The 72,089-nt window shown below is 39.8% G+C and overlaps 1 protein-coding gene across 1 annotated transcript; it reads left to right on the top strand.

Annotated features, from left to right (window-relative positions):
* Positions 1-34,996: 34,996 nt before the first annotated feature.
* On the top strand, positions 34,997-71,587 carry MMP2 (matrix metallopeptidase 2). The gene is made up of 13 exons (XM_054199592.1): positions 34,997-35,325; positions 39,675-39,901; positions 41,936-42,084; positions 44,230-44,358; positions 45,973-46,146; positions 52,306-52,479; positions 54,494-54,667; positions 55,835-55,990; positions 57,795-57,942; positions 63,608-63,744; positions 65,549-65,708; positions 69,175-69,284; positions 70,626-71,587. Exons 1-13 carry the CDS (start codon positions 35,182-35,184, stop codon positions 70,727-70,729), a joined length of 1,986 nt encoding a protein of 661 aa, XP_054055567.1. The 5' UTR covers positions 34,997-35,181; the 3' UTR covers positions 70,730-71,587.
* The last annotated feature ends 502 nt before the right edge of the window (positions 71,588-72,089 follow it).

Genomic DNA, 72,089 nt, shown 5'->3' with positions numbered 1-72,089 from the left:
GTTCATTAGAAAGGTCATCATAACATAACCCAGGTTTTATGTTCCCACTGTAGGTGCTGGGGTTGTGAGTGGAGGCAAGTGCTCTCACATCAGTGATGAACCTCAGGCCTGGAGGTGAGCTAAGAGCGACTGGAGCGGCTGCCTGCCAGCACTAATATGTACACAAAGGGTGTTGCTTCAGCTTCATCACGTGCAACTTTTACCAAAGATACTAAAACAACAGCACTGCACAGTCCTTCAGAGATTGGGCTAGCGTTGCAGAAATCTTTACAACAGTAAAAGATGCTTAGGGCCAACAAAAACATCGTTGCACACATTTAAAACTCCAGAACACATTGGTTTCTTGGCCAAAGGCCAGAAACCAATTGTTAAGTATGGAGGAAACTGTAGTTCAAGAAAAGACCCAAGCCAAGTTGTGCTCAGGTCTGTCCAACTCTATGAAGTCAAGATTTGGGCCTAAACACTTCCCTTGTCTTTACGAACACGGCATTTAATGAAGGTTTCTGGGGAGTGCCAGTTCCCCTCCCTTATTCTCTTTACTTCTGCAATGACATACCATGGTATTCCCAGTTCCAGCCTGTGACCCAAACCAGTGCAATGATAGCGAACCACTGCATGTGTTCAAACCCTAGACAGGGTGACTGCAAAATGATGTAATTTTGGTTTTCTACAATACAGAGGAAAAGTATGTGCTTCTGAAGAGCTAGGAAATTGTGTATAGACACTTATTTAAAATGCGTATTAGCCACTCTCTGAGATGCAGCTTTGCCCCTGAGAGCGAGAAGCAGCAATACTTTTGGGAAGTCTGATGCAGCTCACTTAACTGGGTTTTGCTTTGGGCTGCACCTAAAGGCACAGACTTACCTAAATAAACACTCGGGTGAGTCTCTCGCCCAGGAGATCTGCAGCACTGGGTATACGTTTCCATGTAACAGCGGATAGTTTTGGTGAAGCCTTATAAAGAAATTCTGAAATCAACTTGAATAAACCCCTAAGATTATTACCAACTCACATATATTCTCTTCCAGCCAAGAATAGGTTCTACCACACCCAAATTTCACCCTGATTTTCCTAACTTCAGGAGAATATTCCATCAGACACCATGTAACAACTGGTCAGGTAGACTTTGCTAGATATGCATCAAAGACATCCACATGTCACTAATCTGCTGGTCACTGAGCTACCTAAGTATATAACAAGCATTCCCGCAATTCATCTGCAAGTACAATACCTTGCGCTTTCTACTATTAAAACCTTATCCATTTCTAGTATTTCAGTTCTTGTGGTTATCCAAGAAGTGGATATTTTTCCTGTCTCACCCACAGTAGGAGACTCGCCACAGCTTTGTCTGAATAGTATACTACATTCAGGTCTTTCAGTTTCTGCATTTATGTTAGTACTTAAAAAAAACAATAAATTGGGCAGATGCTCAAGGAACCCTAGCCGTGTTTCTACAATACACATTGGTGGCCATTATCTTGCTCTAAAAGCTTTAGATCACACCCTACTCTCTACTTAGTTAAATTTACTACTTCAAAGGAAGCAGGCTTTTGAAACTAATCATTTCCTATAATCTCAACAAAAAGAGAACAGAGATAAAAAGTCTAAAATTTTGATCCAAATTTGAAACAGACCTTATTTGCAGTTCAAAATTGTCTAGCCAACTACTGTCTTCAATTTCTGTTCCTGGCTGTGGCTAACTATAAGTAAAAATATCAGGACTGTCTTCAGAAAATTACCAGATTACTCTGGAAGATCAAAGATATTGGTGCATTTCAAAAAAGAAACCCAAAGGGCTGTTACATCTCCAGTTATGAGACTCACTTATCACTAGAGAAAACAAAATATCCCTATAGATGAACACTTTGCAAAAGATGAATCCTTTAAACAAAACCAAAAACCTAAACCACACCACGACTGTCTTTGCAGATACATTTGTGACGTCTTTATGGTTATTTAAACTGAACATGTAAATTACCAAGTCCTTAACTTTCGGAAGGAAATCAAGGAAGAATAAAAATCGATTTAGTGATATAAATACTGGAAGTAATAAAGGCTTCATGTGACGTTTGACCTCCTGATAAACTGTGCTGCCAAATGATTCCTAGTTTCAGAGCAGTGATAGCACAGTTTGGTAAGAAAGAGATTGCTTCTATATTGTACCCATGGGTAAAATAATTTATTCACTGTAGACTAAAGTCAAACTTTGGGAAAGGAGTTAGCAGAGCAAAAGGGATCAGTCCTATACGTGTTTTTCTGAGTCTGCATCCATCCAAAGGATGCAGCAATTCCTCTGATGTGACCCAACTATGCAAACTGATAAATCCAGTTGATTTTATTCCTTGAAAATGTAATGTAATAAAATCCCTACAGTTATTAGCTTTTGTACAACACTCCTATCTTATACATAGTGGTGAAATACAGAAAGAGGCTTTAGAGTCTATTACAAGATTGGTTCCATCCTCTGTCTATTACAGGCTCTGCATCATGCTTCTTGGCAACATCAGAGAGAAAAAGGTTAGAATTGCCTTGACAAGGAGCAGGGATAAAATAATAAAATCAAAATAGTAAAAAAAAAAATAGAAAGAAAAAAAAAAAGCACTATCAGATGCAAGTCAGTAAGCAACAGGACAGAAGAAATTGGGAGTTCAGTAGTACCAGGCCAGAAGAAGTAGGGTATAGGACCAGTACTCCAAGGTTGCTTTTCTCCTTCAGATTTATGGAATCAGTAGTTTGTATTCCCCAGGAGGCCCGAAGTACTCCTTTCAAGTGTAAAAATAGAACTTCCGAAAGTGAATACTTCCGGAACAAACCAGTCCTACAATTCAATGGAGCACAGTGTGTGAACTCTTAAACCAGCTGGACCCCAAACTAGTTCTCCCATGCCCACAAATCCTTTTAGAATCCTGCTGTGGAACAGAACTACTCTACATGTACACGTGGCAACCTCCAGTCAGGATGAATTTCTGGACAGAAAATCCCCCACAAGCCAGCACAAGCAGCATTGAGGCCAAACTTCCTCCTTGTTCCCAGATTATTTTGATTTCTACCTTTTTTAGCATTTTCTGCACATGGATCTTATGCCTCTTCTTTCTCCAGTTGTGTTTAATAGCCAAATTCTAGTGGATTTCAACAAGGACTCTCAAAAGAAAATGCAATGTATTCCCAATAGAAGCAGCAGAAACAATACTAAAAATACCCCTTAAAGATTCCCAAATATTTTATTCTCTTTTGAAGGTCATAAAATAAAAGAAGGGGGCAGGAGGGTCTTTACCCTCTTAAAACTTCTTTCTAGAGGTTGACCAGATCTGTCAGTTTGAGACCATTTATTTATTTGAGGGTTTGTTAAATACTTTGAAACATCTTGTTAGTGAAAGCCCTAGAGGATATGCAAATAAGAAAATAGGTTAATATAAAAAACAGTGAAACCTGTGCAGTTAACCTTTGATCAAATGCTGAAAAAGCTAAGTTTCATGATGTAGATTGAGGAATTACAGCACTTGACGTGCACACATCAAATTTTATTCCCTAAGTTGAATGACTTCAATATTAAATTTTACAAATGTTGTGAAGACAAAGTTCTGCCATGCTTTGATGTCTCTCTTTGTTATAATAAATTCCCTGAATTAATTTAGATGACCTTGGTTTCTTTAATCTATAAAAATGGCAAAGTTCCACCCCACCCTTGTCTTTTAGCCCTGGCACATCACAGTTTTACATGATGTCATTTCAGTTGAGAATCCTCTGAATACCAAAAAATGTCATTTACTAACTCAAGGGTGTCCTGATCAGTCACTCCTTTATGATAGGATTCAATTAGGCAATATTCCACAGGAAAACCAACTTAGGAAATATTTTAAAGCAGAGTTTTCTCCCTTTTTCTTTATAATGTCTTTCCCATATGAACACACGCATTTTAAGAACCAGTGGGAAGCCACCTCCTTTTCCCTTCATTTCCATTCAGGATAAAGCAGACCTGTCAAACGGTAATGAAGTCTTCAGCATAGTTCAGGTAATTAAGGATAAAGCATGAGCCTGATAAAGAGAAAGGGAAGCTTGATATTGACATTCTCCCCATGCATGGGAGCAGCTAGCAGAGATGTTTGTAAGAGGAAACATACCAAGAGCTCCACCGGATCTGTTAAGGGTTATGAGTGCCGGCCATGTGGAGCCAACTCAACAGAATGGGGCATCTCTGGTGACAGGTTTGCCCAGGCACACGAGCATTGCAGTGCTCTTTGCCTGTACATCACTGGGTTTTAAATGTCACTCCCTCTGTGTCCCCTGCTCACCAATGGCTCCAGAGCCACATGTCAATACAGACCCTCATGGCAAGTTCGCAGTGCCACCGACTGGGGCATGCTGGGGAGTCAGGTATCTCACATGGCAACGATTTGAGGAATTAGACATTCACGCTACAAATCCTGATTCAGGTAAGAAGTGAAATCCCACTGACATGTTTGGGAAAAGCAAAAGCTGAAGTACTCTTTCACACCACTCCACAATGCCTGTCTGCCTTCATACTTGAGATCAAAAGTCTTCCTGAAACTCTCCTGGTTTTCCAGTCATGCTGTTTACAGTTATTGGTGAAACCTGAAGATATGAGTGGGAGAGTGAGAGCAGTCTGCTCCCAGAAGGGTTTCCCTCTCACGTTTGGGGCCGGGACTGTGCCCATACAGCGGTGACTCCATCCTGCTGGCATCCCAGCCACGCACACGGCAGTATCGCTGTCTCAGTGAGCCCGCATCTTACAGCCACGTGCTAAGTACTGAGATGATCAGACACCACTTAAAATGCAACATCCAAACCAGGACTTAGTTCAAGATCCATGAACAATTTTATCGGCTGTAGCCAGCTGGCAATTGGAAAACCAGGAGAGCTGCTCATACCCAGAGTTAATCCAGCCTCCAAAGCAATACTGCGTCACAGTTATCGGGAGTTATGGCTAATTGGGGCTACTAAAGCCCTTTCCAAACAGTCTTTGTTTTTCACGCTCATTCTTTCAGAATGTTTGTGAAATATCACCCTGGAGTTGACTGCAGATATCTGACCTTAGGAAGGGCACTTTGGAGCCATTTATGATGTGTTAAATAACACTGCACAGACCTGCCAAGCTGTAGTTTGTCTGTGCCACGCTAGCAGGGAACTCCATGTCAAACAGCAAAGCCCTAGCACTATTTCTTCCCCTCATTCAGCACTTACCTGCCTGCCTGCATTTGCTATCAAGAGGCTTACGGAACAGAAACCAACCATCATGACAAGAGCAACAGAGAAACTGCTACATTACATCATTTCAAACGCGCTTTACTTTGCTTTTATTTTTTCCCTTTTAAACAAAAAACAAATACACACAAAAGCTTTTTGCTTTTAAAGAGGAAATAAATACACAGAAAGGCTCTTTGAAGGTCTCAGGAAAATACCCAAACAGAAAACAACTTTGGATCATAAATATTTACTAAAACAACTCTATGGCTATATAATTTCTTTCAGCCTGGGATTTCAAAGTACTGGTTCCCCTGGTGAGCATCATACTCTGCAGTGCTGCTTCATGCTCAGCAGCATCCCTTTTTGAGCTGCCCAGTTTATACCATAAAGTACCTCAAGTTTAAAATGCCCTTATATCTGCTTTAATAGTTCTTTGAAACAGAAGCACAGAAGTTGCATCAGCTGCTGTAAGTAACAAGACGACACTCGGGTACAGAGACCTTTAAATTTTGACTTCCATTACAAGCACTGTGCCAATTATTTTCCTCTGCATTGTAGTAAAATATGGCCTGTCTTTAAAGTCAAGGATACATATAGATAATCCCGCAGATAAACTAAATGCCTCTATCCCATTCTTGTTTTACACCAGGAAAAGTCCCATCTGACTTGAATTGTCTGATGAGCTGAAATAACAAACTCCAGAAGCCCAAAGACAGGCCTAAATCACAGCGTTTGGATTTGATGTTAAACAGAGCCAAGGTTTAAGGTGTCTGTTACAGGAACCTGAACCGTCAGGCACTGACCTAAACTAAAGGGAGAGCTGCAGTTGTACTGGCCAATTACTGAAAATATACAGGTATTACAAGACATCTCAATTCCTCTACCCCCTTTACACGTGAACAGTCATGGAAAAGCGCCACTTAATTTCCTTCACACTTCTTTTTGGTTGCCATTGATAATACAAACTTTTAACACTTTCACAGCTTTGCAGAGGTGCATTAAATTGCTTTGCCATTTTGGCAAGTGTACAGCAATTTATTAACTAGATGTTTGTCGCACATCGCCTGAGAGCTGCTTCCCACTAGGACATTCCTTCCCAGTGAAACACCATCTTACGCCTCCCACCCCAAAAAGCAAAGCTCAACTGCAGGAAAGAAATGGTGTCACCTCAGAATCGCTCACAGTTTCACAGGCTGTGGCACAGTGATACCCACATTAACCACAGCCTGGAGCACATCTTCATGTTATGAACTCAGAAGGGTTTAAATGTCCTATGAACTATTTGGGTCAAATTAATTTATTGCTTTCCCTTCCTCTGATTGTGTATGTGAGCAGCTCTAACCTAGAGTTTAGTTTCACTTGCAAAGAAATACCCAGACTTTGTTAATGGATATGGCCACTTAACAAATTAACCTTTCATCCCTCACGCCCCCCCCCCCCCTTTTTTCCTTTTTGAATATATGATCTTCCTTTTAAAAAAATAAATGAATTAATAATCTACAAGACCCGTCAGAGCATGTCATGGCTACTTCAGCTTTTATAACACGCAGATCAGTAATAAAACTGCACTATAATGCACAACAGCAGAGTAATTTATGTGCAAATCTAAACGGATTTACATGGAAAAAGCAAAAAATGGTAAGTTACAATACAAGACAATAGAAACTGCCCAGACCAGTGTCTAAAAGCTGAAAAAACAACTATTACTGGCCCAGCAACAGCAATAAAAGAAGATGCAAAAAATCCCAAAGGTCATGTCAAGTGCTTTGCTGGACTGAGTGGGTTAACTTTCCCAAACTGTACTGGCATTCATCTGTATCCTCAAAAGGCCACAATTAACTTTCTAAAATAAATTTTAAAAAATAAACTAAATACAGCAAAGTATTGTAGAAGAGTTAAGAGGGTTTTTTCTTGGTTTTTTTCTCTGAAGAATGATTTGCAGCATTATTTCTCACGTGATTTCAGTGGCCTTTTGATCAATACTTTCAGAAAACTAATGTGGGGTTACAGTAGATTTAGAGTAGTTTCTGAGCTTGACCACTGTGCTCAAGGAATCACTCAATAACCTATTTTTGGTAGGCAAAAGGACCAATATATGCTAGGGAACCTATGTTATTTGTTAACTGAAATCAAATGTCCACACAATGAAGCTGTAAATTAAGCGTGGCAAGAAAAATAATCCCCAGCAGTTACTGAGTTTCAGATTAAGATAGCCATAATCCCTCTGTGCTGGATTGTACCAGATTTGTTCTGTTATAACATACAGGTGACCCACAAAACTCTGTATAGTTCCAGGTAGACTTCAGACCTAAATGATCTTGTAGCACAGGGGCGAAACAAGAAAAACCAAACAAAAAAGACCCACGAAACAATGAAAATCTACTGATAAACTCCACAGCTACAAGACTGGATCTTTTATTGCCTCAAAAGACCAAACTAAACAAATTTTCTTCAGACTCAGAAAACTGTTTGCAATTGTTAACTTTCAGAACTTGGAAAAATCCAATTCCCAAATTCTCTTCCTCTCCATCAAACAAGTTTCACAACTTCTAGATTCAGGCAAAACCAATTGAAAAGGCAGTGCAAATGAAGGAGCAGTGCATCACATTCTAGTCCTCTTAATGCACATTGCATCCACTATCAAACTACACGGCAAATATTCCTCAATCCATTCATGGTTAAACTAAGCAATGTTCTACACCTGCAGAGAAATCCACGCCCCAAGTTTAGCAGAGATTAATACTCACAAATGTAATAGTAATACAATAATTTTCAAGACTATTTCCAAGACAATGCCAGAAATACTCTCAAGACTTTTGGGTTTTCAAACCGACCTGACACAAATTACGCCTTTCAGCTCCACAACTGCAGATAACACAGTTACTGACAGTGGTTTAGGCAAGCTGGCTTCATGAACAAGCATGTCCTCCCTTATGTGTATACAGTAAAACTGAAAATACAGGCAGGAATTCTCTCTGTTTTGCTCACCTAGCAATGCCCATTTCATTTTGAGAATTTAGTCCCTTGCAGCCATTAAGAAATACACATTAAATTTGTGCTTCCCAAAATCCTGAAGTAATTTATTACAACGTTCTCTCAACAGAGACCTGAGTCTGGAAGTCAAAGCTCCTAAAAGCCCCACAGGCCAAAGGCAGAAGAGTCTATATTAAGGCTTGAAGCAGTGGGGGGAAAAAAAAATAATAAAAAAAATCAAACCTCATCATAGTATTTTTTATGCTGCCCACATAAGCAGCCTAGTGTTGATACTCTTCGTAATTAGAAGTAACCCAAATAAACTGCTTAGAGGAAATGAGGAATAACTGCTAATCAAAACACATGCGTTAAGAATCGTCTGCTTTGACTAAAGTCTGAACTTTTTTAGGATGCAATTACATCAGTCCCCACTACAAGATACAATTTTTAAACAGGAACAAAATAGTTGAGACATTATATTTCATAAGGAAACAGTCCATCCCACACATTTGTTTTCTTTTCTTTTCAAATATTGAGAAGTCCAGATACAGTGTCTGCAGCACCTCCAGGGTCTCCTGGCAGAACTGCAATGTATTATAATAATAATCTGCACAGGCTCAATCATAACTGTGCTATAGAAATGCCACAATCATGATTTATCTTTAACCAGACTTGCACACCTTAAAAGATTCAATTAAGGTGTGAAAAAATGAAAAATGAAAAAACTCTGCACATTTTCAAGTTGCCATGTCAGAAGTTTGTCTTTACCTTCTGAGGCTTGTTTAAGGTTGCCAAACGGTCAGATCAGTTCATCATCAAGACATCCCAAAAGCCCACAGGCCCAGAAACACGCAGTTACTTGCCTCTTCTCTTGCATTTCAGCTTTGGCTATGACCTGCTACGTAAGAGAAAGATACAAGATATCTACAAACCTGACCCACGAAAAACACGCTTATTTTTGAGAGCAAAAAAAAATTGTCACCAAATTCCTTTTGAGTCCAAAACACGGTTTATAATTCAGTAGCCTGAAACTAATAACTAACTATCCACTAGTTTTATAGTATTGATCCATAAAGCTTATTACATCCTATTTTAAGAAAGATGTCCAGTTACTTAGTTTCTGTGCTTGATACACATATTTGAGACTGAAATTTTAACTACCGTAAGGTAGCACAGGGCTGCTAGCTTCAGTGAAGGTCTGTTAGGCGAGTTCCTTTTCAGAACATTTTTCACTACACGATATTGACACTAACTTATTCCCAAATACAAACAAGCTTCTTTTCAATTTATCAGCTGAACAGAAAAACTAGATACCTATTTAAAGCAGAAAACAGACAATGTTTTTGTTTGAAATTAAAACTTATAATAGACATCTGTAAAAGTCTTTTGTTTTCTAATGGGAGAAAAGAACAAGGCGAGTAAAACCACTCTGAAAAACTGTACATTACTCACATTGTCTTTGAAACGCACAGGAAAACTGACACTAAAATATAGCCACAATTGAGTAAAACTTTGTAGCAGGGAACACTTTCAAAGACTGCAAGGCACTGCAGCATTCCTAAAGACTAACTCCTCCTCAGTGAGAGCAACCTTTCGCGACTGGGGGAAAAGAAACCATAGCTCCCTTTGAAATCCAGATTATCACTTAGATTTTCAGCTACTGCAAATCTAGGTAGCTCAAGTGATTTCAATTCCCTTTGACTTTAATGGAGCTCATTTTGAGTTACACCAGCTGAGGACATCCCTGTAGATGTATTTATTCCTGGAGACCTCATGCAGCAAACCATTAGGGCGTGCTGGTGTTGCCCAGGAGGGCTGCACAGCTGTAAGTCAGCAGCCTATCAGCCACCATAGCAATGGCCAGGAACTGAAGTCATTTGTGCAGTTCAGTTCTTGGTCACATTTGGTTTACAAATGTCTTGCTTGCTTAAAAATCAATGCTTTGTAAGAGAATTGTTCTATTTTTCCAGGGAACTAGGTAGCAAAAAAGGCATGGATTTTAAGTATATCTCCCTCCTCACCGATCACTAAGGATGCATGGCAGGCACCACAACAGAGTGCTCTTGGGGACATAAAGCCTCTGTATGCCCCTGTGAGGTTCACTGGTCTGGTTTCATCCAGCCAGCCGAAACTCGCTGCTAGGAATGCAGCTGCCCCAGGCTGCCTGTGATAGAAGTGACTCCAGAAGCATTTGGCTTGCCCCATCAAATGGCCCTGCTATCCTTTACCCGGAAAATAACTTCATTGTTTTCTTAAGTGACTTTAATGATGCTCAAAACACCTAGATGGTTTTAATGTTTATATGAAACTCTATGAATAAAACTAACAGAAATGATATTTTATTACATTTCAATAAAGACACGACACCCAAGGCTGAGTGATCAATTCTGCCTACAATTATCCTGATGTAAATGAAGGAGTGGGGGTATTTGTATGACACGACTAAAAGCTAGCCTTGATCTGATCAGATGTAACTGAGAACAGAATTCACCTACAGCTACAAAGTGTTCAAGTTTAAAAATCTAGCTTTATCCTCACAAGCAGTCTGCACTGCACAGACAAATGCAATAACATGTAGATTTGGGAAATAACGTGCTACTGGAGAGGGAAATGTCCCAGAGCAGCCTGCAATAACAAATTGTCACTGTTCAGGCTAATAAGAACAAGCACTTAGCAAAGTTGATGCAGAGAACTAGACTGATCTTTACATGGTAGCAGGTGACAGCAGCGACAGAGTCATTTATGGAATTTGGAACAGTACATGGAACAAGGGGACCGCTGTCCTCCCACTGTGAGAGTGCCTTAGGCTGTACACAGAAGCATCAGGCTTTAATCTCCTCCATACTGCTCAGAACTGAGACCATAATCAGTCTTAGATGAAGAGGCATTTTCATATTTATTTATGTTCTGGATGGCAGAGAAATACACGCAATCATTTGAAGCCTTAGAAATCAGATGTGCTGGGGGTTTTATGCATGTGTCACCGAGCATTAAAGAAAAGGATCTCTCACTAATTTACTAAAAGCTATGCTAGGCAGTTCTAAAACAACTTTATAAATCATCTGTTTGTGGTGACTGCTCCTTTTTCTCTTTGATGTTGCACCCCAGATAGTACCCAACAGCACAATACCTAGTCGATCATCTTTCTGCTGCATACCTAGAGTTCATCTGCTTGCTTTTCTCTCACAGCCAGTTACCAGCAGTAAGCCAAGCCTTTCTTTCATTCATTCATCGCCCATGCTCCATAGCCCTGTCCATTAATTTCACTGAGCTTATATACCAGAATAGAAGAGTCAGAAAGAACATTTCTTTCCACAGAAGACCTGAAAAGACCATTGATCATGTCTGAACAGGAAGTTACGAGAGGATAAGAATAAGGATAAGAATGAGGGATGAGAGAGGAATGTTTTGTTCATGGTTAGACAAGCACAAACAGAACAGCCAGAGGTTATAAATGTTTGCATTTTTACAAAGGGTGCTGAAAGGCATTTTGCAGATAAATGCAGACATAAAGTCCATGCTTTAAGGAGCTCAAAATCCAAACATTATAATTTGGCCAGCTGTTCAGGGCGATGTTGGACTATCCTTTAGGTTTCCCTAGAACAAAAAGATCCTTCTTAACAACTGTTGGCATGTCCAAAGACTAAGAGCTGATCTCTTCTATTGCCCCTCTGACCTGCCCTAGTGAATGCAGGAGGGCTGGATGCAGATGCTGTACAACAATGCCCACCCGCAGTGTGACCGAGGAAGCTCTACAGACGGGAAATCTCAGACTGTAAACCAGCCTGAAGGGGCCCACTTAATGCAGAATGCTTCTCTCATACCAATATAGTACAGAATACCTATCCTTGCAGGTCTGCTTCCAATTTACTGATTGGTACAGCAGAAAATGATCTAAAAAGACTAGTGCGGTGTGTTTCTGCTAAGTCTGAGAAACTGAATCTGTCTCCAAAGTGGTGTCACTCCCAATGAAAGTCTCTGGGACACACACAAAAACGTTCCCAAGTTCATGCCAAGAGGCATTTCCTGTTTCTCAACCCTTGTATTCGTATCCCTTCTCGGACTTAAGTTTAGTGGATGCCTTTATCTTAAGCGCTATTGTGGCTGTCCCTGGTGGGCAGGAGTACATCTAGAGAAGAACGTAAGAGACAAGAAGTCCACAGCATGATTTTTGCTCGTATAAACTTTAGAAGCTTCTAAGAGTCAGTGGTTCAGGGGCTGCCAGATCTGGAGGATGCCTTTACGCCACTTTGACAGGAACTGATTGATCTGTGAACTTGGTAAGTCTAGTATGAACTCATTAAGTTTAATACTAGAGTAAGGATCAGATCTGGCATTACTCACCATGGCTGCATGTATATTAATTGGCATTAACATTTCCTACCTCATCTGTGGGCTGTGAACACCAACTGCAGAACCTATATATTTCACTGCTTAATGCAACTGAATGATATATAGTCAGTTCACCTTGACACCCATATTTTGAGGTAGTTCATAATCTTTCTTGCTTGTGAGAGCTCACAGACCTGTAGCATAAGAGTTTTCACCACCACTATGTGCCCTTAATGAGCAACTCAAGCACCTGAGAAAACACAGCCTACTTGGCAGTTATGAATGGCCATCACTCTTGGATCTTCTTCTCATGGTTCAGCGATGTGGTATTTGGCACACTTACCACATGCATTCAAAGGAAGCACAGACTTACCAATGTAGCATTTGGGTCACAAGAGAGCTTGCAAAACTGAGGGGCAGCACTAGCTGCCCTCCAAATGCAAGCCCTTCACTGTGTACAGCATATGGGACTCCCATAAGTACTTCTCCTGTCAGTGTAAGTGGACTAAAAGTCTTGTTTGTTTTGGATTAATTTTAAGTTTGGAACAAGGAGAATAAGTTGCAATTTCCTTCTTTCACCCTATTTCATTGTGTCACAATCCCATGCACACTCACCCAGTCTGATAACACTTAGCATGTTTCCTTTCTCCTGACACTTCAGCAAGGAACCTTTTCAGAATAAAACCTGACTCAGATGCCTCCAGAGTAGAAACATTAATGCTTTTCAGTTACACACGGTTCCAGGTGATGTGCACTGCACAAGTGTTTGAAAGACATTCACAGTTGGCTGTAACAAACTTTGAGAGATCTTATATCACTTCAGACATTTTTGATGCCCTCATTAGCTCTTGCTGCCTGCAGAAAGAAAACTATCTTGCATTGCTTGACACAGGACACAAAATGGATTATAATGCCAAATCTTTAGAACGTCTCTTTTTCTGCCACTAGTATAGATGATCTTTGAGTAAATACAAGTCTGGAAAATATATATTAACTGTAACTTCAGCAAATTCTGTTGTAAGAGAATGGAGAAATTAACTTTCACCTTTTTTACTTGCCAGCTAACTTCACCCATGTGTTGGAAGTATTTAGATGAATTTAACATTCTTGAATTATTTGGGCTCCGTATTCTTATAAATATTTATACTCAGTATGAATCCAAGACAGTGTCTCCATCTAAAAATAGCACGCTGATTTGTGGCTTTGCAAACATGAGATGAGAAGTCAGAGCATTACAAACTACATACAGCAAGTGTGTGTAATTATGCTCATTAAAATACTCAAACCGGAAAAAAATTTCATTACCCTGGGGTACAAGAGAAGCAGGGCAGACACCCCTTGGATCCTGGTTGCAAGCAACTTTTACCAGGACCACATAATCCCCTATTTCTAGTAGTTTGCTCCGATTTACAGGGACTTGCTTCTAGCCCTGAAGCTACAACCTGTCTGTGCAAGACTGGGGCAGATGCACGGCCACTTCCTGAGTAAATCCCTGTAACATTACTCCATGGGGTTCTGGAAGTCTAATGGGGGAACTCTGGTCTGGCCTATGAAGTGTCGGAGCTGGAATCTGAAAAATGCCATGGAAAAGCTCTAAGCAGGACATTTAGAGTCCTGGTCATGCAAGATTTTATTGTTTAAAAAGCAATTTCCTTGACTGCAAGTGGAGGATTGGTGTCTAAGTATTTAGTGTTGCCACTCAGTGGCTTCTGCCTACAAGTAGGATCTTCTGGAAGCAGAAATATAAATGAAAACATCACCATTACCTAATTGCCATCTGTCTGATATTTTACAGCTGCCTTCATCAGCATGGACATTTTGCTTTCATTCTACTACTGCCTGGTTGAATTTTAAAAGCATAAATCCTCAGTACACATTTTCTCTCCCGTGCATTTAGACTTTCTCTTTTCCCCTCCAAACATCTTCACTTTGTTTCCCAAAGATCCCAGTGATTCCACCCTACAGAACGAGAGGGACTGCGATCCTTTTCACTTCTCCTCTGAATGAAAGCCCTGCAGGAAGAACTCCTGGAGTAATGTTTATTCAGCTGTGAAACAGTCTTCCAAAGGAAGTAGCAGAATTGCTAACACCTGAGTCATTTTATCACCGTGACCCAAAGAATGTACGCTGCAGCATGCTCACGTACTGCAGAATGTATGTCCTCCATTAGCAGAGCAGAGCTCATCCTGTATTGCCAGAAACCTGTAACCCCCTGCTCCCTTGTTTGAAGAATGCAAAATAAAATACAAATCAATAAAATACGAGTTGTGCATCGTTTCTCCTTACTAGGCAATAAATACTTTGTTAAGTTTCTGATTCTTGTTCTTTTCCAACCCATGTTGCATGGAAATGCACTCAGTTTAATGTCTTTCCTCTTGATAGGTGACTCTGTGCACAGCTAGCAGGAAACGGACACTCTGGAGAACACATACTCACCGAATGTCTTAGAATAATGAAGTGACTGGAATTTAACAGTTTTAATTTAATCCCCCAACACACCGTCCCCTGTAAGTACTTAGTTATAAACCTAGACTTCTTGGTAAACTACTCCCTTTTCCATTTGTCAGGATGTCAGATACGTTTTTAATATATTTACTCATTTCATTGGCACAGATATGTATCCACAGGAAACACGACATTTCCAGTGAAAGCAATCATAGCCCTAGTACACATGTTAACTATAGCACTTCTGCTGTATCACAAGTATAATTCTTTGGCCTGGAGCACAAGCAGAAATAAAAGATGGCAGATAAGGAATCAAATTCAGGTGGCTCCATAATGCCCCTTGCCTAACATTTTCTCATGGTCTCAGCCATTCTCTGCACATGCATGACAGTAATCCAAAGGAGTGTGCACTTGCTGACTAGTCAACCTGTAAAAGAAGGTCCTGCTTGTATTACTGGATCACTAGCACTGCAATGGAACACATTTTAATGACCTAAATATTAAATCTTTTAAATTCATTTCATGTTGGTATAAGTGCAGAAACTTTAGATTACGTCTAATTTTTTCAATTTGAATCTTCAGACAGAGTAAGAAATGTCACCCCATTGTGCACTTGCTGAACCAATTCAGGCTCCAAACAGTTAAACTCTTCCCCCCAAAAATGGGCGGGGTGGGGGGGGCGCATTTTTCCTTCTGGGCTTCCCCACTACAGCTGAAACTGAAAACAGAAGTGCCAGAATACCACAATAAAGGCTGCTCTTACGGTATTTTTTAACTGACTAGAAGAGACAGGAAGATGAAGAAACCCTGTGAGAGATAATAAAAGACAAGCGCTTGAAAACGGAATTGTGATGTGGCCACCAGAAATACCACTCTCAGAAGCAAAAATACTTGCAAGCACATCCCTAGAGAATAGAGTGCCAAGCCCTGGCTCAGCAGCTCTGCCCTTTTTTCGAGCTGGTTTATTCAAGAATCTTCTGTGAGCACATGGACAGAGAAAAGCAGCGGTGGCTTTTGTCAAGCATCAAGTTATCATGAGAATCTAGAAATTACCATATTAGATTAAGCTATGCCCCCTATGAAGTTCCTCTTAGCAGTCATTAGCCCCAGATGCTCCAGAAGACACTGAGACAGTTCTAGTATATCATATCCCCCCAGAGACCTTTCCCCCCTGTTTGCTGTAGCCAGCAGTTGGAAAAAGCACTGAAGCATCGGAGAAGGAACTGCCTCCCCCTGTGCTCCAAAGAGCTCAGAGGAAACACACAGAACTTGGCCCCTAATGGTAGGTCTCTGGATCCTTTCAGAGTAATTCAGGGTTAGCTCTAGTCCAAAGAACATTTCATTCGTAAATGTTTTTAATAAAGCAATGGAAGCCACGCACATTCTGCTGGGACAGTACAGGTTTGTATTTCTGAGCTCTTGAACCCTTCCAGCAAAAACCTGATGCCTACCAGGATCCTTTTAAATGTCATATCAGGCAGCAAGTGATATTTTACATGGTGAGCTAATTAATTTTTTAATAAAAAGGAGTCATCCAACTAAATTTTTGCTATGAACACACACAACAGTAGCCCCAGCTCAAATGTTTATGCAAGATGAGTACACAGCCCAGTTTTTTCCCTATTACCTTTTGAGCGGCAGCAAGGCAGCCTCAGGCAGGCCTCTGTCTCCTTGGGAACGTCACTGGGGAGCTGTACCACTTCAGACTTCTTCAAAATAGGAAAAACATTTCAAAACCAACCACACACTTTAATTACTGGCAATTAGAAATTCCTGGTTTTGTGTGTTTACAGCTGAAAAATGTTAATGTGTGCCAGTTGTGTCAGAAAGTTTGATTAAGCTCTTTAAACTGAACTTGAAAAACTTAAAACGCTCCAAACATTCTATGATCAGAGTATCTTGGGGGGCTTTCCAAAGTGACATGTAGAAGTCAGAGCTGCTTTAATAGTCTCCTCAGTGTTCCCAGTGGACCACAGCTTGCCTTGCAAAGACACACACCCAACATAGCTGGCAGAAGAGATTTCTATCTGGCAGTTTTACAAAGATTAAGCAGCATCTTAATCATATCTAAGGTCACTAATTGAATGGTAAACTGGAGTTACAACTGAGGTTCAAATGAATGTACCTGGTGTGTAACGAGGTATATAGCTAGGAAATGAGACAACGGTGAGGTTGTGCAGCTTAGCTTCTTTTTCAGCATAAAGCAGAGCTGTGTTAGTAGTTTTCTTAGAAAATTGAAGACTGAAAGAAACAGCATCAATAAAAAAGTGATGTTAGACTAAGTTCATAAGCAAGATAGAAAGAGAATAAAAGGTACTTTTTCTGGACTAACAGAGATGATATTTCCATAGATATGTTAAGGCTGATGATGAATGCTTGCTACAGAGCTCTCCATGTGTCATAAAATATGAGCAATAAAATAAAGTCAAAGAATTGAAAAGACAAATGACAAGCCTCTGTGCATCATTAATGAATGATGAGGGTAGAAAGGCAGAAGATAACCCTCCATGCATATAATAATGATGTCTTTGACTGGTGGTGCTTCTCTATGCCTGCACGTTTAATAAGACGTGTTAGAATTAAAAATTTAAAAATCAAGTCCATGTACTCCATAAAATATGAGGAAAGAAGCAACTCTAGCCTAAGTTAAGATCCTAGCATTGTAAAGCCTATTAAAGAATGAAATGTGTTGATTTATGCAAATACTCATAAATGAAGCATGGCAGTATTCTAATACTGAAAACAAAACAAGTCATACGCTCAGTAATCTCATGCCTCATTAAAGGAAGAATTTTGCTACTTAGCAGAGTTGGTAGTCCACAGGACTCCATTATTGTATCAACTGACATTTTGTCAGCTGCTTTATACCTAAAGCTGCTCCAGGCACCCGGCTAACTAGTAGGGTACTGTATTTTTTCCCAAATACCATGCGTTAGAGAGAAGACGCCAGAGTTCACGTTTTGCTCGTAACACTGTCCATTGCAAAGGAACTGAACACACTAATGAGCAAACCCACACGGCACAGCCCTTTCAGCATCACACGTACTTCCTGGAGGAGAAATGAAAGCACTAAGAGTGACAACTTTCTTTTTAGAATCATAGGGTTGGAAGGGACCTCTGGAGATCATCTAGTCCAACACCCCGCCAGAGCAGGGTCACCCACAGCAGGTTGCATGGGAACGCGTCCAGACGGGTTTTGAATGTCTTCAGAGTTGGAGACTCCACCACCTCTCTGGGCAGCCTGTGCCAGGGCTCTGCCACCCTCAGGGTAAAGAAGTTCCTCCTCATGTTTAGGTGGAACTTCCTATGCTCAAGTTTGTGCCCATTACCTCTTGTCCTGTCCCCGGGCACTGCTGAAAAGAGCCTTAAAACACATCTTTAAGAAGTGTTTTTATGCTGTGCTCTCTATTCCACTGAAATATAACATGTCTCTACTGGGAGTCAAAGCTGCATTTCAAACTTTCTCCAGTAATGACAACATACACAAAACAGCTTTCCATTTATAAATATTTTGGGGACTTCTGAAAAGTAAGCCTTAAAAGGGTGATGTCAAAGAACCGGTGGGACCTCTCAGCACTGGTCTTGGCAAGGAGCCATGAGCAGCCATGGGAGATGCGCTGGGGCTCCTGGTGAGAGTCAGAAGGACATGCAGCTTTGTGCTGTTGATCACGGGTGACCCAGAAGACAGAGTCAGATTGGCCTGAGATCACAAGTCACGGCTTCATGAAAGAGATAAAGACCTGCCTGTTTACCTGCTTTTTACCTACCACAGTGAGGATACAACAACATATTCAAGTCACAGAATCCATCAAATTGTGATCTTAGGGGGACAACTGCATCTCTGCAACGTCCAGTTTGAGAGGGACTAGCAGTCTCCTGAGAGATTACCAATGCCCACCACTCCACACAGCAATACTGGAGCTGGTAGCTCCCCAGTTTACAAAAGGAGAGAAATCTTCTCTTCCAAGTCAAACAAGCCACATGAGTACAGCAGATATTTTATCATCCTGTTGACAAAGTATTTAGTTTTTTCCCAAATATTGCCAGTACGACCAAACCAAAAGGCACTTTACCCTAATCACACACCAACCATGCTGGGTTGTTTTTGAAATATCCAGCACCGTTGTTTGTATTTTTTTCCTTTGTTATTGTTATGAGTACCTTAAAATATGTGGGTTTTCACATTCTACTCTCTCCTGTTCATAACTACACAGACATAGCTGGGGTCACTTCCCAACCTGCCTTTGTTGCCTGTCACATTACTGTAATTCCCATGTCTCATTCACCTAACTACTGAAAGTGCAGGACAGAACAGGCAGTGATCTCCAGTAAAACACGCAACATTTCCCATACTCCTGATATTATAGGCCCAAATTAGGGTGCCAGTGTTACACTCTGGGACAGATTCCACCAGGCTTGGCTTCTCTGCCACCATAATCTCAGCTGACCTTGCAGGCTAAATGGCACTGACAATTGTTTTGCATTACCAGGCAGAAAAAAGTAAAACCCAAACCCTCCAACTATAGCTCTGTATGTTAAAGTTGTGCTGATGAGCAAAGATACAGCAGATATTTCCTGGCATATCCAGAATGTGGGAATGGCTCAGCTCCCCTCAAAGTTCATTTGATTCCATGTTTTCAGATTTAGGACATGTATTTTGCAAAGCACGCACCACTGTCTGCTTCCCACAGCTGGAGCCTCCAAGGAACATACACATTTAAGGAGGAAGAGAGGTAATTTTGGAAATATTGCATCTGAAGGAAACCATGGGTGCACATTGCTTAGAGGACTGAGATGTGGCCAAATCATGGGATCGGAGGACCTCTGACTCACCTTAACAACGATTTAACCAAGTGTCTTTGACTTAAATCACCACCAACCCAGCGGTTAAACCACAACAGCTTGGATTTCATTATTACAGTTGGTGCTAAACGTTCTGACCAAATTGGCAGAAACAACTAATTAATCTCCAAATTATTTTGTACTATGACCTTGACAACAATAAAAAAATGAATTAAAAAAGTCACAGAAGTTTCTTGTAGTAAAGTAACCAGAAGTAGGAACAGCATGACCACGATGGTACTCAGAAATGCCATTGCAATGAGTTTTATACTGAATGCCAAGTACAAGCTGTGCCTCTGGAGAGCGTGCTGGAGGGGCAGACAGAAAAATGGGTGTCTGTAACCAGATGATGGGGTAAGGCTGAAGACCTGGAGGAGAAACACATCATAAAACAGGTAATGGAGTAAGAGCGTGTCACACCTATTAAAAAGAAAGACCCACAGTCCATCATGATATCTGTCATACCTTGACATATTTTTCTGCAAACACCATTAATAACTCTCTTTTTTTTCCACCTCCAAACTTTGTTTGAACTTAAAAATGATGAAAATGTACTCTAATGAACCATTATTGTCTCTCAATGTCTTCCAGGCTAAGTCTACTCAACTTACAAAGCAAGTGATTTTCTTTTCTCCTTTTTTTCCATGCTGCCAGCTCTGCAAATGCAATCTGGAATCAGAAGTCTGATCTTAAGGCCTCAAGTATCATCACCAATTAATAAAAATCTGGTAACTGAAATTTACCTGAGAGCCATGCTCTTAATGTGCCAGACAGAGCGAAAACCAGCTCACTTTCCCACAACTATATTGTCTCTTAATTTTTAGCAATGATAAAAGCTCATTTCCATTAAGTAAGCAGGTACGTCAGACATATGGGGAGCAGGGCTAGGGGGCAAGTGCCATTGTTTTATAGTTATTTCCCTCACTGTAATGGCATTTAAGAAGTTACTTGCAGCATGTAAACTAGTAGGATATGCATGTGGACCTCGTGTGAGAGACAGCTGGACTAAGAAAAGCATCTGGCTTCTACACAATCGAAATCTTAAACCTTAAAGCAATAAAGGTCTTTAAAGTAAGGAACCCTCTCCTGTTCCCCCAGTGAAGTGAATGCCCAGCCTTCCAAGGTCAGCAAGAGGAAGAGTCCACCACCAGAACTTTCAGGAGTAAAATACCAGCTATTTGTTTTACTACACTTGCAAAGTTTTTGGTCAAAACACAAAGATTTTTATTGTAAAGAACTCATAATGTTAAGGCTCTTAGTTATGTAATTTTCCTTAGGATCTAGAAATTCCTGTTTACTACCCAATGAGAACAAAATTATTTTTAGCAGTATATTCTACACAAAAATGACTGCAAAAAAAAATAACCCATTCTCATGACTCACAATAGGGAGAGAGAAGAGAAGCATTCCTGGGTTGTATGAGAAAAGGTTCTGCCCATGCTTCAGGGGAGTATATTACACATCTTCTAAATATACATTGCTGCATAGCTCTCAGAATGAGAAGCAAGTAACAGACTTCACAACTAGTATTATATGCCAGTAAGAGGGGAATGATTTTTCCACATAGCCTTGCCTATTCACACTTTTATTACAGCAGTGTACTAACACTGGACAAGTAGACTTGGCCAGCCAAAATTTACTGTTTGGTGGAAGCGAAAAGCAGAACGAATGCAGTAAAATTTAAATGCAAGGCTTGGTGTCATGGGAGAGAGAAAGGCAAACTTCTTATAAAAGGAACTTGGAGAATGGTGAGTAAGAGCTGCACTGAAATCATATTTTTAAATTATTTTTATCCAGCTGAATGACAGAGCTTGTCACTTCTATGTAGTATAAATGACTGAATAGTTGGGATGAGCAATAATACCATGGCAGATTGAGTCAAGCCAAGATTTGATTCTTAGCTCTGCTACCAATTCATGCAGATAAATCATTCAAAGTCTTTGTGCTTTGACTTTCCCATCTGAGAAAGGAGATATTCAGCTTAGTTCACAGAGGTGTTGAAATGTTGATCATTTTTATGCACATAGCAACGTGAACTCATTGGGTGAAAGGTGCTTTGGAAGTATTAAATATTCTTCTTGCTATTACGCCTGCTTTCCTCTTCATACTGTTTATGTGTAGTGCTATTCTTTTGACTGAACTTCAGCCCATTAGAACTTGACGGTATAGAATTTACATTCCTTGCAATGATAAATGCATTTAATTTTCTTCAAGCAAACAAATTCCAATTCAGCATTTAAGCATAAGACTAATCTCTCTTGTTTCACATTACTATTGAGTAAAAACAAGTGCTCAAGTGCTTTGTCAAATTGAGGCCATAAGAGTTTCTGCAAGAATAAGCAGCAATTGGCAGTTGAACGCTGTAATTTGAGAAAAGTTCTTGAAGAAACTATCAATAATTTGGTTGCCATCCCACCAAAATGGGTATGGTGTAGTATCTGTACGTACAGGTTTTAAATTTCCCATCAGAGAAACTGACTGTTCCTCTGGAGCTGCAATATCCCGTTACATCTTGCTCCAACTTTGGAGGAGAAAGCACCAGTAAATGCAGGTCTAAGAAGTTTGAGGGAAGAGACAGATTCTTCCCTTCACCATCCTTACAGGCACTGGGTTTTCTTTTGCAGTTATATCAAGTGTGGTACATTTCCTGAAACTATGAGAATCCAATACACCAACAATGTCTCTGACCATTTCTGCTGTTCTCCTGTTTTACACATCAGTAATAGTTATATTTCTTACACAATCAAAACAGTGATCCAGAGTATAATGAGTTTTGTGAAACCTATGAGGTGTAAATTCATGAATTCCTCTAGCGTACATGCAGTGAAATGAGCTATACGCATGCATATTTCATCGATTCAGATTTGTACATTCATATTAGTAACAAATGACTGCTAGGAATCAGTTCTCATATCTGCAATAAACCAGAAAGTAATATAAACAGTGCTCACTTAAACTAGTTTTCCTGAGACATCGTATTAGGCGACGAGGGCTGCAGTTTGTAATCTGCAAAATTACAGATTATTAGGATTTCACCTGACTTCAATATAAATAGGTTTCCTTGATCAGAATTAAATCCAGAAGGCTGAGGATGATCTATCTTTCCCCCCCTCCCCCGCTGTACCCAAACTGAAACCTTGAGATATGACAAGCCAAGCAATCATATCCCCAGCTGTACACACAGTATCAGGGAACCTTAAAGAGCCTGATGAACTTAAATGAAACAAATGAAAACGGAAGCTTCCATGCACAGAAGCTAATGAAAATATGAAAAAGCCTAGAACAGAACAGTTTACAGGTAAGTAATAGTAAGATTGAAGTAAAGACCAACATACATACAAATATTCCTTGAAATGGTGAATTCTGGGAGGGAAATCTGGGCCTGCTGTGTCTGGAGCAGAAAACCGGAAGAGCTAATTTGTAAAAAATCTCCGATGGACACATGATGCAAAACCTAATAAAGCATTTGAGTACTTAGGACACCTAAAGAGCCCTCCTTCCCCCAAACTCAGGTATTATTAAGGTAAGAAATTAAATTCTATCATCAGGAAAGGTATTGTGTCAGTTCTTTTAGAAATACAGTGACATTAACTTACACACAATTGGAGGTCGCAAATGCTGAGCGTCACTATGCTCAGAAAGGGATGGAAATGGAGGACTGGGTCTTGGACCAAGAGTGTGAAAAAGGTTCTTGTCTTAATTTATGAGATCTCTTATCACTTACCCCCAAAGAAGCCCGAATGTCCTACCTCCCCCTTGAAAACACAGAAAGTTGGTTTTTTAAGGTTCCAGATTTCTCATTTGCAAATTACCTGAGAGAGATTCGTAGACTGCAGGCACAAGCACGGAGGAGCGGACAAAAACTCAGTAACGCAGTGTCCAGAACGTAAGCGGTGTTCTGGGTAAAACATCATGTCTGTCTCAGGTGACATGTGGACTGCCATTCCCAAAACTACACGGGAGTTCAAGCAGAAAAAAAATAATTAACTATGACTGTTAAGGTTGCAAAGATTCTCAATGTGAAGAGCTGAGACCAAGAGGACCTGCTGCATTTTAAAGTATAAGCCTTCCTGGAATAGGAAGATAACTCCAGCACAGATGGTAGTGCTAAAAAAATGAAATAAAGGAAACAGTAATATTGTACAGATGCCCCTGCACCATACAAGATGGCATATTTTCAGTAATGCCTTTTAATCCACCATTGTACACAGAAGTTCCCACTGCTTATTTTACTGTCATCAAAAAACATGTATTGATTTGTTTATGATCATAATTCCTAATTCAAATCTTTCTCTATTACATCACAGCAGAGGGGAGAAAAGGAAATCCAGAAATAAAACCAAAGTAAATCTCCATTTAGATTTCAGTGTAAAACCTTAAGCACTTTATTCTTCAAAACAGAGGGGAAAAAAAAAAAGTCATCCAGCTTTTGTGTGCAGTCGTAGTAATATTATTTAATATCATCTTAAAATCAGGAACAAAAACCAGTATAAAACTTGTGCCAATGGCCCTAGAATCAGTCTTCCTGACAGGAAAATGCAGACACACTGTATGGCCTATCAAGTTGCCTCTGGAAGTAGTTTACCCATTTATTTGCCCTGTATTAATAATGGTCCAGTATGAAAGAAATTAACGGCTCATAAAAAGCCTAGGAAGTGTAATAAAAATGTTGAAAGGCAAAAAGTTGGCCATTAAAATGCTGCTTTTATTCAGTTATTCCCATTACCAATGAAGACAGCCCACTAAAGGACAGGCAGGTGGTGCCGCTGGTTCAGGGTTTCACTCTAATGGAGGTTTTCCTTTGAACTCAATACCTCCCGCGAACCACTACGGGCTGGGAGACTCTCCTCACTTCTCCCCTTTGGGATTCCCATTGTGCCCTGCGGTTTTTCTCCTTTTTGGCATCTTTGAGGTTGTGATTCTGTTCCTGAGATTTCCGTGACGGACCAATGACCTAGTATGTCTTGTTAAAGGAAAAGAAGCTGACCTTGATACCTAATTATATAAGAAAGGTAGTCACTAAATAAAAGCCGCGAGCCTGATTTACTGAACAGCCTGCTCAAGCAGCTCCTGCTACACGCGCAGTGCTGGTAACTGCCTGAACAGCCTTGGTATAGACCCTGAACATGCTTCTGCACATTTAAGCCTGAAAATAATCCAAAGCTTTCCCAGTACGATGCCACAAAATACTGCTCAACCACAGGAGAGCCTGCAATTAGGTGACATTTAGTTTGGTTTAACATTCTGAACACGACCCAAGCCCAGCCCCAGCTGCCCTAACAATGGCTGGACCTGCCATAACAGCCCAGTGCTATTCAGACAAATATAAAAATGTATCTGCCAGCCAAACAGCCTTAAATCATCAAATATGAGTAACAGTCTATTGTAGCAAATTGATGACAAAAACAAAAGAAAAAACTCCAGATAAAATGCCCTCATGACTACGCACAAGAATTCAATTTTAAGTGGTTTTAAGCAGTTGCTTGAAGTACTGTGTGAAAAGTTAGTAATATAAGCCCAACAAACTTTTTGCAACATTACCAAGAGCAGCCACTGAAGAAACCAAGTAATGTCTCCTTTCCAGGGAAGTTATTTTATATTTACAAGATATATTTATATTTTTATGTTTACAACTAAGAAACTGTTGCCACTGTAAAGGTGGAGATGATAACTACAGATGGCTGAATGATGCTCAAGATTTATCAAACACATTTTTCAGCAGCTGCTGAAAAATTGTGAATCATATTTTCCTACTTTAAACCTTTTCTATAGTTAGTAATTAAGACATTTCTGAATTTTTACCAGCTTACAGTGACTAATTTATTCAAATGCAATTTTTTTCATTATTCATCTCTCTCTCAAGGCAATTTTTTTGAAAGATCTTGATGTGATTTATTGACCAATTTCCCTTAGCTCTATTAAATTGTAAATTTTGTTTAAGTTATTAGCTTTTCTGTATGTAGCAGGTAGTTATTCTTGTCAGTTTGTTTTGTTTGTTTATTCGTTCCTGATGGTAAGATCATAGATTGGCCTCCATACACAGGGCGGGGAAATTTAGCAACCCCAAACAATCAACTAATCCCACAGAAAGGAAGACCCATCCCTTAGTACACCAGACCAGATGATAAACCTTACAATGCAATGCACAGTTGTAAAATCAAAGCCACAAACGTCCTCTGAATTTTTACCCTGAGAAGGCAGAGTAACCAGCAAGACTATGAAGTCCATTCAAAGAACTTCACAGAACTCACTGCTGTAATGGCACAGCACCGTAAGTCCTGTAGATAAAAAACATATTTGATAAGAAATTCAGGTGCATCAAGGTATACAATAAGACCAAATAAACTGTAACAAATCCAACTGCCATAAGAAAACCATGATCCCCAGCACAACGGATTTAATCTGCAGCAATACATTCTGCTACATATTCACTTAAGTCCAGTTAACATAACGTAGGCCAGGAAGAGATGTAACTGATCACTGCACCAGGCTGAACTCTTCAAGAATACATGAATTTTCCCTTCGTTGTCTGAGTGAAAGCACTGCCTCAGTTTCCCTTTATGTGAAATAAGAATTCTCCTACTGCCTTGACAAGAGTCCTGGAGTGACTACCTGATCCATACACAGCATTTTAACACCCCATCGCTACAAATAATAAATAAGTATTTAAGTACCATACAAATTAGTGTCCTTTTATTTTTTTTCCTACTAATACAGGCATTTTAAACATATGAGGATTTTAGAAGGCGAAAAGGGGGTAGGAGAGGGAATCACATGACTGCAGGCCCCTTGGCCTTACCACTTTTCCAGAGTCTACAACAACAGGGACCTCTCTGTTTCAAAAAAAAAAAAAAAAAAGCCCATTCTGTTCTCTGAATCTGCTGTAATGAAATGGAATTTGCATTCAGCATACAGCACTAGTGGTCAGAGGGAATCACTGTCTCCATCAAAGATTGTGCACTTTAAATCCTTTGCTAGTTCAACTGCTGTATATTTGATTTTAATTAAAGTTCTGTCATGAATTATAAAAGACCAGATCTTGAAAGTCATTAATTAGGGCCCCTCGGTGTCTGAATGCTAACATTATAACGACAAGTGAGATGTACAGTGCCTATCAACACGCAGCGGCACGGCAGCGGCAGCAAAGCAAGCAGAACTATTATTCTGACACGTTCAGGATTGCACTTGCCGATTGTTAAGAGCAAAGAGCTCTCCCATGAATACAAACAGAGCAGCGGAAGGGAATAGTGAAGCTTCGGTGTGGCACTGTTTGTAAGTAATGTGCCTCTTCCCAGCATCTGAGAAATGGCTCGCTCGCTGAGGTACTCCTTAGGGTCTGCCTCTGAAATTTGAAAAGCAGAAATTCCACAGGTCTGTACAATGGGGCTTAGGAGCTGATGACACAATCACCCCAACTTAGCTCTTGCTCTTACAATGTGTGTAGTAGTGGCTACCTTACTACCTAAGGGCTAGATCCCAGCACGCTTATTCACATGTTCCACTGCAATGTGCCTCTTCAAGATAAACAGGCTCACTGACAAAATACGACGCAAGCCAACATCAATACGGATGGCAGGGTCTGTCCCCAGTGCTAGTTAGGATCGTGCTGCGTTTACCGAGTTTATGCATATACAGAAGCATCAAGACTTCATTCTTCTGCTGAGCCACCACTCACCTGGAGTTTCTTTTAAAGGCAAATTAGTTCTGCGTATTTTATGCACAAGATCCAATTCATTTTCAGATGAAAATTGGCCAGATGACACTTCACAAAGTGAAATACAAATGAACACAAGATAGCTAGGTGTTTTTCATACGCTGCAACCAACTGGGCAAACTGTAACAGTAAGTGACAACCTCATTTGTAAATCACCGTGAAATCGGATGTTTGAAAAGTAGAGTAAAGGGAGAAAAAGGGTAAGTATGAAATCAGATACTACTAGTCATGGTGTTTTTCTTTGAAATAATACAAACTGATGCACTTCTTTATGTTTTAAGCAGAGTGTTTGGATTTACATTGGAAACAACTCGGGGTTTCCGTGCCCTTTACAGATGCAATGTCCTCAGAGAATACTGATAACTTAAAACTAAAAAATCCTTCCTCAAAATCAGCTCGTTTTTCAAAATTAAGGTTTCCTCTTAAGATTTCGGCAGTTGAAATCTTGACACTAAAACCTTTCTCTCACCTCACTGCTGAGGAGCAGTTTGAGCTCTGTTTTCTCCCTCCAAACTGCAGGCGGTGCAGGCAGCCAGCCCTGGCAGGGGTGACAAGCCAGGCCCTTGAGGAACCCAGAGCCACCTCCTCACTCCAGCTTTGCTCTCCTCGAGCAGCTGATTTTGACCAATAGACAAACCTGATTTCCTCTTAATTCAACAGCCCTATAAGCTAAAAGGGAGTTCTTCAGGCTCATTCTGAACAACATTATCAATGCACGCTTTCACAATATTCCACATTAGTTGTCCAATTTATGATCTCTATCATTAATTGTTCTTGTAGAGAAACTATTTCTCTGAGTATTTTCACAGTTTCACCATAAGGAATTGCTTATATTGTGCTCCATTTATGGCGATTTAGGAATATTTCTCCATTCACATCCCTCGCATTATTAAACTACGTCATTTTTAGTGAAAACACTGTACTTTCCATATTACTGGCATAATTTTCACTGAAGAGACATTTCAATTAGTGACCTTAACAGTTAATAGGTCAGGCATATGCTACTTACTATAATCAGTCTCTAAATGCACATACCTAAAATACATATTTTTTTTATTGTACCTATTTTCTGCCTGAAATTCAGGGGCAAGAAGCAGGCAATGACCAAGTTCAAACAATGTTTCTAACCAAATTCCCAAAGGCTTGATGATTTCTGAACTAACCAGCTAGCAGAATGGTCAACAGCAATGAATAATAAGAATGCCCCAAATTCAAGTTACAAGAACTCACCAGAGGTCCCTTTATCCTACCAGATACTTGAAATCAAAATAGTCAAAACAGGCAAGAATTAAATTGGGAAAATGCGTAGGGAGAAGAGAGAAATTTATCAAAGGAGGCTGAATTTTAAACTTTCTCTGACTATCTGGCAGTTTTAAGAAGGCACAAAGAAGTTTGTCCTGGTGACACATGTCAACTTGGCCTGGGGTTTTGCTCAAAGTAATTCAGTGTATTTCCACTGAACTAATTCACCCAACAGAAGCTTTGCAATGCCAATTAACACCAGCTGAGGACACAAGTAGGAATTTCTGGTTCAGGCTGAAGCATAATGAACAAATGCAATGGAAAATGCTTTGTCGAGAGTAACAGATTTACTTAGAATTCATTTCTAATTTAGTAGCAAGCTAACAAATGAAATTCATGTGTCAAGGAACCTTCACATCCTTAGGAACTAACTTCCCAAAACAGAAGGGACGAGAGAAACAGAAGCAAAAATATAATTGCTACCTTAAATGCTGAAAATCACATCTGGTACCAACTGTTGACCCTTTGTACGTTGTCCTGCTCTCACCCCTCCATGCACGCACACACACACACACACTGATTTCCAACAGTTTAAAGACTCCCTCATGTGGTGGTCAGATATGGTGAATTAGATCACTGGAGTCTGAGCCAGGCACTGAGCAGGCAGAGAGCATATCCAGATAATAAATGATGTGGATGTTAAAGCCTTACGTTCTGTTAGGAACAACCCTTCAACATACATGTCTCAGATGAGCTCACTTGCCTGAAATATAAATGAGTTCTCGCTGAAGTTATTAATCCTTTTAAACTCAAATGGGAACTGCCGTGACTAATCATTGCTTCCTGGAGACAACTTTACTAAAACAGATAAACTGCTAATATTATGCCTTTCTCTGTTCCTACAGGGGCACACATCTCCATTGGTCAACCACAGCAGAGACCCACTATTGCTGTTATAGGCACTGAATGGCAGGTACTTGGTGCTTAGTGTCTCGCCAGTGCCAAACACCAGGAAGAATGTAGCCCCTTAGTATATTATTAATACTACTACTTGTGTAGACAGTCCATCTTCAGCAGAGGTACCACTAAGGAAGAGCAGTGAGTAGATAAATGAACATGTGCACCTCAGGTTCAGTGGTGCTTCAGTCTGGCACCACACTGGTAGCTTTGTCACTTTCTACTGCAGTGCCCTACAAGTCAGACATGTGGTAAAACGCACCAAAATCCCTCCTTTATCTTAGTCCAGTCCCATGCTTTCTTCTGTAAGCTCTTCGGCCTCCTGGTGCATATAAACTCATCTTCCTCAGACAGGAAGGAAAAAGGCACTGGAATGGTGATCCAGGAGAAATCACAGAACAGGATCTGTGCAAAGGAGAATGAGTCACAAGGCAACCCTGGCACACTGAGAAGGAGCCAAAGGCCTGGAGAAACTGGACCTGGGATAGTGGCATGGGCACCTTTCCTGAATCACAGAATCATAGAATGGTTTGGGTTGGAAGGGACCTTAAAGATCATCTAGTTCCACCCCCCTGCCCTGGGCAGGGACACCTCCCACTAGACCAGGTTGCTCAGAGCCCCGTCCAACCTGGGCAACCTTTTCCAGTGCCCCACCACCCTCACAGGAAAGAACTTCCTCCTAATGTCTAATCTAAATCTCTCCTTTTTCAGTTTAAAACCGTTACCCCTCGTCCTATCACTATGCTCCCTCAAAAGAGTCCCTCCCCATCCTTCCTGTAGCCCCCTTTAGGTACTGGAAGGCTGCTATAAGGTCTCCCCGGAGCCTTCTCTTGGGCTGAACAACCCCAGCTCTCTCAGCCTGTCTTCATAGGAGAGGTGCTCCAGGCCTCCGATCATCTTCATGGCCCTCCTCTGGACCCATTCTAACACATCCATATCCTTCTTGTGCTGAGGACTCCAGAGATGAAGCCCAGGCAAACTTCTCCACCACCTCAGGTTTCCCAGTCACTTAGAAGTTCTGAATGAAATGCTCTGAGAACAGGACATTGGCTCTTTCTGACAATTTTAATCTGTTATTTCTTTTTGAGGAACCCTGCTAAAATCAATGCAAGGCCATCTACATTAATCAAGTTGTTGGTTTGCTTCCTAAACTTGAGGCTATACACTGACAGCTCAGAATCTGGAAGAAGTAACAAATAAAAGAAGAGGTTATATACATATACTGCAACAGCTTACTTGGAGACACACGTCCCACTGCACCCAGTTACAGCCAGCTGACTCTGTAATCAGATCAGCTGCTTTCTTGAGATCTTAATTGTCCTGATGATTATTTATTTCTTCAGCCTAGCAACAGGTTTCAACTTAAAACATGAAACCCCACTAAGAATAAATCCATCATTCTCCCATGGACCGTGCTTACTGACACTCTGCCTAATATATTCCTCTGGAACCACCGGGAAATCATCAGCTTTTGATAAAATTTTGGAATTAGTGACAGTAGGAATTGCTACAGTGCATTTTTGGAAGGATGACTACTCTGTCAGCAAATTACCCAGGACACCATCTGAAGTCTAATCCTGAAACTGCTGAGTGCTCCTGAATAATTTCAAAAATAATTTTCTGAAAACAGAAAAATCCTTTGATAAAAACAGCATGTTAATACACACTCATGTGTCTCTCATCAGTCAGATCTACTGAGATATGTAGCTCACAGCTCACAAGACATCATGATTCCCTTTTTACTGTTATTACTGAAGTATGTCCCCAAAAGAGGCATTTGCCATCTCAGACTGCGTGGTTTCTGCCATGCAGTTCCTATTAATGCCTGAAAGTAGGCATTTAAAAATCAAATCTGGCATCTTACTCATAAAGTAGATGGTTTAAATTTTTCAATGATGTGGAGTGGTTCTAACCTGAAACAAACACAGTAACTAGAGAAGAGCTTTGTATGACTCAGGGGAGATAAATTAATATATATATCAAATAAATAGCTTACCTAATATGGAAGTTATATGCAACATTGAAATGTATTTTTTCCTCAAATACATAAAGGCTGTAACTATAACTGCTTCCATTTTCTGTAGCTAATCCAGAGGTAGCATCTATGTACATAGACAAAATATCTTGTAGAGTGAGTATTAAGGTAAGAGAAAGGAGATCTACGTTACTCTTTCTGCTCTTCCATAAAGTTGGTAGGTGGCCTTATGTTTGCTTCTCGGGGGGGCTTCTTCTGCTTTCTCTCTCTTTTTTATTGCTTCTTTCCTTAATTTTTAACTGCCAGGAATCCATTCAGAAGTCACTAATTAACATTAGAGGTAATCTCTTCAAAGTATGGAGTGTTAAGGAATGTTTATGCACTAAACATTAATAGCAGTTAACTCGTCAATCTGTCAATGTCAAAAGACTCGGTTCAAACCTTTCAGAATCTGCCTCCCTGATTTTAAGCTTATCTAGTCTGAGAATAGAAAACACATCATACCATGTCTTTTCAAGGATCAGGGGGTAATTTGGGCTGTAACAGACCTCAGGAAGGCATCTAGCCCAAACTCTGGCTCAAAGCAGAGGCTTCCCAGCAGCAGAATTGCCCTGCTTTCAGGATTTAGTACCGCTGCATTCCTAGCCTGAAAAAGCAGCACCTCTTTAGCACGGTGAGAACAGGATGATCCCATGAAGCTTAAAGAGAAATACAAGGAGATAAGAAACATTTTACCCCAAATTGAGTTGTAATACGATAGGACTTCTACTCTCAAAAAGAAGTGTCATCGGCATTTCTTTTGCTTTGCTTATCTGAAAGAGGGCACCTCAGCTAGGATCTCATAACCTGCTACTGATCTCGTGTGCTAATGGCAGAGAATGCCTTCCACTGGACGGTCCGAAACTCAATAAATCTAATTTGCCATTATGTTTTATGTTTCCTAATTGCACGTAAGTTGCTTAACTCCTCACTAGCTGAAGCAGTACCAGCAATGCAGTTCACCAGCAAAACTGCAACCAAAGGTGAGAAACAAGGCTTCCCTGCAGGTCTGAATGGTTTCTCTTACTTTGGTGATTGTTTTGAGGAAATCTATTTAGAAAGTGACCTCCACCTACTCTCACTGCCAGCAAAGACAAGAAACAAAATCCAGTGAGATTTTCCAACTGCACGGACCATACAGCCCATTCAAAATTTTCCTCATCCATTTCTGATTCAACGTTCATTAAGACACACTGAGAATTGAGCATTCATTAGATTTCAAAGAGGCTTATGAGCGCAACAGGAATGTGCCAGGACACATTTGGCTTTAAATGGCTTCACTGCAGTACCCTTCTAAATGAAAGCTACTAAGACATCATAAATTACATTAAAATTCTTATGAAAATTAGGTGGTTCTTATGCTAGAAGATTTACAGCAGCCCTTGACCTACTGCAGAGCACAGCGATAGCTGCAGAATCTTGCAACACAACACATAATATTTTTACTTTGTTAATTAAGGATAAGTTAAGAGTAACTTGGCACATCTAGTGAAGGCTTTCTTAGTCTTTGTTCTCTTACAGTTTCACGTGGCTGGACACAAATATGAGCTGTCATCACAAACAAAGCAGGAAAGTCATTCCTCACAACCAAATGCAGGGCTGTGGAAAAACCGGATCATATTTTCAGAACTGTCATTTATTAAGGCAGCTCTTAGATACGACTGTGGTTTTTTGCTGATGGGGAAAAGCTAAAAAAGAAGATGTAATTTCAAAGCCAAAACATTGGAGGAAAGTTGTTGACTGTAACGAAAGTGCTGTTGGAATCGTACATGAAAGGATGAGAGGGTATAAATACAAAGCTACCTGCTTTACAAAGAAAGCTCCATTCACGTACGAAGTTCCCGTAACTCCTTTTTCGCTCTTAAGCATTAAATGCTGCTTCCCATGGCTGGTTCAGCCAGCGGCCATGCATACAGCTGCTGTGTTGGATTGTCAATGGAACTGCTTGGGCAGCAAAAGCTCCTGCGAATGCTTTATCTCTGAAGCCCTCAGCCCACCCTTTGAAATCCTTGTCTTTATGTAAGACTTGTCAGTTCATGGGTGATGGGGTACAGTTAGCAAAATAGCTTGATATTAGCATAAATCAAAGAACTGTCAATATTACCTATTTACAATCAAATATCAAAATATCATGAGTGAGTATCAAACACCAGCAGTGTATTTGCTTTTCGTTGACAGCCCTATTAGGTAAGAAGAGTCCTATCTGGAAAACTTTCATGTAACATTCAGTGGAAAGCCGTGACAACCTTTATGCTGACATACCGCTCAGAGGAGCTGTGACGGCTGGACTCATGTTTAATAGAAACTGTTCTGTGACACTTGGCTGGCCAGAACACAGTTTGCATTCATGCAGAATTGCCAGCCTCCCATCTTAAAACATCATGAGCCAAGACCCTAGATTACAGATATTCAGCTAAAAAAAAATTCCACTTGTAATAACATCTCAAAGCTGGCAATATTATGAACGACACAATAAAAAGAATGTCCAGAACAATGGCTGTATTTACACCAGCATTTCAGACTAAGGCAGCTGCACCAGCGGACCAAACCCCCAGCACAAACTCTGAATTTTGTACCGTTCCCCTGATGTCAATTATCGAGGATAACTCCTATTGCTGAATCTGCCTGACGAGCTCTTACCCTGTAGATTAAGGTGCTACACCATGCCTGTTGGTGGCAAAGCCTCAAGCTGGTTCTAAACCCAAACAAGCCACAAGAATCTTATTCAGAGCTCTGCACGTTCTGCCCAGAGCAGGGAGGGAGTGACGCTCACACCAAGTGGGGGTGAGCCCTGTGTACACAGACGTGCCCTTTGTGGAGCCCCAGCAGGAGTGGGACAAGAAACCTCACTGGGCTGCATCAGCCCGGGCAGGGGTTGCCTCAAAATCCATAATCAAAATGTTTACTGTAAGGCACCAGGTAGTACCGTTAACCACAAATGACTAAAGCAGATGATTATGTCTATGGCAAAAAAAAAAAAAACAGGCTAAAAAATAATAAAAATACTTGGCCAGGAAAATAATGTTTAGGAATTTATTTATTTACTTTATTCAAAATATATGTGGGACACTTAATCTTCAAGATTAAGTCAGATTTAGGTTTTTTCTGCTCTCTGGCATAACTAAACGCTTTCATATATGCAAATGAGGTGAAAATGTGGCCTCTTTCAGCAGTAATAAGTATCTGCCTGTTGCTACCTTAAAATCACAGCAATCACATCTGGTAACTGCCCTTTTCTCATGTTTCCACTAGTTTTCAGACTTCCTCTTGTGGTAGCTTGAGACTGCGCATCTGGATGTTTTAAACATACAAAGGAATTGCTAGAGCAAGCAAAAGAGAACACGGTTCCGAGAGTTAAGATGTGCAGATAAGCAACTGGTGCACCGTGCAGCTAAAGGAACTGACAGGCAGACGGGGAAAATCTTTTTCCAAAGAGGAGAGTACAAGTTTAGGCAGAATGAAGACTCACATTGTCTGTGGCTTCGTTTTTGAAGTACTATTAATCCAAGTTTATCTTTTTAAGAAAACTTTAGCTGCACCGTCACCAATCATTAAGTTTCCTGGAGACAGCACTCCCAAAACAGACAAAGAACTAGCAGTGGTAAGTGTTGGTTTCATCTTTGCTTCAGATTTATATTGTTCTTTCATAAGCAGATGTTTCTTTCTTGTTTCAGCTGAGGCTAAGGAATGACTGCAGCATTCTCTCCCTAGAGTCTCTGGAAGTGCTAGCTAGCTAGCAAAGGTATCAGCTTTCAAAAGTTAAAACTAGAGCCAAGTTATGTTTCCTCTCTTAAAATTTTTAAAGCCGGCAAAGAAAGTCTTTTTCTTTTTTTTTTTTCCTTAAGTCTGAACATGCAACATAATTTCATTAAGTCACCGTGACTATAATCAAAAGATTGCAATGGTAAGAGGGGAGAAGGGCAAATAAGAGACATCTAATTTTTTTTAACTTAAATCAAGTAGAAGTGAGGGCTGCCGAGACTCACTTAATGCCTGTATCGCAGCTTTCAGAAGTTTGTTTTCCAGATTGTTTACCATGCGTTGCATAAACACCGCTTTAAGGGACAGTTACAATCCAAAGCTGGCTCAAGTTTCTGAAGCCATTGTGACTAGTTTTGACTGAAATAAAATCTCATCAGAGGTTTAAAGAAATATTTTTTTCCAAATTCAATCTGGAACAACAAAAGGAGTGTGGATTTCTGTGGCATTAGCAAATTGTAGCTGTAACTCCACAGCATTTTATTCTAACCTTATTTTAGCCCTGTGGACCTTCATAAAAATGACATTATGGGGAAGTCCATTTAAGGGGAGACTGAGATGGATTATCCTTATTTTAGCATGTAAATTATAGACATTTCTCTTCTTCAGCAGTAAGTCCATTTTAAGGAAGATTGAGATAAATTATTCTTATTTTAGGACAGAGAGGTTTGAAAGTTTGTCACTTTTCTTTAGGAGTTGGTGGGCATCTTGGAAAAGCTTGCCAGGTTAAAGGAGGTCTGGGGGAGGGTAGAGAGAGAATTTCCAGATGGGAGCTGTGGTAGAAAGTTTAAGAAAAACAGACAAACTGACCCCAAAAGGGCACTCCTCAGCCTTTAGCAAAACAAATTCACCCAAGGTTTTGCCTTAGCAGCACAGCAGCCAGGGGATGGGGGGGGAGGCAGTGCATGTGGGAGAGGAGAGTGAGGTCACACATGTCTAATCATAATTTAACCACTCTTAAATAATCTATTTTCTTAGACAGAGCCAGGCTTTTATTCAGTAACAGTAATCCACATCTCCCCTCATCTCTGTTTCTTTCGAACAACCTATTTATTACGTGTACTCAGAGGAAAATTACAAGCTGGTTTAACCCTGCAGTTCTTCTTTGTCTTTCCTGGAGTATTCTTGGGTAACGCTAACTGGCTGCCTTTCCCTGACACTCTCCAGCTGAACAGCCCCAACAATCAGCATCAGAACACAAACTGCTATGTTGCAGCTGGACCCTGTTTCATTAATGGGCTGGATCAAAATTCCAGATCACCACAGCTCCCTGCTGACTCTGGGGAAACTGAATTTTGCAGCCTAGGCCAAGATGTGGTTTACACAGACACTACATTTTCTTCAAGATTCTCTTCTCATAGAACAGCTGGTTATGTTCATTTCTCATCTTCAGTAAAATCTCCATTTTAGGAAAAACTGAGAGGGGTCAGCTTTTTATTTAGAATCCTAGCAAGTAAAATTCTTTACCATGCCTTATTTTATATTTTTGGTGGTATATCTTACTCCCAAACCTAAAATGGCAAGAGCAGCATCCTGCTTCTTCAATAAACTTCAGTTCTGATGTACAGTCTATATGATATCATGGTACCTCACTGGGAGATGCAAACAGAAGCATAAGAAAAATCTATCAAACTACATTAAAATGAAAACTGCAATCAGAACAGATCTTCCAGACTGGCTTGTGTGGTTATGTTCTTAATGCATTTCACATAATTGCCACCAGGCCGCGTTAACTATAAGCAGACAGAAGCTTAGTGGTAGCAAAGGTGAAACCATTCTGTGTCCATTATTTGCTGGTGCCACAGCCTGCACTAGAGAAATACCACATCAGAAGTTATAAAAATCACAAAAACTAGGCATAGTCTGTGCTTAGTCAGTAGGTGGATGCAGGATCTTCTGAAGGAAATGGTGTAACATCTTGATTAAATCCTTTTTCTGAGTAAGCTCTGAACCATTTCCTGTGCAGGGTAGTTGAGGTACGCCTGGACTTAATGAGGAGTGTGGTGAAATCCAGGCTCGACCAACTGCAATCATCAAATATCCTTTGCTATATTTTTCTGATGCAGTGGTCTTATCCCCAGTCTCCTGGGTGAACTTCAGTCAATAAATTAGATCTGTAAAGTAAGGATTCCCTCAGGAACATTTCCAGGCACAACAACTTAGATGTGTCGTTATTTTGTCAGCCTTCTTGTAATCCTCAGTTAGAAATAATTTTCCCTGAGATTTCTGATACATTTTTGTCAAATACACCTTTGCCTTGTTGAGGGTGTCTTCCTACTGATTTGTAGTTAGTATTTTGGATACAATGCCTGAAGGATGCTTCTTCCTATGCTACAGACTGTTTTACTAGAAAGACCAGTTAACTTGCAACCTTCCTGTCTAACAGCATCAATAGCAAGGGCATCTCTCAGCTCTGTGTCACCAGTGGCCCACACATCAGTTTGGGAACACCTGCCATTTTCATGGCTCTAGCTTTTCTCTTAGATCTAGGCATAAAATAGTGCAAACCCAGACCTAAGTGTGGAGTTCCTGAAATCTCTGTGCAAGAGAACCGTAAGATTCACTTCACTGGATAAAGCCTACAACTCCAGATAGTTTAGTCAAGCTGTTTAGAACCTGTGAATGAAAAGAATTAGATAATGATCGGTTATTATCGTTATAGAAGTACCCAAACTAACATCTTCATCATAATCCATTTACCTACCCCTGAATGAGGACATAAATTCAACAATTAAAGCTTTATGTAATGTAAACAGTGTGACTGAGTCTATCTGTGCAGCAGTCCAAGCTAAGGCAACAGCCTGAGCTACAGGTTTTCTCAAATTCAGTTTGGATCCTAACACTGAATCCCAAACCCCTAGCTAGGCAGCAGTCTGTTGTGTGGCCATGTTTGTTGGTCTACAGTTAGGAACAGAGTTGATAAAGGATTTTCTACAGTTGCTGAAGATATTACTGGAGTTTTCTCATTTGCTTCTTGTAACTCTTTTTCATTTGAATGACCATGTTTTTACGTCAGGTTTCACCACGTGCTAGAGACTACCAGACATTCTGTCATGGCTCGTCCCTACCCCAAGAAGCTCACAGTTATTCTGCCAGTCAACACTGAACTTAAGGGAAAAAATACTAAATACTAAATTGTTTGTGTGATCTCACTTGTGTATTGCATAGAAGGCGGGGACCATGTATGGATAATCAGGACCACAGCTGTTTATCTACAGTTTAGTTTAACATAAATACACAACATCTCAACACATCTGAAAGACATGGCTGCTTAACTGGAACAATTGCCAGCGAACAGACTAACCCACTGCTCCTCTGGGATTAGAAGCAGCGGCAGACTTTTTTTTTTTTAACTGCACTACACCTGCTAATTAGGTCACACTGATCAAAATGGAAAGTGGAGAAGACTTGGGTGGATATTATTTTATGTAAGAGATGAAAAGAATGGATTTGTGCTGCCTTTTTGATCCTTTATGACCATTGTTTCCTAAGGAAAGATAATTTTGTGATCTGCCACTGTGGTTGTATCAAAAAGATCATTCCAGCCATAATCTGCTGGAGTGTTCGATGGAATTTTAAGTATGCAGATATTGATTAGCTGCAGTGTCCAGGCAGCTGAGATGTTACCAAAGACCACCTTCCTCAGGTCTTTGCAATGGTTGAGTCAAAAGCAAACACACACAACATTCAAATAGCTGAATGCAGTTTGAATAAACAATGGGGTTTTTTTCTTTTCAATTAACGTGGTCTCATTTGTGTGGTTGCTTTTATACCACGGCAAGTTTCTCAATAATCCACAGAGTCTTCCAGGAAAAAAAAAAAATACACAAAATCTAAAACTGTAAGCAGATTTATACATCATAAGGAAACCAAAAAAGATAAACACATTTTTACTTTGTAGTTCTACATTAAAGCTCCATGCTCTACTTACTAATAAAGCAATTCATTAAGTAAAGGTGATAGCTAATAGTGGAAATGATTGCATAATTAGCAATGTTGTGTGATCAAGGATGGTTTGTGTCAATTAAGGAGATTCTGCTGGTTTCTCAGTTACTAATAATAGTAATTTTGAAAAGAAAACTTGCAAATTACAGATGGGAAGCTAACATGGAATTACAGTATTTATTTGTAATGATTAACTATTTCTTTTATGAATTTTGAAGTCTTGTGTTCTGTGATTTTTTTTTCAAGCAATACCTGAATAAATACTATGGGTGCCCAAAAGACAGTTGCAATTTATTTGTCCTGAAAGATACTTTGAAGAAAATGCAGAAATTTTTTGGGCTGCCTGAAACTGGAGATTTGGATCAAAATACTATTGAGACAATGAAGAAACCCCGCTGCGGTAACCCAGATGTAGCCAATTACAACTTCTTTCCAAGAAAGCCAAAATGGGAAAAGAATCATATAACATACAGGTACTGGCTGGTGGTGTTGGGTTTTGCTCATACATAACCTTTTAAGAACCAATCAAACAAGACCCTTAGAAGTGGAGGAGCTGCTTAGAGGGCTAGACAGAATTTCTTGAATTAGAATCTTTTTGTGTTTGGATAACTACTAGGTGCTTTAGCAACCATCTCTGAAATTTCAAATTGTAAAGTTTCAGGAATAATTATCTAAAGCTTAACTTTATGGTTCTGGTTGAGACTAAAGAGATTTTGGTTTTGTTCTTTGCTCTGCTGCAAGCATCCTAAGGCAACCGGAGCAGTTCTCGCTTGCTCATCTGCTTGACAGGGACCACAGTACTCACTGACTACAGAGGCCATGCAGAAGGACAAACTCCTCTGCATTCAACAGTCATCAAATAGATTTTAAAATAAAACAAATGTATTTCAGATATATACAGACATGATTTAAAACAAACTATTTGTAATATGTTTGGCATGTTTTCATTTCTTACTCTGCAGAGCTAGGGACCAATACAGCTCTCACTGAAGTCGGTAATAAAAGAAATTCTCATTACCTTAGGTGGTCCAGGAACAAATTTTTAGCACCAATGAGAATGAACAGCAGATTTGTCTTAACTGCTTGATCTGGTCTGCTGCTTCCTCACAAGTTATAGAACAATAGAATGGTTTGGGTTGGAAGGGACCTTAAAGATCACCTAGTTCCAACCCCTCTGCCCTCGGCAGGGACACCTCCCACTAGACCAGGTTGCTCCAGGCCTCGTCCAATCTGGCCTTGAACACCTCCAGGGATGGGGCAGCCACAACTTCTCTGAGCAACCTGTTCCAGTGTCTCACCACCCTCACAGGAAAGAACTTCTTCCTAATGTCTAATCTAAATCTCTCCTTTTTCAGTTTAAAACCGTTACCCCTCGTCCTATCACTATGCTCCCTCATAAAGAGTCCCTCCCCATCCTTCCTGTAGCCCCCTTTAGGTACTGGAAGGCTGCTATAAGGTCTCTCCAGAGCCTTCTCTTGGGTTGAACAACCCCAGCTCTCTCAGCCTGTCTTCATAGGAGAGGTGCTCCAGCCCTCTGATCATCTTCATGGCCCTCCTCTGGACCCATTCCAACAGGTCCATGTCCTTCTTATGTTGGGGACTCCAAAGCTGGACACAGTACTACAAAGCATCCCATAGCATCCCTCATGCCTAATAAACACTGGAAAAGCCCGTTGAAGCTCTCAGAGCCCTCATTCGCTGATGTGCTTCCTCTGATTCTTCCTCATTCTCCTTATGCACAAAGTCATTTCCCTCACTATGCACAACTGGAAACTTGTCTTTACATGGAGGTTAGGTCTCTATAATATAAGGCACTAAGAAGTCCAATTAAAATATATGAAGAAGCAGCAAGCAATGCACTTAAGCCTATGGCTCTATCCTACATGCTTTTACCTCCTGTTTCCCCATGTATCCTATTGCCAACGTAACTGACACACTGGTAAAGGATTAGCATTCAACTGGCATGAAACAATATACAGCTAACTACAAAGGTGAGAGAAAAGGGCTGGGTTTTTGTTATTATTAAAGAGTAAAAGAATCTACAGTTGAAAGTTTCAGAACATTATTTAGCTCTTTTTCCAGCAAATAAATCTTATATCTCCAGATGTGCTTGTATGTTCATGTCTAAAGTGACAGTATGACTTGCAAGCTAAGTAGTCTACAAAAATGTAAACCTCAAATCTAATGGAGCAAAAGAAGGTGATGTCTTGCCAGCACCTCAGCGCTGATGCAAACCCCTGAATGTTTTATACAAGGCCCACTACCATGCAGGCATACTACTTTGCGGCCTCTGGCTATATAAATTTCTTCATGCTGATGCGTCAATTCCAAAGGAAAATAAATAGTAAGTGCCACATCTCAATCAAAGGCAAGTGTCTAGATCTCACGTGGAGCACTGTTACCTCTTAACCGGTTTCACCACTGAGACTACTCAGCATTTTGATCAGTAAACAACAAATACTGGGAGGGGGTTTATGTGTTATTTAACTCTTCCTCTTACCTCTAAGGATTATAGGCTATACTCCGGACTTGGATCCTGAGACAGTAGATGATGCCTTTGCTCGAGCCTTTCAAGTCTGGAGTGATGTCACACCGCTGAGATTTAACCGAATAAACGATGGAGAAGCAGACATTATGATTAATTTTGGCCGATGGGGTATATTTTTCTATTTTTACATATGTTTTTGGTTTTGTTCCTTTCATTAATCCTTAGTGTTGGAATGATCTACCCTCAATAAGTAGTACCCGTGAGCCTTTCTGGCAAACCTTGTCCTAGCTTGCACTTGGCTTATACAAGCTAAGATCTAATTTCACTAAGATTTTTTTTTTCTTTCTTATACACAAGAGAGAGAGAAGTATTTATACAATATCCTTATACTATATTTATCTTTCCAAAAGAGAATCACTAGGGGCAACATTTTATTTTTAAATTTACAAATCAGAAATAGAACTGGGAAATATTGGTACAGCTCTTCAGATGATGTGAGCTGGCTTCCCGCCACAGAAGAGAATGGAATACCATCGTATTGTTTACTTATAGTTTTGTACTCAGTTTTGCAGTGACAGTGGTGGCGGTCCTAACATACTGGAGCTTAAAAATGGATTTGTGACTTTCAGTTTTGACTCCCTAGCTGGTATCTGTTCCTTAGCCCAGCAGAATGCAGGTTTTCAATGCATTCTTTGGTCTTGAGGAATTTAAAAATATGAATTGTAAGCTGAATTATGGTTTCAGTCCAGCTGATGATAGGTGACTTGTTTTATTTTCATTGTACATGCCTTCTCAATTAATTTGGGTTTTCCTTTGAAAGAAAGTTTATAGCTTTTCAGTGTAAACCTGGGGCATTTTAACTTTTTATGGACAGTCACAGAATTTTTAATACTAATGAAGGTACTTGTGCAGCCAATCACTTGGGAGGTAGACTTTGGAAGTGAAGTGAACAGTTCGAAGAATAACTGAGCTCTTTGTGAAAGACTTCATTTCAAGCTGGTTTTCTTTGCTTTAGCTACTGATGAGTTGACCACAAAAGCTTGAGAGATTCTGTACGGAACTAAAACTTCAGATCCTCATCCAGGCTGGCTTGGTTTGCAAAAAGAAGTCTTACAAAAGCAGAAGTGTTACTGCTGGGTTTAGTACTTGCTCGTTATAGTCAGCTCAGAAACAGTGGGAGAACAACTTCTTCCAAGTTCATTCATTCTTATCACTTTACTGCATGTCAGATTCACAGGAGCTGGGACATCCACAAGGTTTTTCATTTTTAAGCTTTCTCTTAACCATGGCATCTACTTTGAAATAAGTGGGAGTAAAGCATCTAATACATGTCGAAATCTTCTTGACAACTGACACACTAATCTACTGAAATGAATTAACTGAACTAGTATTAAGAGAGTGACACAAGCATGAAATTGGTGTAAGAGAGTAGAGAATCGGGCCTGTGTATTTAGGGCTCCTGTTAAATGGCAAGACATCAGACCAAAAGGCCTGAAATGATGCAACTGGAGATGCTGGCAGCCAGCTTTGATGCACAGGTCAGTGTGGTGAGAAAGCTATGAATAACAGGGTTATGCCCTTGCCAGCCTGCCTTACCCACATGCGGTGTACTTCCAAGAAAAGCCTACAGTGTAATAACAGGAGAGCTACTTAACCTGCTGTTGCCCTGTGAGCTGCCTGAGTCTCGGAGTGGCTGATGTGGGGGAGGAATAGGCTCATTCACAGGCCTCAGAGCACTGAATAAGAGCTGGTTTTCCAGAGACCCACTACTGAGACACTCCACTGATTTGCTTTCCTGCTTAAAGTTGTCAGTATCCTGCACAAAGAAAAGAGCACAGCAGTTTGAGGTGCAGCAGAAAAGAGTAGCCTGCAAAAAGAAATCTGCCTTTACCTTCCAGTCTCTGTGTTGGAAACTGATACGAATAATCTGAAAATACCTTTCATCTGCAATGTTTATTTTACAGCTCCTACCAGTCTCCATTGAGAAATAGCAGTCTGTATGCAGTCATACATCTAATGTACAGTATTTCACTGTTCTTCACAGTCTTTGATTCCTTTCCACAATACTTATGAGATATAAAATAACATGCAGTGACAACTGCAGTACTGACACTTAATGTTCTTTGTAAGAACTGGCGGCTTCTCTTCTGGTTCAGTCTTGCCAGCACAAACCATACCAATAAACTCACTCACTAGAGTATTCTGCTGCTGTCTTGGATGGGAAAGTACACATGATAATCATCATTCATGTAAGGACTCTGTCAGAGTTGAGGTCATTAGAAACCGTTCTTTTTTGTCTGCTTCCTCCTGCAGAACATGGTGATGGCTATCCATTTGATGGCAAGGACGGTCTCCTGGCTCATGCCTTTGCACCGGGGCCAGGAATTGGAGGAGACTCCCATTTTGATGATGATGAACTGTGGACTCTTGGAGAGGGGCAAGGTACCAGACTTTTTAATATTTCAGAACATATGGTCTGCTGGCTGCTATGTTTTAATGCTGTTTCAGGCACTGCACGAAATGTTTTCATTGACATGTCAAAAAATGTTAGGGGATCAAAATTAATTTATACAATTCAAATTGTTCTCTATTAAATGTTTTTGTCATTCCTACATAAATGTTACCTAGGATTTCCCTTTCTGTTCCTCTACTGTTGCCCCTTGAAAACCGGAATTAATAATGGACCTGATGCTGCACAACCTTCATGAATTGTGGGAAAAGTACAAAGCCACAACTACAATTCTGAATGCTTCAGTTCTCGGGTACCCAAAGTACAACATCATTAGGTTCATTTGTAAGAGGCAGAGTGGCCAGTGCTTTTCAGCTGGCATACCCTTTTAAGATGACTTAAGCTGTGGCTCCAGTTGTTAAAAATGGAACCATCTACCTAAATAAGGATTTATATACTCATGTCAAAACCAAATCAAATATAAACCCTCATGCTGATGACTGAAGCAAAATCGACATCAAACAGTGGATTAAGACCATCCCCAAGAATCTTTAACAGGCAGCTTGCCATACCCTTTAGAAGAAAACAACCGAAGTCCAGATAGTATCACCTGAACTAGACAAACAAGACCAAGTATTAGTAGTTTGGAACCTCTTTTTTTTCTGTTTGAGCTTTGCCACAATGATGTATTTCTAATTATAATTCTTCTACTGTAAAATAATTTGGAAAACTTAGAGTAAGAATTCAAACTCACGTTTGCCTTTCATTTCAAATTCTAGTTTCCTCAGCTGCCCTCCCATTGAAAAAATAGTTGAATTTTAATACCAAAATAGTCAACTTCCTTCTGTTTGGCTTTCTTTTAACTTTAGCAAAAGCATTGACCAGTATATGCAGCAACTGGAGTGGATCCCTGCCTCAGACTAATAATGAATAGGAGGAAACTGTTTTCCATATTTGTGGAAATACTGCACAAGCATCCAGTTAGTTACTGCCATCAAGAGAAATGCTATGGATAAGTGAATTGGCTATACATTAACATATCTTACAGCACCAGCACTGTAGTCTTAGGACTACATGTGACAAACTGAAATAAAACCCAGGACCTGGGTGTGTCTGCATTAACACCCAGTCCCCCCAGTGCCACAGGAGACCTCATTCAAGTCAAACTGGAAATACTGAAGTGGTTTATGAGGCACAAGGCATGTTCAGCTCATGCTCAACTGCTGCCTGGAACCTTTCAAACTATACTGAACATTTTAGACCATATTACCAAAGAAACTAAATTATTAAATGTATTAAAAGCATGTTTATAAGTTTGCATTGCCATAGTAACAGCAACATATATATTTTTCTGGGCTGATTCTAAGGACTGTTCACTCTAACACTTGAGCATGAGTAATATCCATGTAATTCTTTCAAAATTACCGGTTATTATTTCAGCTATGATCATCTTGCCAATAGAGAGACCAACAGCATATTGAATTTCAAAGTGGAAATTCAGACTGCATTTCTATACCAATGTCCTCCAGCAAAAGAAGATTTCCAGAAACTGTATTTTTTATATCAGTTGGTGGCTAATTTCATCCCTGTGTTTGTTCGCTTTATAGTGGTTAGAGTGAAGTATGGAAACGCAGATGGTGAATACTGCAAATTTCCCTTCTGGTTCAATGGCAAGGAATACAACAGCTGCACAGACGCAGGACGCAGTGACGGATTCCTCTGGTGTTCCACAACCAAAGACTTTGATGCAGATGGCAAATATGGCTTTTGTCCCCATGAGTGTAAGTAGATCATTGCTTCTACTGTTTTCTCCTGGTAGACTGTTCCCTATTTATTTTGCCCATCCACTTCTCCTTGTACTTTTTCCACTTCCTTTCTGGTCAATTTAGTTTTACTGCTTTTAATATCTCCTCAGTATCTAAGCAGACAAAACTGCCTAAAGGCTCCCTTGGCATAGGAGAGTTTGTAACTGACAATGACCCAGGTGGAGGCATTTCTCTAAAATCAAGGACACATTGAAGATATGTCGGAAGCAATGTCGGCCCCATATACGCATCAAAGACACTACAGGTTCAGTTTCACAATCCAGGAAAGACAACCACCTTTTAGAGTAAGGATTGGGCCAAATTTGGAGATGGAGCACACTAAATGACAGAAATCTCTCCCTAAATTGCAGGCTATTCCGCTAACAATTGCGGTTACATCTCCTTCAAGACCAGTAACTGACAAAAACTGGCAGTTAAGGATGAAACCCATTAAGCCAAACCTCTATAACTTTGCATACCAATTTTACCAATAGGTTTCCCGGGTCCTCTGACCCCAGGAGCCCTCTTAGTGCAACGTGACAGTATTATTGTCACAAATCACTCTTTAAATGACCTCATACTGCTTATTAAAATAAAAACGATTGAATTTCAATGAGTATCTATGCTGGTACAAAGTTATTTATATGTTGGTACATTGGAAATTGCTAGCTAGGAGAGCACTCACCTTTTTAGAATTTAGGGTTTTATTTTTGACGCAGGTCTTAGGATTCTTACTCATGAAGCAGTTCCAACAGCTGACTTTAGATACAGGAATGACACAGTATTTCAGAAATCGTAACTCGGTATCAATATGTGTAGAACACTGTTAGAGGGTCTAGGAAAGCAAGGATCATACTTAATTTCTAACTCTTTGGAATGTGAACAGAATCTTCCATTTCACAAGCAATTTGTTTCATATTTGGAAACACTCATTTACAAATTAGACAATGTGTATGATGCTTTCATCTAGCCATAACTTTTAAAAAATATATACAAGATATGATTATTATTATCTTTCAAATGAAATTATGACACTATGTTTCCAGTTTAAACATCGAGAAGATGTACTTATATGCTTGAAAGTCTTGATGGATATAAGATGAATTATACTGGATATAGGATTTTGGACAATTTATTACTATATGAGTGTTAATTTGATCTCCTGTATATCACATAGCAGGAAACCTTTAGAGAAGCAATTAATTTTAATTGGCTGTAGCCTACTGTGCTAATTTATGAGCAGTGAGAAGAGTAGAGAAGGTAAGGGGCTTTTAGCTGCTTGCTCCATCTCCTGTTTGCCAGCTCCAGTGCTGGCACCTATATTCACCAACACTCTCAGTACTGCAGTTTCCCACATGCACTTTTTTCCCTTTGCACATAACTGACTGTTATAAGCTTTTGGCAGCAGGGTGTGTTGCATCACTCTTGTTACCTTACGTCCTGAGCAATGGACCCACAAGGTCACTAAAACTCCTGCCAGCTACTGCTGTGTCACAATAAATAAAAACAGAGTTATGAAAGAGAATGAAACAGAAAATAATGGAGCTTTTGTTGGACTCATGCTAATCCTGCTTGAACAATAGTACTAAACTTATTTATAATATTATGGGTACATACAGTCAGTACAAGGAAAGGGAAAGCCAATTGCTGAAAGGAAATTAGTGATGCTTAAGATGCAAAGCTAACAAAACAAGACATGATCAGGGTTTTGGCAGACCAAGAATGCACAAGCACAGCCCAACATGTCCCAGGCAAGCCTCAATGAGTACTGTAAAAAACACATGTATATGCATTAATATGTAGGTGTCAGTTAAGTACACTTAATTTTTCAAAAGATCACAGACATGTGTATGTAGAAGAAGTTCAGATACCCTGTCTTCAAAACTTCTCTGGTATCCTATTGCAGCCAAACACTAAATGGATTCCTGCTTGACAAATTTTGGGGATTTCTCAAGTTCATTTGCAAGACCGTACAATTTCCAATATCATAGAATCATGGAATCACAGAATGGTTTAGACTGGAAAGAACCGCGAAGTCCACCCAGTTCCACCCCCCTGCCCTGGGCAGGGACACCTCCCACCAGCCCAGGTTGCTCCAAGCCCCATCCAGCCTGGCCTTGAACCCCTCCAGGGATGGGGCAGCCACAGCTTCTCTGGGCAACCTGGGCCAGGGGCTCACCACACCCACAGCAAAGAATTTCTTTGTAACACCTAACCTAAATCTACCCTCTTTCAGTTTAAAACTGTTACCCCTCATCCTATCGCTCCACTCCCTAACAAAGAGTCCTTCCCCATCCCATGTAAGATTACAAATTTTCTGCACCAGGATGCTAGGGTTTTGCAAAGATAATCTGTTGTAGAACGTAGCAGTCTTCTAGCCCTAATGGGATAAAAAACATATTCTTTAATTTGCAAAACCCTAATTTCCCATTATAGGTCACATTTAGAGCTGGGATCTACCACGGTGACAGCAATTTATATAACTATAGGGGATGAACAAGCAGGAGTGTGAACTTTTAACAGACTTCAGTTAATTAAAAATAAAAAGTTATCATTAGTTACATGACTTTTAGAGCTAGCTTCTTTAGCCTAACATTTACTTCAGTAGACTATATGTGTGCACACACACATACCCGCACCATCATTATTTCTTAAAACTTTGCCATCTCCTTCATTCCCCACCTTTACCCAAATCTCTTCTGCCTCAGGTTAATCCTTCCAGCTGTAAAAGAGCAAAATTAGGCTTATTTCTTTACAATACTCCAAATGCTTGGATATAGTCAGGATGAAGCCCGGACTATAGGTCACTGGACAAATGGAGATCCACGTACCCTGACTGATACCTTTGTAAATTCCCAAACTCATACAAGACTGAAAATGTGAGCAGTGAAGCACTGTCAGGGAGAGTTGGTTCTGGAAGTTGATGTTCCTGGAAATGCTTGTGTCAAGGTTTCTGAAACGGAACAGAAGGGTTTCAGCCTTTTGTTTCTGATGCAATTGTTTTGCAAGATCCTTGAACAGTTATGCACAGATGTTTCTTATTAAATTCAGAGCTGCATTGTTCAGTCATTACTCCAAAACACCCTTTGCTAAAACCCAGCTAATACATTCAGATAGGGGAGGATTTACATCATAGAGCCTTGTGTTGGGGGCAACATTCCTAGTTGTCAGTGTTTGTTTCTCCCGTTTAATTCACTGAAGTTAGTTTCAATTCTTCTTATAAAGCCATGATGCCTATTTGGAAACATTTTTTAAACTATAGGGTTGCACTAGGCTCTTCTAAAGTTAATCCCAGATCTGTAGCCTAATTTTGTAGAGTGATTGAACTGTCAAAGCAGAAAGTGATCTACCTACTAGACAAATCTTATGTAGGTGGGCTGAACCTCTCCTTTGCCCTGTGGAATCAAGGGATCTCGAATCTCTCTCTTTACCAAACTCCACTGGCACGACAGAGAGTTTAGGGTCCTAACTTTGGTCCTCTGATATCTAATGTTATTGAGATCTGTATTCTGCCTGTACCTCCCTCACACCAGGCACAGTTCTCATAGGCTGCTGCTCAACTGCTCTCCCAGGCAGAACCCTCTTGGAGCTGCAGCTACCTCCACCTTGGGTCTGTGCCACAGGGTTTCAGCAGCCTTCCAGCCTGAGGTTTCCTTACATCACAACTGGCTGGTTTTTCTGGGAAGAGCTAACAGTGCACTGCGGCTCACAGATTAGTACTGTCCAGTCTGAATCTGCTCTCACATCAGCGTATCTTCACTAATTTTTAAATTGCTGAGCTTACCATGATGCAGAACAAGAGTCAGGCCCTTTAAGATACCCTTGCAAATAAATAAAGCTTTTGTTATGTTTTGGGGGAAACTGTCCTGGTCTCTGTCTTTAACTTTCATTTACATTAAAGCAAAGAATTTTCTAGTTAAGGCTGGGGGAGGATTTGAAAACTTAATAAACTGTTATTGTTACCATCACATGATGTTACCTCAAGCAAAATGAAAAACTGCATTTTGACTGTGACTCAGAAAGACTCCATGCAAAGCAGTAATAGATTGACTTTCCATAAGGTTTTTGAAACTTAGCACATTTAAACCAACAAAAAAAAGGCTATTAAAATACTGAGTTTGCCAGATCTAGAGCTGGAAGCAGCTCATGTGGTAAATGAGTCATCTAAACAACTCAGTTTAATTTTGCCTTCCAATTCTATCATTTCTTTATAAAAAAAATAAAGTTTTTCTCCAATCACAACAGCTACAGTCCTAGTTAATGCACGTTTCCTAACTTATTACAGCATCTGAGACAAATACAAACAGCTGCAGCTTGCTCTTTTTGGGGGGGCACAATGCATGTTGCGGTTATCTTTTGCCTAGAGATGGGACCTCTGTGTGGCTGCCTCCACGTCCAGGATGCAGAAGGATACAGATGAGAGCTCAGCCAGATCAGAAGTTCAGCGAACTCATGTGCGTGAGCCAGGCCGGCAAAGCTCCAAGTCCTCTCCTTAGTGGGACTGGAACTTAGTGCAGTAACTTTCTGGTTCATGCCTCTGATACTGTGGCCAATTACTGATTTAAGTGGAAAAGGCAGAATGAATCATCTCTGTCACAATACCCCATCATTAGAAGCCTTCCCGATCACCCTTCAGCCAGAAAAGATCTTGGGGTTTTATTTATTACTACTCTAAAAAGTGAAGCACACTCATAAACAACGTCTCTTCCCATCGATGTATCAGACTAAGCAAAGGCAAAACCTCTCAAATCCTACACAAAGAAGCTACAATGGCATTTTGGTCATCAAAAATGACAACAGCAAAGTAGAAATAACCTGCCAAGCCTTCCCACATACACGTTTGGGTTTTAGCATTAGCTTTAAACTGGGGGAAACAGAGGGAGAAAGGTGTCCCCTTGGGCACCTTAAAAAGGGCCAAATCATGCGTACTTTACACTGGGAATTCAAACAGGTGTGTTCCATTCTGAGGTGCTGTTCTTAAATCTCAGGGGAATTAGCACATGGCTACACGAAGGATTTTTTGGCTCTGTTCAGTGCAAAGCCCGTCCCAGTTTGTTGCCCTCATGGTTTTCTCTCACCAGCACATGGCACCCATAGACACTGTCCTACCATTGAGAATTCCCACGGATGGAGCAGCCAAGAGAAGACACAGGCAGATTCGCAAGGTGTCAGATGGTCCACACCACATGCATCTTCATGTAATTCAATTTGGACATATATTTTTTAAATATCAGCATGAGAGATTTTATCTGCTTCCTCTAGATATCCCAGAAAGTTACTAAAATCCTAAAAGAGATCCCAGAACTGGTGACTCAGTTTAATCTGTACTCCTTCATCCATGAGAGAGATTTGTGGTTCTCAGGGTTGAGCCCTGAGGCCTTGTTTGTGTATGTGGACAGATAATAAACAGCTCCTAGAAGACCAACACACTACCTACAGCAACATTAACAAAGCAAAGGACAGAAGCCGCCAGTGCTCAGCTTTGTCAGAGGAGTCATATTTGCCCCCTCTTGCTGATCTATTGAGTGCCTGAGCGTAGCTGCAGGGATTCTCAGAAATGAGAAGCAAAGCCTAGAGGAAAAGCCAACAGGTTATTATTTGACTTCAACTCTACTGTATGTCAGTGTCTTCAAGAAACTGAAAATGTGCACAGATGGCTATCAGGAAAAACCAATCTGGTGTGTCTGTGCCTCTGTACAAAGTTTGCCATTCTAGCTACCATTTTTAATGCAAGGTAAAGGAATTAGCAGAGCACTAAGGAACATGAATGACTTTCTCAGAATCCTCTTTCTAAATGTTGTTTCAAGAAGGGATATTAATTTTATGTTATGATGCAAGCTATAAAGGATATACACAATTCAAACAGCTTGGGAGAATTTTCTTTGTTCCAGGTTCATTCATAAAGATCAATTAGTCATTCCTTCTATACACTTGTGAGACTGTAACATCCCTGGTCTATCTTGCCAAAGCATTTCACTGTTTGTGTAAAATAGAGGTTCTAAGTGTGAACTGCACCACGCACAATGGCTGCCTAATCTCTGTCAAGACCTTCCTATGTTACCATGGGCACACTGTGATTCCCTCTTGATATTGAGCATTGCGTATTGACGTTTTTCTCTTTCATTCTCCCTACAGCACTTTTTACAATGGGCGGCAATGGTGATGGGCAGCCATGCAAATTCCCCTTTAAATTTCAAGGCCAATCCTATGACCAGTGCACAACAGAAGGCAGGACAGATGGATACCGATGGTGTGGAACCACTGAAGACTACGATAGAGATAAGAAATATGGATTCTGTCCGGAGACTGGTACGAGGAACGTTCCTTGCATAACACAGTCTAATTTGTCATTGTTTTAAATAACAATAGTCTCCTTTTTTAAACCTTCACCAGAGCACACAAAAGTTGATGAGTTCAGCACAATTTCAGCACAGGTGGCCAAGGAACGGAGCAATCTATGTAAACAATACAGTGTGCCACAGCACACCAAGTTTATCAGGGATACACCAATGTCATTGAACCATAGGACCAAATGTCTACCGTTGCAGGATAATTACCAGTAGATTACAATTTGTTAATGGCCCTGGAAGAGAAGTCTTATGTGACAGAAGAAAGCATGAATAATATTTTAGCTTAATACTTACCATTTACACGTGAAAAAAGAAATCCCGTTTAGTATGTTAAGCTTGAGTTAATGGATCTTTTCAGCAATTCAAAAGAACTAAGTGAAATGGTTTAGCCAGAAAAATAGACTTCTGTTTCTTCACTTTTTTTTATACTTTTTAACTTGAGTTTTACTACATAAAAGGAATAAAAATTAATTTAGAGCCTTATATAGCTTGGCAGGTGTTCAATTTCAGGAGCCATAAGTATTTAGACTGTATAAGTTAGCTATGGCAGTTCTAAAAGCTCAAGCTTTTACCAGAGCCAAGGGGAAGCCACATTCACCCTGTTGCACCCTGCAGCGACATTCAAACCTATCTGCACCCTGGATTTGACTCTTTTGAAAATGCCCTAACCATTTGCAACAGGGATTCGATGTATTGGTATTTGGCTTCCTGTTACTTTTGATAACCAGGTGTAACCCCTCAATTTTACCTTACAGATGTTTAAAAAAAAATTAAAAGAAAGGAACAAATTCATTATAACTTGCTACACAGTCAGGAAGAGAAAAATCTAAAGGCTAGTTTAATGAACAAAAGAACCAATATATGTAGAATCAATATATCCGAAGTCTTAGGCAACATAGTCTTTATCACTGGAACCAAGAAATACACTTAGCTTAAGCTTTTTTTCAGCATAAAAGGTTATTGCTTGCAGTAGCTGTGATTTGTTTGTTTGTTTGTTTCTGGCTAATTAATTAATAATAATGAATGAGAAATAAATAATATTAGGGACACAACCAGCTTTGCCTCTGTGTCGCTCTCCTGTACCTTCCCAGAAGATAAACCATAATTTGAAAGGAACTTAAGGAATTTAGGAATTTAAAATTCATTTGTAGATGAATTTAAATGATTTTTATATTCTTTTCCTGCTCTGTTTATGATACCTACTTTAAACTGTAATTTTAAACCATTACATCCTCTTCCCTCTAGAAAATACTTGTACACACATATACAAGTGTTATTTCTTATATATTACTGCCATATACTACATAGATAAGAACACAGGGGAAAAAATTACAAGTTTTTGCGAAAATACAGGTTTTTTTTAAAAAGTCATCCACGTTAGATATCCTTTTGTTTAGAAAATGTTTAAAACCATATGCTTTTAAACTGTACCCTGCTGACAGCATAAAACATTTCCTCAATTAATTTGATACGACTCCTCTTCTGGACATTTTGGAGTTGTTTTTTTCTACTTCAAAGCTTATACTTCACTGGGACACCTACTAACCAGATGCATACTCAATAGCCTTTAACCTTTCTGCCACTAAACCTACCTTCAACCTGTTTGAGACACACTTTAAAACATCACCAGGAAAAACCATCAAAAGGTACTTGCTACGCAATCACCTTCCACAAAACACTGTTACCTGCTGCTTTCTCAGAGCTGTGAACATGAGTCTGGGGCTCATTCTTACTCCCACCAAAACTATTGGCAAGTTCATTGCAATGGCAATGCCTAGACTTCTTCCTTTTTTTCCTGTGTCAGACAATCTTCTTTTCAAACACTACTTTTATCTTACTCCTCATGTTTGTAAAAAGACTGCAAATTTTCTGCTTGCTTTTTGGTTTTAATGTGTAGTTTAGAAGAAGATGCATCAGCTTAATCTCACAAAAGGGATTCCCTTCTCACTGTGTTCTTCTGTCCTTTTCCACAGCCATGTCAACAGTTGGTGGCAATTCAGAGGGAGCCCCTTGTGTATTCCCCTTCATCTTCCTTGGGAATAAATACGAGTCCTGTACAAGTGCAGGTCGCAATGACGGCAAGCTGTGGTGTGCTTCTACCAGTAGCTATGATGACGACCGCAAGTGGGGGTTTTGTCCAGATCAAGGTAACAGTTTATGTCAGAGCAATACAATGGGACCAGCATATTGACCACACCGATGACATCACACTTACGATGATTTCATTCTCATATGTATCACTCCTGTCTGGTTACGGTATTTCTCCCCAGCCCAAAATCTGAGCAAACCCCCTACATTTAAATGTGAGGCTATTGTTAGAGAGTCAGTCCCAAAACTCTTCGGCCTGATACCTTCAGATTTTCTAAAATTATAACGATGAAGTATCTTGACAAAAATACAAACCCCGAAACCATTCAACAAACAAACAAATAAATAAATAAATGTTTTTCTCATCACAAGTTTTTCCTTCCAAGGCTAAAAGCCACAAGTACTATAGTATTTCATTAGTATGTAATACTTACACTCTGATATTGGCCAAATTAGGAACAAATGCTAAATGTAAAAAATTAATACATTTGTGACTGATATTGCTGAAGATGAAAAACATGTTTAAAAACTGAGAAAGACAATATAACGTTTGTATGGTGAATATCTGTATTTAAGATTATTTTGGTTAATCTTTATCCTTATTTGTAACATGGGTAAAATTAAATAAAGCAAAACGCTTTTTGCACACTTACAAGCAAATTCTAGATTCAGGTTTTTCTTTTAAGAAGAAAATAACTGCTAAATTTCAGAGACTGTTTGGCCATAATTGATAAAATGTCATCTGATGATAAAAGATTTTTTTTTTAACCTAACAATATTTGGTACAGCAGTACTGATTCAGGCTCTGTTCCCAAATGCACAGATATACACACCTGTTTATCACTTCCATGACATTTCCTGATTAAAAGTACGATTTGAGGTCTAGATTGCAAGCTTAATCCTTCTGTGCTTAAAAAAAGTCTGATTTTATTTGCTACACTTTCTTTTCTCACAGAGGTATTAAGACTGTGGTCAAAGTCACTTGCATGCAAGATAGCACCAAACATCAGCTACAGAAGAGGTTTTAGAATCTCTCTAATGAAATGTCATTTCTGTCAATACGTATGACATTCACCATTGCAAGCTGTAAATAATAATTATGATATTCATTATTGGGAGAATTTGATGGGTAGCAAGGAAAATAAAATGAGAAGACTATGAACAGCTTGCGTAGTACACTTCTATTTAGATGTAAGTGGCTAATACTATCTTGCTGTGTTATTTAGGGTACAGTCTCTTCTTGGTTGCTGCTCATGAATTTGGCCATGCTATGGGATTAGAGCACTCTGAAGATCCAGGAGCTCTCATGGCCCCTATCTACACCTACACCAAGAACTTTCGGCTTTCTCAGGATGACATTAAAGGGATCCAGGAACTATATGGTAAAGTCCTCCCTCATCGGCAAAACTCATCAGAAAAGCATGCAGCACAGGTTGAAATTTGGGGCTCGGAACTTGCAGTAAATTACATACCGCACAATACCACCAATGCCAGAAACTTCCTCTGTTCCTTTCTCCCTCCTTTTTTTCACATTATTACCAGGGCTCCTACTTCAATCAAATATCACAATTTAAGGATGAGGGGTCACTAAATTTACTGATCTAACAGGAGCCCCAAAACTCCCCAAAACCAAACCTTTAGACAAAAATTTCTAATGCCTTTACTGGGACAATGAAATGCCATGCTTTTGTCTAGCTTGAAATACCTGATGCGTGTGGGTTTGGGTGTTACTGTCTACAGCGCTCTGAGTTTTCCAGATTGCAGCTCCCTGTAAGAGGGAAAGGATGTCGGTTCCTGTCCCACCTTGGCAACAGTTCTCATTGCCTTCCCACAACGATTCAAGGCGTACCGTCACAATAACATTTGCAGGGAGTGTGCAGGAGCTGGTACTTCGATGTAAATGTTTTTGGCAAGCTCCTGGAGAAAAAGTGGATTTAAGTATTTTTATGTTGGTGTATTTTTAAAATTTATTATTTTCTCCACAGATACTCTCAGTAAAATGCACAAGTATTATTATGATTGAAGTTCCTTCCATGTATACATTTTCTACCTTGTAGAGGCACATTGTAAATTAAGCAGTCAAAGAAAGTCTATGCTGTTTCTCTCTCTGTACTTTTCACTTTTCTACTGAGATATCTTCCTAATTGTAAATGACTATATTCTACAGTACTCAACACTTTAGAAATTACAATAAGAATATACCAAAATTATTACCACAAGACACCTTTTTATCAAAAATCTGATTTGAATCTTCATTTTCTCCTTGTTCTTTACTGCTTTAATTAAGACTGGGAATTGAGACATGGGCAAAGTTAAGTGAATTTTCTAAGCTTGCACGGCGTAACTTTGATAGAGGTCAGAATTTAACCCAGTTCTCTCAAGGCAGACTTCAAAACCTGAGACAAAACTATCTTTTTTGCCTCTCTATAATTGATAGAACCCTTTACAAACTGCTTTCTATATAAAACAAATATTCAAAAAAAACCTTTCTTTTTTTACACTATTATTATCTCAAATCACGTACACTCCACTTTGTTTTATACAGTAGTAAATAAACCTGATGTCTAAGAAAAAAGGCAAATGTCTCATAAGGCAATACAGCAGCAGCCAAATGATAAAACAAAATAAAAGAAACCAGATGGCAAAGTACATGTTCTGAAGAGCATGTTTTGATTATTGATGAGGGCAGAAAGATCATACCAATGGCTCAAAAGGCCATCTTTGTAACTTGCAAACTATTGGCACTTCTACAAAGAAGAGAAATCCACTTTGACATCTCTCTCAGCAGAGTTGCAGATAATTCTGAATAGAAGGACTTTGAAAGGCATTTCTCTTCTTTTTAGAAGCCAGTAAAATAAAAATTGTAATGTTAACATTTGAACCCAGTCTAATCACGTCTGAATATCTTTCAAGTTAAATAGGCAGCTCAACATGGATGGACACTCACGTAGGCACACTGTCTTGAGGAGGCCACACAGCAGATTAAGGCAGGACTGGAAGCTAAGGCCTTCTCAGCTGTACTTAACCACCCTTCTTCTGAGAAGATTTTATTATAACTTTTTTTTCCCCTTCAAGCACTGCCTCCAAATTATTCCCCTTCTATGAATTATGATAGTTCAGGTTCCCTGTGTTACCTTTGCAGCACTGTATTTCAGTGTAACAGAGTATTTCTGTTCCCCATTACAGAAGTATCGACTGATGTCGAACCCGGACCAGGGCCAGGACCAGGCCCACGTCCAACCCTTGGACCTGTCACTCCAGAGCTCTGCAAGAACGACATTGTATTTGATGGAGTTGCACAAATTAGAGGAGAAATATTTTTCTTCAAAGATAGGTAAGAGAGATAAATTGCTTACCAATGGGGCCTCAAGTGGAGGAATCTGTCAGACCTATTGTTCAAAATTTACAGATTTATTATCTGGTACAATCTTTGCCCTTTCTTTTGTGTGTTCAGAGATAGCAAAGTGTCCTAATCAACTCCTAGGGGAAAGAGATGTCAAATTCTGGTTTTATGGTTAAATAATATGTCCACCTTTGCCACAAGGCTACACTGCTGGCTCGTGGTCAACTTCTTTCCACCAGGGCCCCTGCGTCCTTTTTCAGAAAGCTGCTTTCCAGCCTGTTGGCCCCCAGTATGTACTGGTGTTTGGGGTTGTTCCTCCCCAGGTGCAGGACCTTGAACTGGCCTTTGCTGAACTGCGTAAGGTTCCTGTCATCCCATTTCTCCAGGGATCAAGGTTCCTCTGGATGGCAGCACAACTCTCTGCTATATCAGCCACTCCTCACGGTTCTGGGTCATCAGCAGACTTGCTAAGGGTGTGCTCTGCCCCATCACCCAGATCATTACTGAAGATGGTAAATAGTTTTCTGACCAGTTCTGACACCTGGGGTACACCGCTAGTTACTGGCCTCCAGCTAGATTTCATACCACTGACCACATCTTCTAGACCTGACCAGTCAGCCAATTTTCTGTCCACCTCACTGTCTGCTTACCTCACCCGTACTTTAACAGCATCTCTATGAGAATCTTACTGGAAACAGGGTCAAAAACCTTTCCCATCTGCTCTCCCCCCATCTACCAAGGCAGTCATTTCATCATAGATGGTTATCAGGTTGGTCAAGCATGACTTCCCATTTGAGAATCCATGCTAACTACTCCCAACTGCCTTCATGTCCAAAAGATTGTCTGTAACAACAGGTGAGATGATTATGCCATAAATTCACCTTTTCTTTGAGAGTCTGGAATTTTCACCTTCAGTCATTATTTTAGGCAGTTTTGTGGTGGTTTTTAGTTTCTACCCCACATTGGGATTGTGCATGCCAAGATGCTATGACAGACTGGGCTGGTGGTAGTTCTAGCTAAAATCAGGACAAGGAAGTGCCACAAACCTCACAAAAAAAACCTGTTCTCATAATATTTTATGCCCAATTTTAGAGGTTGGAGAGCAAAAATTAACCATGGTGTCAGCCCTGCTGGCTTCTGTAGCATCACAACAGGGTTGCTCAAAGGGTGAAGTGGGAGACGCATCCAAAGTTCTAAATGCTTATGCAAACCAGATATGACCCCCAAAAAATCTGTAGAGACTTACCCATCTGTAATGTTAATCACAAAATTAGCAATGGAAGAGATGCATTAGACATTCTATTGCCTGCCAAAGAAGGATTCATTCCCTGTAAAATATTTCCGGATGCCTTTTGTAGCAAAACCTACAAGGGTTTCAGCAACCTACAAGTAATTCAGCAACGGAAATCCCATCACTTTCAGTGAAGTAGAGCTCTGGAGGCACTGTCCTTCCTGATTGCATTTCATATAGTCTGCACTACAGGGTAAAACTTCAAACCTGATTGCAGGAAAATTTCCAAACTCAGCTTCTAAGAACACCCCTCCAAAAAAGTTGTTCATCCAAAGTTAGTGACAATAATCTCAAATGCCTCTTCCACCACAGAGACACTGTTTTAGCAAATCTTCAGTTTTAGCACAAGTTTCATTATGATCACTTGGTCCAAAGAGGATCGGTTCCCTTCCCATGTTCATAAAGATACAATTATGGAAATCTCTCAGCAAAATCTTGTGATTAAACCTTGAATCCAAAATCATTAAATAACAATATTATGTGACTCATGGCTGCTGTAATAACACATCAAGAACACTGGTGATTGGGATAGGCTCCATGTGTGCAAGGGCTCCATGGCAGAAGACACAAAAGGCATTTTTGATGCAAGAGCGGAGACATTCCTGATAAAATGAGGTGGCTGCACAGCTGCAGCTCCCACTGTCTTTGCCAGGGCCTGTATTACCCAGCTGCTCAGCAATGAAGAGCATCTCCTGAGGAGTACGGGACTTGGCAGCACCATGGTGAGAGACACGAAAGCTCCTTTTCTCTGCCATAAATCAATGCCCAATTTGAAATCATTTATCCTCAGTTACCCTGAGCATTCTCCCAAAGCTGTTGAAGATCTGGGTCCACATAAGTTCACTGCATGTGCTCAAATCAAACACTGTCTCCTATCAGATAGGAACACACACAAGCATCTAAAGCTGACAGAAGTATTACAACATGCCTGATCATTGCTCCAGATGTCAGAGCTGAAATTTAAAAAGGGAGCAAGAACCAACAAACAAGATCTCCCTCAAAACCCACCAATTTAAAACTTATCTGTATCTGCTGGTGGTGTGAATTCCAGCCATCTCGTAGAGATTTAAATTTTCAGGGAGAAGATATGAAGGGTTTATTACTGTGCTGCACAGTTTAACTCTACTCAACAGCTTTTCATAACAAAAAAATCATGGGCAACTGGATAATATTACAGTAAATCCTTCAGTGCATTTCCTTCCAGTTCCCACCTATGTGACACCAAGATAAAGTTGATTTGGGTTTGAAGTTTGACTTTATCACTAGCTTTGTGTTTTAGCACTGTAGAAACTGGGATTAAAAAACCCTGGTTGCAAGAACATAATGTTCCTCATTTCTGTTACAGCTGCTATGGGCAAAAAGGGTTCATTCAATATGTCTGTGGGGACACCTGTGATACCTTTTGTACTATTCCTCTTGGCCCCGTTACTAGCAGGCTAAGATTACTTGCAATCCTAATGGCAAGAAATAGCCCTTTCTTGGCCACAGAATGGCCCCACGGCACCATCAGATCAGGCTCACAGAAAGCCAGTATCGGGCCCTCCCAGCAACAAGCTGCCCAGAGCTGGCCCCACCGCCCTGGCCTAACAAGCTTGACAAAACCAGTGCCCACTTTTGCTAGCACAGCCATCAGGGAGCTGAAGTGTTCACCTCAGCTTAGGGCCTCCAAAAGGAAAAAACTTTCTTACAGCAGTAAAAAGCCTTTCAAGTTCCACAGTATTCACAGCATACTGATCCTCTTCTGCTCACTTGTGGGCCTCGGTTTTCAGCCAGACCTCCACCTTGCTTCTGCTTTTGTAAACTGGCAATCACACGAGGCTTGGTTCAACCAGGAACAATTTAAAATCTATTCCTAAATCAGCAAAGCGATTTATATAATCCCAACAATACAGAAGTATTTCACATTCAGATACAGTTGGTCAGAGAACTATGCAAATACCAAAACAATCTGTTCAAACTGACTCATGCTTTATCTAACATGCAGCAAAGGCAGACAATTGTTGAATTGTTTTGCTCTGGAATGGCTTCGCCTGTCAGTCTTGCAGCTTTCCAAATATAAGGCAAGCAGCATTATGACTCACTTTAGGAATTCAAAAAACAGATGTCTATCATGTGTCGTGTGACTTTTATGATTCATGAAAATGACCGTATCATCCAACTGTCATGTTACACAGGCAAAAGGACTAAGTAGCAAAAAGGAGGTCAGATCAGATTAATTCTTTCAAAAAAGTATTTTTCCCCTCCCCCCCAAACAAAGAAAGGTGCTGCTGACCATAGAGAAGAGTTGAGCTTGTCAACTGGGCACAGAATCCTCCAAGCAACAAGTGTGCCTGAGTACAGCATTTACACCGATGCTTTTGTTCTGAAAGTGAACAAAAAATTCAAACTTCTGAAGTTTGCCAAGACATTAAAAAAGACCCACTGTTTTGGTCCCTTTACATAACTGCATGTAGCAGTAATAACAACGACAACGGAAAATTTTGATTATGTTAAAATACAATGTAAAATACTTACTGTAACAAAGTATTAAATCTGTCTGTAAATGTAATATTAAAATTTAACCTGAATGAGTTAAAACATTTAAACACGTTCAAAGTGAAATGAAAAAGCCAAAGAACTAATTTCACCATTTCCTCAATGAGTAGAAATAAAAATACCTCTTACCCAATTCAAAAACAAAAGAAAATTCAGCTTTGACAAAGTTTCCCTTTCCACAAGAAAACCTCACCATTTTAACAAGTCCCTTGAAACGTGTGCTTTAATAAAAACCCGGCATTCAAGTCTCCATTGGCTCTGGAAAGTTTGGAATTCATGCAGATAGCAATTATTAGTGCTGACTCAGCCATAAATCAGGTCCAAATTTGATTGAGAATTCTGTAACTTGGATTTTTAAAGGAGCTACTTTTATAAATGCAGTGTTAGAAAGATTTGCTATATGGATTTCCATTTCATACCATATTGGATCTGCTTTTCTGTCTAAAGAGAGATGCATGAAACAAATGTTATTACCTTTTACAGAGTTTCATATGTGTTTAAATACTGTCAAGAGCAAGAGTAATTAGCTAAATGCCTTTTAAATGAAAATTATGAGTTATGTCCAGAGATATTTTTGTACATGTTAAAAATACATATATGTATGCAAAATGAAACTAAGTTAACATAATACTATCTTAATTATTAGTACCGTATATCAGGTTAAATGAATACATATTTTTAATTAAGAGAAAAAAACCCAATGCACTTGCCAGTTGTACTCTTCCTCATATCAAACACTGTAATTATCATAATTCAGTATGCAGCAACTAATCATACTTGCAAATGCATTTCAAAATGTTTTATTTGTCCTAGCTAGCTCTGTGTGCAAACTTCTGTTGATAAAAATACAGCAATTTATTAAATGAATTTCGGACCGCTCCTCCAAGTTTTAGGCAAAACCAAAATTCAGTTGCAGAACCTGGGTTTCTCAAAGGTATAATTATTCTAGGTAGGAATGTGTAATGACTATTTATACTCTGCAAAAAATAAGATGCCAGTAGCACCTTGAGCTTCAGCACCATAATAATGGTGAAAGCTGTTTGACCTGAGAATTTACTAGTTATAGCTTGGTACAAGAGCAATTCCACCAGCCTGCTGATTTTGCATTTGTTCTGTTGAGGAAAAAGTTGTTCATTCTACAGAGGAGGAAATAGCAGTGCCATTTTTAATACCAAAAGCTCTCAGCACAAAGTTCTGCTGTTTAAAGATAATTACAGCTTTTTAAAGCTTAAATCAAATTATGATCCTACTTACACATAAAATAGCCAATAAATTACCCTTTGCATTTCTCTAATGAACATTTTTAGTGCTAGCAGTTTCTTTTACAGCCAAGCTCACTTCCAAGCAGTTTGATATACTGTTATTAAATTTGAACTTTTAGTCACTACAATAGTAATTGCAAGAGCAATTCACGGAATACAAATCTCTGCTTTTGTCAAATGCTCATCCATCTGCTCCATACACAACAGTGGGAGAGCTCTAATAGTTTAAATGCCTTGTAAATGAGTTTATTTGTATACTCATGGCACAGAATACATTTTGCCCTGATGCAAAAAGCAACAGGAACTCCAAAGCACTCAGTGCAAGCAATTTCACCTGCAGTCCAGCATGCAGCTTATTGTGCAACTGTTTTAGCAACATGGTCCTAAATGAGTGATTTGGCTTTTCAGTCACTGTAGGAAAACAGTTACAAGTGTCTGTTGCAGCTAATGTGTGTGTGTGCATGTGTGTATATGCACGCTTATGCAGCCTTTGCCAGAAACGATGAGAAACAGATGTGCTGGTGAATTAGTTCATTGTAAATCTCATACAATTTTCTGTTCTGCTTAGATTCATGTGGAGGACTGTAAACCCCCGAGGAAAACCCACAGGTCCTCTTCTTGTTGCTACGTTCTGGCCTGATCTGCCAGAGAAAATTGATGCTGTCTACGAGGCCCCTCAGGATGAGAAGGCTATATTTTTTTCAGGTACTGGTTTTAAGTTTCAAAATATAAGTAGCCATTTGCGTAAGTGTTGCATTCAGGCTGGGTTTCCTCTGAGTTGTAAGGGGGCCAGGCAATGGCCCACCTAACAGCCAGTATAGCTAGTGGGTACGGGTGACAGGTCTCAAGCATCCCATGCTGAGGATTTTAGGACAAAGACGGGAGATATCTGAAAGACTCTGAACAGCCTCCATTACAACAAAGGGGAGCTATAAGCACCTAGAAAGATACATTCAACAGTAAGCAAGACTAAACAAGAGTCATTATTTAAAACAAAAAACAACTACATTGGGAGCTCTTTTTCATCAGCCACTCATCTGTTTTTCTTCCGTTTCCTCTCATGTTAAGCTATTGCCTCTGTACATGTTGCTTGAGAAGATTAGACCTTCCTCCCCCGCGAAGCTTTTCCTTGTCTCCTCCTCTTTTGCAAAAGACTGACTTCCACACTGCATTCCAAGTGTCTGCCTTGGTGGCTCATCAGGCAGAGGATACAGGCGGCCATGCGAGCTGCTTCCATGGGAGAGGAGGACAACAGGAAGCCTTCCTCTGTCCCTCCTAAGTCACACATATGGCTCAGCTGTACTGGCCCAATTAGCAGAGCTGGGAGGCTGTTCTCAGCATGAAAAACTGAGCCAGCAAAACTGGGCTCCAATATCTACTAAAAACATGACTAAACATCTCCAATCATGTAAAAACCATATGGCCGATGCTGCTGTACATTTTCTGTACAGCAGGGAAAAAGTAATGATAATCTATTCCGTGTGTCTCAAAGCCCATTTGCTTTAGTCTACATGGAGGGGAAAAATAAAAAAAAACTTTAAAAAGTTTATTTTAGCCAAGCCAAAACACTTTAACTATTGCATATACTATATATAATCCTATTACATCTACAACTCTCTCCCTCTCTTTGTAATTTCCAGAAAAAATGCAACTAACCTGCTTTTTAAAAAAATAAATAAAAACTATCAAACAAAGATTCCTTTGAAAGTTGCCTGTAACCCAGCTATCTTAAAATACTTAGTACTGAGACCTACACTTTGTTCCTAAAGGGTGAAATAGTAACTTCTCAGGAACTCAAACGCTACACTTTACACTTTTCTCATATTAATATTTGACTGACTTTCTTTCCCACTAGCACAGAATCAAAGAAATGTCCTTTCATGAATGAATCTTTCCATGGTTTTCAGTGAGGGTATTTACTAGGTAAATCATAATTCCATGTAGAGAATGCAGAATACTAGTACATCTTCCACTAGCACAGATTTGGAGAGACATTAGAAAATGTCATACGACAAAAGACAATAGAAACAGGAACTCTGGGCAAGAACTTCCTGTTAATCACTACAAAAAAAAAAAAAATCACTCAGCAAAACAAATGGAAGGTGAACATGAGCTTCTGCATTTGACCTCCTGGTGCCCGTGCCTGGTTTCAGACCAATTTCATAATACAAAGACTTATCAATATTAACTACTTGTTTTAACATAACCCCAACTGTACTAAGACAGTGTCTACCTCAAAGATGAGACAGCTGAGAGCAGAGGAAACAAGAGCACACTGAGGTGATGTCTTTTGCTGAGAGACAAGCAACACTTAAGAGGCAAAAGCAGAAACTGTAATCACAGTACACCTGCACTCTCATCTAGTGCTTCACAGATGGTATAATACTAGAAAGACTAGCAGTACAGTTAGTGCAATAAAAAGCCGTGTAACAAAGCATAAAAGAAGAAATACTCCTCTGTATCTGATTAATACACGGTGTTTGTTTGCTTTCTTTTCTCCCCTGCCTAGGAAATGAGTACTGGGTTTATTCAGCCAGTAACTTGGACAGGGGCTATCCAAAGAAACTCACCAACCTGGGACTACCCCCTGATGTGCAACGTGTTGATGCAGCTTTTAACTGGGACAGAAACAAGAGGACATACATTTTTGCTGGAGACAGATACTGGAAGTAAGATGCATTGAAGTGGTGGTGGGATGCTGTTAGCCGAGCTGTGTCTCTAGGGTTGAATGCGCACTGAGGCAGGAACCAAACATAGGGGTTTCCTCCTTTAAGAATACAAAATTCGCGCTGACAGCAGTGGTGAGCTGGGATGCTGAACCAGGGATGCATCTAGGAAAGTGCTTCAGTACAGCAGCAGGAAACTAGCACGTATTTGAGAAAACAGCTTGCAAGGGAAGAGGCTATCTGGGAGTCTCTGTCAGGCTGCACACCACTAACAACCCATCCCTCAGCCTCTACGTACCAGCAACTGCCCCACATCAGTCTCAGGCTCTTAAGAGGGGCAAGCTGTCCCCACTGCCAGCTCACAGCTGCTGGGAAAAAACCCTGAAAGGAATTCCTTAAAAACAGGCTGATCTCCAATTGCTTGAAGCCAAAGACTGAGCAGATTGCCTTTGAAATTCTTTCACCAAGCCATCAGGTTTGGGGGCACTGGATGTAAATGAAACAGCAGTGTGACTAGCAAAGCATGCTGGGGATGACTCTAAATCCTTTCAGCAGCTGATGTACCAGTCACTAACACATTTGCTTTACTAATAGAGTTGGCACTGGGGAGATCTGAACAGACCATGAGAAGTGTATCTGTTAGTACTTTGGGAAAAATCTTAGCTTCAATTCATTTTGACAGTCTCTACAATCCTTTTCGTGTTTCCAGTACATGCCCAGAGAAGTTTTTGTTGCAAAGAACACCAACAAATAAGAGTATTCCACAAATGTGTGTAACTCTGTATTTGCACTGAGGTTCTGTTCGAAAGACTGTATGAGAAGCAAAATATGATGCAACATAAGCAACCAAACCCAGGTGACCTGCTACCACAGTCTGTCCAGGAAAGATCTTGGGACTCTTAGATTAGGAAGGAATGCCCTTAAAATGTCTCAATTTTCTCAAGACTATTACTGTGGTAGAAATAAATATTGCACCTGATGAAGAGTCTACTACTTGTATTTAATAGAAATTCATTATCATATCTGTCAGGAAGATCTGACACAAAAGATTATCCTAAAAAACAGACACGCTTTGGTGCTTTGAGGAACATTGTGAGTTACCTCTGTGCTGCCTATCAGAATGGCATGAGAGCAAACCAGAGACACTGACTCCTGCTTTCACCATCAGAGGTCTCTTCCAGGAACAGGAGTTGAAGTCAGGAATGCAGACATTAAACAACAGGCTGGAAGCCAAACCATTCATTAACTCACAATTTAGAGGAAAGTTAAACATCAGAAACACCCACCAGAAATCTCAAAGATTCTCCAAGCTATAAGGCTCCCTTCTGAGAGATGCTCTATATAAAATATCAAAGGAGGTGTCAGTATAATTGAGTCCATTTTATGTGAACATTAATTTCATGTTATGATCAAACCAGATGAGTGTCTTTTTTATATCCTAATGGCTGTGGATTCCTGTAAGTAAATAAAATACCCTTTCACAATTGCCATTTGATCATAACTTACTTTCAATTACTTTGAGGACTGTACTCTTCTCCATTATCTGGAGGGAAAAAAACCAAAGAACTTAAAGAATGTTATTAATTTTTCAATGTCATTTTGTAGGGACCATCTTAAACATTTGCAAGTAGTTCTAACACAGCCATCTGCAATACTTCAGATTCCTACCAAAACCTACAGACTATGAGTTAGCAAAAAGCTGCTTGTCTCCTCTGTACCAATGATTGTTTTGATTAACTGTACTCCAGGGCCTCCAAGTAATTCATCACTCTAATCACAGACAGTATTTCTATCAAAGTACCTTATCAATTGCAGTCACCGCAGAACGCATAATTGATTGTTAAGAAATCAAAATAAGCTTAAGTGATTTCTATCTGTGTAAAGAAGAAAGCAAGCAGTTGACAAATATTTCAGAAAAAAAGGCATCTCTGTTTAACACAGACGCTATAACCCTTAAGTATGCAGCTGTTATGTTATACAAGGACTCTGCCACATGGAATCAAAATAGTTACATACCACAGTCTTTCCTGTGCCATTATCACACTTACTTTAAATGGATTTTTTGGAAGTCTTCTCCTCTCCCTCCTTCCAGCCTCAAACTATTTTAGTGTTGTTATAACAAGATTGTTAAACAAAACAAAGTTTTGTGAGGGAGAGGAAGAGGAGCTGGCTCAGATTCCACAGCTGAAGCTACACAGCAAGGTACTAGATTTTCTTTAATATCCAAGGAAAAAATAAGAAGTAATTTAAATTAATCATTTTAATTGGTTTTGACCGTTTGTACTGGTGTAACTTTGGATATAATCCAAGTAGTTCCATACAGCAATGAGGGAAAGGTAACCTGAGATACATACAGATACAGAGAAATGGAATCAAGAACGTAAATGCTTCCCTCCCTCCAGTACTAGTCAAAGACGACCTGTCTGAAGCCCACTGCTCCTGAAGAGGTGCTGCCAGGGGGACTGAGACCTCACATGCATTGGAAGCCCACTTCAAACTGTCTCCCATGTCAGTGCTTCTCAGGACATCTCCACTCCTCCTGCTCAGCACTGACTCCCATTTATAAATCAGAAAAATGGGGAAACCAAGCCACAGTCTTGCTCCTTCCATCTTCACTCACAAGGACCTTGCATCCCTGGGACGTTTATTCCCTATATATGGAAAGGGAGATCCCGGATTACTTGTTTGTGGGAGAGTAAAACTGGCTTTGCACAAATCTGTCTTTGCATACTACAGTGGAAAGCAGACAGAGTAAAAGAGACAACTGATGATCCTCAGATGTGCATACAGGCAGATCCACTCTCATCTGAAGGACGCTGCAAACTACATCTGACTTCCATGGAATTAGGTGGATTTACATCAGCTCAGTTTTTTCTCTTTGAAGCACAGGCTGTGAAAGCCATTGTGGTTGGGGGTTTGGTTTTTTCCCCCCAAAAGAAAAGCATATATTTTTAACTTGGCATTTATCTGTTGATCATCACTAAGTGAGAGACAGGACTGTGTGAAAATAATAGGGTTTTTTAATGAAATGTTAGGGAAAGTAATTAGTCATTTAATAGCAATCCATCAGTTACACAGACTACAAGCATATTTCAAATAAGATTTTTAAAAGATAGCCATTCCACATTAAAATCTGCTATCTTCAGATAGCTGCTGCCTGAAAAAAGTTACCTTTCCTAGAATTATGTTTGGAATTTTAAAGCCACATTTCTGAAAAGGGTTTTGCTTAGAAAGTGTATTTTTAATTCAGCAAGAATTGCATTTCCAAAAGGAAAGACGTAAAATTTCACAGGGTTTTAATGGAGTCAGGGAATAATTATGATGACATAGAGACATTGTTACAGTCTCAGTTATTATATTTCTGTTTAGTTGTTTTATATAGTCACATTTGCTGAGGACTCCCTGAAAAATTATATTAAATTTTAGCATTAAATACAGCTTTGTATTGCAAGGATATAATTTTCTTCAGGTACAATGAAGAAAAGAAGAAAATGGAGCTTGCATCCCCTAAATTCATTGCTGACTCTTGGAATGGAGTTCCGGATAACCTCGATGCTGTCCTGGGTCTCGCTGACAGTGGTAAGCTGTAATTCTGACCTAAGTCACTCATGAGCTCTCCTTATTTGTCTGCTGTGAAACTTACTGTACCGGACACTTGAATTTCTTGTGGTCCATGAGTAGAAGCTAAATTCCCATTCAGCTTTGCAAACTACTGGTTCAAACAAACTTTTTTTGTCTCTCTATTTTCCCACTAAGTATCGGTTGCTAAATACCCTACTAATCACAGTTTAAACTTTTTTAAATGAAACATTTAGCAAATATGACCTCTCATGAATATTTTTATCCAAGCATGTAATAATAATAGTTATGCTAATTTCCATTTTCATGAAGCTCATTTAATTTCAGTCTGTTACTACACTTTATCATTTACTTCCTTGATGCTGAACACTTTGCAAAGCTTAACAAAGCAAGAAACAGCTTTTATTAGCATCTTCCCCCTTTTCTTCCTTGTTTTTTTATTTATTTTTTTTTTAAAAGGCAAAAAAGGATATATACTGTCTTGTGTAAGTGTCTTGAAGCATCTTATTGCTTTCCATTGCTATGTTACACAGGTCTATACACATCAGACGGGACACGGTGGAAAGTAATCCATGAGGCAGTCACTTTTATGTAAAGGTGTCCCTGATGCTCAGATCTCGGTTCACGTTGGTTTTCCAATTTGGGCATGGGGAAAATTAGCTCTGTGAAGAATTGCCTTTCTAGTGTAGTCTGAGACATACTAAAGCAACTCCTGCCACCCAATGTCTGATGCACAGGATGTCCTAACAGCAAAAGGCAGGACTGGGCCAGTCCCTGTGGCTTGGAAATTTCCCAACTTCTCGACGGCTCCATAGGTTCCTCAGTACCAGCATGCAGTCACAGCATCATTTCAGCATCATCCTGCTCTAACACAGTCAGAACTTGAGTACGATAATCCCCTTGATCACAGGCACAAATAGGTTGTATTTTTCCCTTTTTTTTAACCTCCTATCAACTGCAGCTGAAAGCCTGGCCCATGGTTTTAAGTAGCCTCATATTTTGCAGAGATATGTGTAAATGCCTGGAAGCACCACTGATATCACATGAGTCTCGACTCGATTACATTTTCAACATCTATTCTGCCAGCAAATATTTCTTCCCAGAAAATTCTGGCTCACAAAACGGTAACTTGACTTCAGGCTCCATTTAACAAGACCTTTCTTCTCCAGGATAGGAATTTTTATGTATTTTTAAAATAAATCTTTTTTTATTGTGTATAAATATTTCGGGAAAAGAGTCTTCCGGGTCATTAAGCTTCATGAAATCAAACAGACAAAAAAAGCTTTGATTGAGAATTACGTGCTCCATAATCTGAGTATGCTTTTATATTTACCTTCACAGGATACACCTACTTTTTCAAAGATCAGTACTATCTACAAATGGAAGACAAGAGTTTGAAGATTGTTAAAATTGGCAAGATAAATTCTGACTGGTTGGGTTGCTGAACTGTATGAGATATTAATAACCAAATATTTACTTTTTTGTTATATGCCTTATCTGTAATTAGAAATAGATCTGAATGCTAATTACTGGACCAGTCTGGTACTGGCACCAAAACATTAAGTACCAGTACTGTACACATCAGATAATTTAAGAGTGTTTGCCTCCTCAGTATACAAAAGATGTTTACGTATATATTCTGGTACGATTTTTCAGTTTTCATGCTAGTCATAGTAATAGAATATCCATCATTCTTTATTCCCCTGGTGCTTAAACAAAGCATCGAAACCATTGGAGACTGGATCATGCCCCCATGTTATACACACCCCAAAAAGGCTCAAATGAGATGTACCAGCAGTGCACTTTGATATTTTTTTTTTAAATACAACTCTGTTATAAATAGATGGTTTGTCTTGTGTTTTTCACCCTTTTTTGCAAGTTTGATCATTACTTCCATTTATTTACATAATAATACAGAAAGACTGTCAAAGGCACAGGTTGCCTCAGGATTTGATTTGTGTTGATGCATGATGGAATCATGGCAAGAAACTGTGTTAAAGTATTGTTTTAAAGTACTTTTTATTTTAATACCTTAGTTAAATTTAGCAATTTGCTTCATGCACTTTGTTACTACTATATAACTTGTTTATATGGACGGAATGACTCGGATTTTTGAAGTCAATGCGTTATACATAAAAGTCAAGTATTATTGTTTAACTTGTTTTATTTTTCTGTTCTTTATAATATTGGGGTTTTGTTCAGTTAGGTTTTTTGCTTATGCAATGGGCAACAGAAAATGTTCTTTTCACAATCTGATGGAATGTTTCTCATTAAAAAAATAAAACAGAAAAGAACGTCCCACACATGAAGTGCCAACAACAGAAATAAAAATCAAATTACACTGTCAACACTTCTCATGGCCAGGCTTCCTTCTATCATTTGAAATTAGCAATTCAGTAGCATGTTACAGTGAAATACCTGACAAAGGAAAGACAATATTACCCCAGTATATAACTGCATACTAGATTGATTTAGAAACCTAGATTACTTTCTCTGTTAGCTCTACGATGTGAGTGCAGCAATTTACATTAAAGAGATTATATGGTCCCATGCCTCCGCAAAGCCCACTGCCTTCTCAGAACAGTTTACACACCTGTCTGTTACCCACCCTCTTTCTCCTCATCAGCAGGTTACTTCATCACAAGCTAGACAGGAAGAGTCAGCACAGACACAGCGCTATATCTATCCTATAGGGAAAGTACGCTTGAGAAAGGGAGACGTAAAACCTTACTCCTGCCCTTGAGATCAGACACCATTTGGCCAAGGATCTTACCTAGCTTCATGAACATGAAATGCTTTGTGATA

Source organism: Rissa tridactyla, chromosome 4 (assembly GCF_028500815.1).
Source record: "Rissa tridactyla isolate bRisTri1 chromosome 4, bRisTri1.patW.cur.20221130, whole genome shotgun sequence".
NCBI lineage: Eukaryota > Metazoa > Chordata > Aves > Charadriiformes > Laridae > Rissa > Rissa tridactyla.
The sequence above is the reverse complement of the archived record's forward strand: the minus strand, read 5'-3'. Positions and strand labels throughout refer to the sequence as shown.

What these genes read in the sequence shown, in the direction of transcription:
- MMP2 (XM_054199592.1), top strand. Translation starts at nt 35,182, where the DNA reads ATGAAGACTCACATTGTCTGTGGCTTCGTTTTTGAAGTACTATTAATC. An exon ending in TGGCTTTTGTCCCCATGAGT is followed by an intron (nt 46,147 to 52,305) that starts GTAAGTAGATCA and finishes TTCTCCCTACAG; the next exon opens with CACTTTTTACAATGGGCGGC. An exon ending in AGGGATCCAGGAACTATATG is followed by an intron (nt 55,991 to 57,794) that starts GTAAAGTCCTCC and finishes TCCCCATTACAG; the next exon opens with AAGTATCGACTGATGTCGAA.